Here is a 72089-nt window from a genome sequence, read left to right as displayed (position 1 = left end):
TGACTTCGGGAGGACGGGGAGCGGGAGGGTTCATTACTTCCGTCTCGGAGTCTGTTCCATCGGTAGCTTCTTCTTCCTCCTCGACCTCCTCGTCGACTTCAAATTCCTCTCTGACTTCAACTTCGAATTCTTCTTCGACTTCCTCTTTGATTTCCTCCGGGTCTTCTTCCGGGTCTTCTTCTATCCATCCGCCGTTGCCTTGGTTTGGGTAGTACGGATCTCCCAGTAAATGGAATCCGGCCATTTGTCTGTACTAGGATAGAGGTATGAGAATTTTATAAGAAAAGAAATTTCTATTTAACGGCATCCTAAGTTTAACTACATCTTATGGTGTGCAAGTTTTTCATTGTCCTATTATTTTATAACAATTCTCCTATAGTATTTCAAATTTGCGAGTCTAAAAAATTTTATTTGGTAAGTTTTTGACTTGTTGTCCACTACGACCATTCCTCGACGTACGTTGGTCAAATCCAGAATAAATATAGTTGATCAGGCTATATTTACTCTCGATTTAATTACATACCTCGAGGCCCAATCGTAGTGTCGCAACTTGCCTTAATACTTTTTAGAAAACTTTGTTATGATACGAGACTGATACATGCGAGCAAAAATGTATAAAGAAAATATATTGTTTATGAAAACGTTTTGTCAGAGGGTTTTTGGTCCCCTTTGCATTTATAGTTTGTATATCTTATGTGGTTTGATATACTTAGTTCACTATAAACAATGCTCTGATACCAATCTGTCACACCCCCAAACCAGAATGACGGAAACATTCGGGGGTGGATGGCTTCACGTAGTATCATAACAATTGAATATTATAAAGAAAGTAACACACCCATCATAAATATAATAAAAACGTACATTGTTGTGTTATACATGTTTCCAAAAGAATATTACAATATGATGATGTAAAATGTTTAATAATAATCGCCTTTAGCGTTCCTTCTTCAAAAGTTGGTAGTTACCTATATTACTGATTCCTTGAGAAATACAAGTGGTTTCGAAAAAGTGTCAACAATAAAGTTGGTGAGTTCATAAGTGTTTTGTATTGAAAAGTATGTCTTTTTGGTAGAAAATCGATGAATGTGGTTTTCAGACAGTCCAATATTTTCCATATATAGTTTGAAAAGTTCCCAAAGTTGGAGGGCGTTAGTATCTTTCGTAATTGAATGATAAAGATAAGTTTGTACTCAAAATAATGTAAATACTGAATGCATGTTTAAATCTCGTAAATCAAGTTTGTTTTTATACTTTCGTGTGAGTCTTATAACCATACTATTGACACAAACTGCCTGTAGCAACATTCTTCAGGTGTTGTAGTGTTATGACATTTGTCACCTTAGACCTGCCGGTCTAACTATAGCTAACAGTTTAGGTGCGGGGTTGTCAATCCCGTATAGATCTATACACAAGTATCACGTTCTCCCTCCAAGAGATTATGGCTTATAATACAGGACTTGAAATGCATACATAAGAGTACGTTGAAGTTTGAATATCTCACATTACTTAGTATAAATAGATTTACGATAAGAAAGTCTTTGTTTCACTTTAGATGAAAGTATTTCGTTTTTCATGACGTATACGTAAGAATGTAAGAATAACTTGCAAACTATACCCATTATAGTTTTTCAGAAAGTGTGTTCCATTTGGTGAAAATAACTTGGTGATATACTAAACTTTATATGTAAAGATAGTTGTTGCATTTAAGTTTATATAAAACGATACGTTTTCTTGTATTATACTTGTATCCCCCCCCCCTAAAACATGAAAAGACTTGAAAAGTAGGGGTATGAACTCACTTGTTTGGTTTGAAGAGAGTGGGACTAGAGTCGAGCATAACTTCAACCGTGGAAAGCTGCGTCTTCGAGCTTCTCGGGGATCTCGGTAGCGTAGAGCCTTCGTCGGGGGCTCGGGTGCGGAAATTGAGGGTGTCGGGACGGCCTCTGGTGCTTGAAAGTGTGTGAGAGTAAGTGTGAGTTTGAGAAATGTGTGCTAAAGTCCGGAGCTTATGCCTTCTATTTATAGGGCTGAAAATGCGAGTACGCTGGGCGTAACTTTGCGTCATGGATTACGACTCGAGTCTAACTAGGCGTAGAGCTGCAGCCGATGGGACTCGACCCTGCACCTGAGTACGCTGGGCGTACTATTACATTACGTTGGGTATAATCCTGGCTTCCATCTTCTAAATTCCGTAACTTTCGCGTACGGGCTCCGTTTATTGCGTTCTTTATATCCACGCGTAGGTGAGATTATGCTCTACAACTTTCATTTAGACTCCGTCGGCTAGTTTTGACTTTATTTTTGATGCTATGTTTTTAATAGGCCGGGACTGCTAAAGTCCGTTAAAAAATCATAGTTTCTTTATCCGACGTCAGTTTTCGTTTGTCTTTTTATCATCTTACTCCTATTGTGGATACCTTCAACTTGCGTTTAGGCTGCGTTAGCTAAATATCGCTCGATCTTCAATTCGAGTTTTTAGCCCTCTACTACTGTTACGAAACTTAGAAAATTTGTAACTTCTTTATACGAGGTCCAATTTGGGCGATCTTTTTATGTACGCTTACAGTTTAACGAACTCTACAACTTTTGTTTAGATACTTAAGGCTAAAAATGCATTTTATTGGAATTTCACTTTTTACGTTAAATAGTGTTTTATCGGGTGTGTCGTAAATATTTGAGTGGTTATAGTTTCTTCAATATAACCCGGTTTCGAATGTTCTTTATGTTTTTGGAAACCTTGGCACGATATCTATCATTTGATGAATCCAAATTTAGACATTTGAACACTTTATTTTTGAGGTTAATTTCGTTTATTCCAAATAGTTTTCGTTGTATTTGACTTTTGAGTGTTACATTGCTTTTGGAAAAATATAGGGTTGTCACAGCAGACTGTACTTCACTCCTTCGTCTTCTCTCATACCTCATTTATCAATCAAGATGCAAAAACCCTAACCATTGTGTGAGAATCGATTTTCGTCCATGCTTTGAAAATGTGGGGACTCATAAATCTTAGAGAGAATGTTAATGTTCATGAAGCTTATGGTAAAATTCTCTGGATTTTATCTTTTCAGTAATAATACTTTTATTATTAGACAAAACTGCAAATTTGGTCCTTGTGATTTGCAAAAATCTTTGGATGGGGTCTAAAAAGTTTTCAACTTACACCGAAGGTCCAAAATCAAGGTTTTCCAGGGTTTTTAGTCCATTTCGTCTTAGTCCGTTTGTTTGGAGTCGTTAGGGCCATCACGTGACCTCCATGTAAGGGCATTTTGGTCATTTTTCTTCCCAGCCTCCGTTGCCGCCACTTCAATCAATAAGATTGCAGACCCTACTTCACTCCTTCGTCTTCTCTCATACCTCATTTATCAATAAAGACGCACAAACCCTAACCATTTTGTGAGAATCGATTTTTTCGTCCATGCTTTTGAAAATGTGGGGACTCAGAAATATCAGAGAGAATATTAACGTTCAAGAAGTTTATGGTAAGATTCTCTGTATTTGATGATGAAGTTTCAAACTTAGAAAAACTCTAACAACCGTCTCTTTCTGTTTTGAAGATGGTTACCCCAACATATTCTATATTGAACTTCATCATGGAGGGAGTTTCACAAAGTTTCCAAATATCAGGTATATTAATGGGCAAGTTAGGTACTTTGATGCTGTCAACATTGATTAATTTCTATGTGCATGAACTAGACTTGATGATGAGAGAATTAGGGTATGATGGTACTAAAATCATGTATTACCATTTCCATTTTCCTAATGAAGGATTTAACTTTGTACTACGAGCATTAGGTAATGATGATGATATGGTTATCTCTCACAATATGTTACCTATAACAAAGTGATTAAAGTGTACACATAGCATGGTCAAATGAACTTGCTTACATATTGTAACGTCCCAAAAATACGAGCCAAAAATTTCATTTTTAAAACATATACTTAGCAAAACATTCGAAATAAAACGTTCACCGATCATAACATTCCATAAAGATATCGCATGTCTGGAAAAACATTTTCATAAAACATAATAATGTCAGAGTACAAATCCCCAGGAAGATCTCATAGTGCGGAATACAGAGCATGTGTGTGATGGGCCGTTACCACGCCAGCTCTTCCCCCTTCAAAGAAGAGGTACCTGAAACCAAAACTGAAAATTGTAAGCACGAAGCTTAGTGAGTTCCCCCAACATACCACATACCATACAATCACATAACATACATATATTGTCAGGCATATCTGGGTGCCCGACCTACCCCTTCGGTCCTCTCGACCGGATACTGTCTAGTATTTGGGAGTTGGCCTCCCTTTCGGTCCTCTCGACCGGATACTGACCAGTATATCTGGGAGTTTGCCTCCTCTTCGGTCCTCTCGACCGGATACTGACTAGCATATCTGGGTGTTGGTCTCCCCTTCGGTCCTCTCGACCGGACATTGGGGACTATTTCACCCCCTACTACTACCACATAACACATATATCTCATAATCTATCTAGCATGGCTGGGCATGACCACCCCTTCGGCCCTATCGACCGGTATGCTGGGGACTATCTCCCCCTACTGTCACTAGCACATAGCATCATATCATACTAGCACAATAACATATCACAGGTAGTAGCAATCCTAGATGAATATCACAGAGACAAACATCTATCATACAATCCTACTGGTGGGCCGGCATCGTGGCCGTAGACCCACCACTACTGGAAGGTAACTCACCTCAAAGTAGCTGCTGATCTGCGTGGGAACCGACTGTCTTCTGCTGCTGCCGCTCCGGAAATCCTCCGGCTATAATTCCCACAAAACCCTTAGTCAAATACTGCTAACTGACCTCAGGGTAAAATGACCATTTACCCCTAACCAACCAAGAGTCAAAGTCAAAGTCAACTGCCAGATGGCCCGACTCGCCGAGTTGACTTGCCAACTCGCCGAGTCCCTATCCCTTTGTCCGACCATAAACATGTCTCTACTCGTCGAGTTATGCATTGACTCGATGAGTTCTCCTTCTAAAATAAAGGCCAATAGTCCTTCATCCTACTCGCCGAGTTGTATGAACAACTCGCCGAGTTCATCTTCATCCGAAGAACACTCTATGCTGAGACTCGCCGAGCTGTATGAACAACTCGCCGAGTCTGTTCTTGAGGCAGGAAGATTGCCTTGAACTCGCCGAGTCATGGCATTGACTCGCCGAGTTACTTCATGAGTGAGTCTGGCTTCCGACCCACTAAGTCACACCCCACTACTCACTACTCCAACCCGCAACACGAAAAGGGGGAAAACTCGGGGACTCGCGACTCGACTCGCCGAGTCAGATGAACGACTCGCCGAGTCGGCCACATGTAAATACTATACACGTGATTCTGCTTGAATCCAGCTCAAGCCATTCATAGATCTGGGTTTCTAGGGCCTGATTAACACGTAAAGTTTCCAACTTTACGTGTAAATAATCACCAATGAGGGTTTCAGGGCTCAAAATGCACCAAAAGAGTAGATCTAGGGCATTCATGCAATATGGCTCCATAAAGGCAGTAGATCCAAGCTCCTGGAGCTCAATCATGCCTAGATCTAGAGGCTAAACAACTTATTACAATCCCTACTACACAAACAAGCTTGGAGAAGGCTCAAGAAAGACTTTCATGGAGCTACAAGGGACAATAATCATGAAAACAGAGGGAAACTGAGTTATACCTCAAGGAAATCACTGAGATAACACAAATATGCCTGGCCTCCTTCTTCTCTTCTTGATATACACTCCTTCCCTCTCCAAATCTTCAAGAAACACACCAAAAATGCTTCAATCTCACAAGGAACAAGGCTTGAACGAAGTATAGAGCTCTGAGGGTGAAGGGGGCGAGCTTGGGGGCGGATAAGAGGGTTTAAATAGGGTTTCATTAGACAACGGGGACTCGCCGAGTCACCAACTTAAACGTGCTCCTAAACCCATCTCTACTCGGCGAGTCGGGCCTACAACTCGCTGAGTCTATGACCAAAATGTAAAATACTTAGATAAATTTTTACGTACCAGGAACCAGGTGCTACACATATTTTATATCCCTAAATGGTCCGAGAAGGGTTATAATAGAAGACATTGATAATCAGGATCCTCCCAGACCCTCATCACCTTCAGTTGCTCATAAAGTGGTAACTCTAATCCAAATTGATGTTGATGAGGGTGATTTAGAGTTAGCATTAACCTTATACAAGTCAGCAACACCTGGATTTACTAGGTCTAAAGGTTGGAAACATAGTAAAGGGGGATCGTCTTGTAGTATAAAACTTAACTTGGATTGGGAAGGTGGTGAAAAAATAATGGCAAGTGGTGCAGTTGATAAAGGTAAGGGTGTTGAGCCAATGCATCCTGAATTTGTTGTAGTTGATGCATAAAAAGAGTTAAACAAAGAGATTGATGTGAATGAAGAACTTGACATGAACAAATCCAATGGTGAGGGTGTGGAAGGATTTACAGATAAGTGGTATAAAGTTGTCATGGATAATGATCCTCAAGGAGTCAATGAATTTTCAACTAACATCAACATAGATGATGAGTTAATGACAAAATTTCAACATTTTGAAGGGTTTGAAGACCAAGATAGCATCTCATTTAATGGGTTTGAAGGCCAAGATAATATTCATTTCAATGACAAATGGAGACAAAAGGAGCCTGATGACATTGAGTTTGAGAATCAAAAGAGTGAGGATGAAGATAATGACTTTATGATTGATGAGGACAACCTAATTGAAGATGTTGAAGTTGACATGGTGGATTTTAGAGAGTCAAGGTCCACTAAATCCAACTGGTACAAGGATTTTGGAAGCAAACACAACACTTGCTAGCAAGTGTCATGCACGATGGAATGGGGGACAAAAGTATCATGTTAAAGGTCCATGGAATGATCAACATGTGGTGAACATGGGGAAAGGGAGTGTTGTAACGTCCCAAAATTCAAGACTAAAAATTTCTTTTAATAAAATATTACTTAAGGTAAAATCATCATTTCAAAACATAAACAGAGTATTAGTTTTCAAAACACACGTTCATTATCAGAGTAAAACATTCCCAGGCTGACTAATTTATGGTGTGTACCATGCGATCATCCCGAGCTCCATTATCTGCTACCGGAAGTACCTGAAACCAAAACTAAAAACCGTAAGCACAAAGCTTAGTGAGTTCCCCAGATACCACATACCATACAAACCATTCATAACCAAGAATCGACTTATCCATAATCAAGTAAGGTGCTATGTGCCAAACATAGTCTTGCCATTATGCCACGGGCCGCGCGTGGTCTTCTTGGTCAAGCCTGGGCCGCTCCCTGGGTCTTACAGACATGTGCCAAGGGCCACCCCCTGGTCTTACAGACATGTGACAAGGGCCACCCCCTGGTCTTCTATGCAAGTATCACAAAGACAACCGTACATACTACTTTACTTAGCTAAACAACATACAGTGTGCCAAAAGCCACCTCCTGGTATTTCATATATAATAGCATACAATGCGCCAGGAGCCACCTCTCGGTCTTTCATACATATTGCCTAGGGCTAACCCCCGGGTCTTCCTATCATCCATAATAACATACTGTGTGCCAGGAGCCGCTCCCTGGTCTTTCATGCGTATTCTAAATGGGTCGGCATTGGTGCCTTAGACCCATACAAACAGTGAGGAGACTCACCTCGCACTGCTGAACCCTGCTGATAATCCTCTGACTGCTGACCGACAACTCTCTAAACTCCTGCTCCACTAGCTCCCTGAGCTACCAATATCAATGCAACACTTAGTCTAACTATCTCCCGAAAATCAACTAAGTCAACTCAGGTCGAAGTCAAAGTCCTGGTCAAAGTCAACCTTCCAGGTTAACCCTACTCGTCGAATCACCCTACTGACTCGCCGAGTTCATAAGAAGTCCAGAGTCCTTCCACTCGCGACTCTACTCGCCGAGTCAGTCCATGACTCGCTGAGTCTACCGATTTCCGAGTCCTGACCTGTCCAACTCACCAAGTCTCTAATCGACTCACTAATTCGAGTCTAGACTCGAAGGGTTTGGGGTTTCGCGACTTGACTCGCCGAGTCCAAGAACAGACTCGCCGAGTCCAAGACAATCTTCATCCAACTTGCCGAGTTGTTCTTACAACTCGCCGAGTTCATGCCCAACTTCATCAGACTCGACGAGCTGTTCATCCCACTCGTCGAGTTCCTCCTCATCTTCAAGCTACTCGCCGAGTCCACTCAAAGGACTCACCGAGTCCATCCGGTCCTCCATACATGTAGAGGACTTTTGAGTCATGCAGGGACTCAAATTTGTAGATCTACCCTTCCCAAGCCTATTCCTCACGTAAAGTTGCAAACTTTACGTGTAGAGAAGGAGATCTAAGCAAAATACACCATAAACTAGGGTTTAGGGCCAAGGGGCTTCAACATTGACTCAAGGGCTGATACTTTATGCTTCTCTAGTCCATAACACACTTGGATCTGAAGTAGCAACTCCAGATTCGGCTTCTAACTCGAATGGGTGACAAACCATGGCTTAAAAGCCCCAAATCTCACAACCATGGAAGATCTAAAGGAGAGAGACGACTTATTACCTTCAATATCTCAGAAGGGATCCACAAAATCCAGATTTGAAGCCAATCCTTAAAGCTTCACTGATTCCCCCCTTTCTTCTTCCTTCAATTCACCCAAAAATGGCTTGGAAGCTTGAATGCACAACAATGGAGACTTAGGGTTCACTTTCTGAATGAGGGAGGCTCTAAGGAACCCTAATGGAGAGAATAAGGAGCTTAAATAGCGCCCAAAGTCCTGGATTTAGGGTTTTCCTCGCACATACCAGACTCGCCGAGTCCACTTGGCCGACTCGCCGAGTTGGTCACTTACACCTCGACCCGGATCCCGCTCGGACTCGCCGAGTTCCTCCTTAGACTCGCCGAGTCGCCCCTAAAAACTAGGGTTTTCTTTCCTTTCTTGGCCTTCAAAACTTTGGGTGTTACAACTCTCCCCCACTTAAACAAAACTTCGCCCTCGAAGTTTGCTATGGCCCACCGCCTGCGATCTGCCTCCAATAAGTCACCAATTAATCCAACACCAGCTGCCTACCTTCGCTGGCCTCCCGCTTGGTCATTCCGACTAACACAAATCCTTGCGGATAATCATTTCGGGTCAACTCTGACCCTGATCATTCTGGAAACACAACTTACTCAGCCGACAACCTTTTGGTACTCTCCGAGTACTGCAACTGAACCCATAGGGATTCACCCCTTCTCTCCTCAAGCGATTCCCTTGCCTTCCCAAGGTGATGCCCCAAAACAACTATCTCCCTTGCCACTGTGAAGATCCTATCTTCACCAAATCCATTACTCCCATTACTTCCAGTATGGGTCATTATCGCCAGTATCTACTGGGCATTCTTTCTACTATAATTGGTGTCGAGCACCCCACGACCAACTACCTGAATTTCACCATAGACCGCTTGTCGGCACTGCTACTGGCTGGAAATTTTTGCTATTCCTTATCTGCCTTCTGGATGAACTGAGACCACCCTGGTCCCTACCAATCTACCAATATCTGGATGACCGGCCCCCACCGGTCACTATCCCCAACTCAACTCCTAGTCGCTCCCAGCGACTTTCGAAGAAACTTCACCAATAACCGCTCAATCCATTCTGCCACTAAATCATACACCTGACACATTCGCTCTAACGAATAGGGACAAATGAAGGCTATGGGCCACCCCGTAGTCTTGCTAAACCAATGCTACGGGCCACACCGTAGCCTAACCCTACTCCCATACGATTGCTGCGGGCCGCACCGCAGTCTTGCTAATCCAATGCTACGGGCCACACCGCAGTCTTACTAATCTAATGCTACGGGCCACACCGCATCCTAACCCTACTCCCATACGATTGCTGCGGGACGCACCGCAGTCTTGCTAATCCAATGCTACGGGCCACACCGCAGTCTTACTAATCTAATGCTACGGACCACACCGCAGTCTTACTAAACCAGCGCTACGGGCCACACCATAGCCTAACCATGCTCTCATACGATTGCTGCGGGCCGCACCACAGTCTTGCTAATCTAATGCTACGGGCGACACCGCAGTCTAATCTAATGCTACGGGCCACACCACAGTCTTACGAATCATCCTCGCATACGATTGCTACGGACCACACCGCAGTCTTAATATTCTTCTCTTGCTATTTAGTCACTGGTGAATGCTACGACCATCCGGCAGTCTGACAACACCTTTCCACACCGACTAGCTGCTAGTGGATGCTACGACTAGCCCATAGTTGATCATACAGCACAATCGAGTACTCCCAAGTGGTACTCATGTCCCAAATGGAACTCCCAACCGATTCCTATGTAATCCGCGACCAGAAATTTCAAGAATGAGGTCTCACAATTGGCAAGTTTTCCCAACTTCCAATTTACACTATCCTCCAATCATACAGTCACCTGAGCCGTCTTTCTTCCTAACAGGAGAGCAAAACTTATCCTAGTTTCAAAACCCCTTCTATTTCCATAACCTGATTGTTTCTCCCCCACTTAGCCTCAGCTAAGTCCTTACTTCCTGCGAAAACCCGAAGATTTCCATTCCTTCCTTCCTTACTCGATAGGCATGATAACCACCATCGCCCTATCCCTGCTAGCGATCCGCCTCTAGCCCACTCCAACTACCGTATGATTACAGAATACTAGATGAACACCTCCCGCATCCCTGATGCTAAAAAAATAATCCCCTAAGCTCTGACTACTGTCCTTATAGTCTGAATAACTGGGCACAGACTCCTTGGTGATAAGCCACTTTCCTTGATGCTTCCGAAAGCCATCCCGAACACCCAGATCAGAACCATCAAACCCTGATGATGGTGGCTGACCACTCCCGAACCATTTTCAGCCGTAACCGAGATGATACCGGACACTTCGAACCCGAAGTGAAAGATGACCTACACTAGCTACTAATAGCTCCTGGTATGCAATTGGCATATGACAATTCCAAAATACAATCCAAATACAAGCAGAGAGACAAATCATACATAAAATCGCCTAAGTCCAGGGTAAGAACTTCCCTAATTCACATAGGAATGAAAATAGCCATAGATACGTACCTACAACATTCCTTGCTGTAATCCAGATCTTTCGCATCTGTCACTGCAAGGCACTACCCTCTCGCCCATCCGTAAACCTCATAGTCGTTAGGGCAGGCGCACTCCCTGATCCTCCCCTCATCGTCGGGCAGTTGATCCTCTTGTGGCCCACCTGATTGCAGTGAAAACATAATGGGTTTGCCCCCAGTGGGCAGTCCCTGCTGACGTGACCATCACCGCCACACTTGTAGCAGCCGGAACCCCTGGAACGACACACTCCCTCGTGCGGTTTCCCGTATGTGATGCACTGACTTCGGCCATGCCGACCCACTAATCGCTGATCTGAAGTCTTGGGTCTCTTCTCGGGACCCTCCAAAGTGAATGTCTGATCTGACTTCCTCTTCGCAATGTGCTCCAGATCGATCTCCCTCTCCCTAGCTCTGAAAATCATAGAGTCCAGGGTCGGGCATGCCGAGAAGCTGACATGCTCCCGAATCTCCGCTCTCAACATGTCATGATAGCGGGTCCTCTGCATCTCATCATCCCCTGCATACTGAGGAACTAATAGGGCTCTCTCCCGAAACTTGGCGGTAATCTCCGCCATCGACTATGTCGTCTGTCTCATGTCTAGGAATTCTCTGGCCAGCTGCTGAAGCTCCACTGCCGGCGCAAACACCGCCCTAAACCTGGTCACGAAGTCTGACCAGGTCATAGCCTCGACGACTGAGGCTCTATGACATCCCCAAAATCTCGGCCAGAAAAGACCGATTTCATTTATGCTTTTTAAAACATTTTCAGAGTAAATCCATTTGATTTTTAAAAGAGATGCGGAATTTGTTCCCAAAAACAAAACATGATAAGATAGATATTTATCAAAACATTTCATATAGAAATATGAATTCATTTCAAAATCAAAAGTCGGGATGTCATGTTCCGATACAGATCATAAAGCATCAACGATGATATTACAAGTCGTTCAACAAATATATACATATGCAGACTTGTAAACAAAAATGACTTGATGATTCGCCCATCTTAAGCTCCTGCGTCACTTCCTGTAATACAATTAAACTGAGTGGGTCGGGCTTGGGATCCTGGTGAGCATATAGGGTTTTCAAACCCACAATAATTATATTAAATTACAACAATCAACAATAAACCCGATTACCCATTCCCGTTATCCTCACCTTACGTTCCTACAAATAACGTCTATTATAAGGAACTTATTTCAGAATTTTCATCGAGACGGACATTACTGCAGAGGGGCTTCCTCAACAATAAGTGTCCTAAAGGCAACCATGTGGGGGATAGAGTACACCGGTGAACACGTCGTTCACAACACCTACAGGTAATGAGCCTGCTAGTGTTCCACAGGACAGTCTAGAATAGTCTGTGGTCGTCATCCATACTCTGCTGAATGACTAGAATAACACCAATAACACCGAGGCCTCTCATCTGTTTATTACACACCAATTATCTACCCATGTTCTACCCAACATATTAGTAGATAAAAATATACATTTTTATACGCTGTTTAAAAAACCTGTATACCATGTTTTAATCAATACATATTCCACATAACAGATGAGGCATACACACGTAACACGTATTTCATAGAGAATATACATTCACACATATAACCACAAAATATATACACGTAGCACGTATTTTATATTAAATACTTCATAATATTGCGTTGGAGAGAAAATAACTACACACTCACATCCCGTATTCTTAAATACGTTTAAAAATTACTTGTATAATATCGCGTATTGAAAAGGGACTATACACTCACTTGATCAGAAGATGATCGGACAGCACTACGACTTGCAGAAGTAGTAATCCTCAGCAGATCTGGAAGATCTCTACAAAAATCGAACTTCTTGCGGGCAGAGCTTCGACTCGGGAATCGCACTTCTCGGGATCTTCGGGATCTCGGGACTTGCTTCGGGTCTCGGGGATATTACCGGGGCTTCAGGGTACTTCTGGCACGCAAAACGATGTAAAACGGGAGAGAGAAGAGAGAAAATAGCAACCATAAACGGCTGGCCCTTCAAATCTATTTATAGGGCAAATTTGGCCCTTGCCACGTCGTGGCAACCTTGTTCCACGTCGTGGGCTTGGTCGTCACTGCATGCGTCATCCCAAGTTGCATCTGGGGGCCTTCCGGAGGTGACAGGACACTTGCCACGTCGTGGCACTGCTTGCCACGTCGTGGGCTCTGACAGTTTTGGGGTTTCGCGCCCCGAACTTCAGAAATTCATAACTTTCGCATACGAACTCCGTTTTCGACGTTCTTTATATCTCCGCGAAGGTGAGATTATGCTCTACAACTCTCGTTTAGACTCCATTGGCTAATTTTGACTTTATTTTTAATATATTATAAGTATATTACTTATATATTATCTTTAGTAGGCCGGGACAGGAAAACTCCGTTCGAAATTCATAACTCCTTCATCTGAACTCCGATTCCGTCTGTCTTTCCGTCGATGCACTACTATCGATGAGATCTTCAATTCTCATTTAGATCACTAAGGATAGTTATCTATCTACCTTAAATTCACTATTTACGTCGCGCTGGGTCGTGCCGGTTCTGTCGCGAAACTTCGACAGGTCATAACTTCTTCGTTATAACTCGGATTTTGGCATTCCTTATATCTCCGGAATCCTTGTTTCGACCACTACAACTTTATGTAAAGATATCGGACTTATCTCATACTTTACTTTTGACGCTTATTTTTTTATTCTTAATTCATTAAATAAGAAAATAAACACATAAATCACATAATTCGAGTATGATTAAAGCAATTCAAGTATGGTTATTGAGCAGCGTGTAACTCCGAGAGGGAGTGCAAGTTCACGGAAGTGAAAGCGGCAGAGCAGAGTTATGATTAAAGCAATTCGAGTATGGTTATTGAGCAGCGTGTTTGCGGCAGTGGATTAGAAGCTCACCCGGTTTGGAATGTCTGCTGAGGTCGCGGAGGGAAAATCCGCAAGTGTAGAGCCATGAGGCTCGGAAGGGATGCAGGGAGAGAGAGAGTCTTGAACTCTCAGTATGATTCTGATCAGGGTATGGGGTGTATATTAGTGGTTCATCCTGGGGAATGTTTGAGGGTATTATCAGTGCGTCAGGTTTTCCCAACCTGAGGGTGTAGGAGCTAGTTCAGCACGTGTATGCGGTTGCAAAAGGAGAACTCGTGAGAGTTGCTCCGAGATTGAGAATGGGTCACTCCGTCGTCACGGAATGGATAGAGTGGCATTCGGATCGGGGATTCGATGGTTCAGGGTTTTCTAGCCCTTATGGGTCGAGTGATTGTTGAGATTTGGAGCAGAGTTGCATCTTGGGTAATTCTCGGATATTAGGTGTGATTATCAGAGGGTACAGCCAGTGCCCGATTCGAGACGGTGGTCAGGACACCGTAATGAAAGGGAAAGTGTGTTCGAGTTTCGATGGGTATACCTTGTGAGACCTGGTCCGATCAAGGCCAGGTGGCACGTTGTGGGAGTATTTCTGGAGTTGAGTTGCTGTAAGCTTCGAGGACGAAGCCTAATTTAAGTGGGGGAGAATTGTAACATCCTGAAATATCAAGAGTAGAGTTGAAGGACTAAAAGAGTAAGTTGTGAAAGAGTGACTCGGCGAGTAGAGTCGCGACTGGGTCGCGTACTAAGTAGCCGACTCGGCGAGTCGGTGAGGAGGACTCGGCGAGTAGGCGTTGATTGGAGAAAACCCTAATTCTTGGGGTTGAGCCCTATATAAAGAACATTATGTTTTCCTCCCAGCCTCTTTATCACCCCTTGAGCCCCAGAAAACCCTAAATCACGGAGAAGCACCATTGTTGAGTGGATTGGAGCTTGGAGAAGTAATTATTGAAGGAATTTTGAAAGATCGAAGGCTTGGAGCAAGGGGCTTTGCTTGGATTCGAATTACATTGCAGTTGGGGCATCCATTGGAGGTAATATCTCGTTCTTGGGCTATTGTTATGTTGTTTCTTCATTTTGGGGTTTGTGGGAACTTGCCTATGGATGTAATTGGAAGTCTAGAGGTTAGATCTGAGGTTGCTACCTCAGATCTGGAATGGAGAAGAATCAGAGAGCATGAAAGTCCCTAGGTTGGAGTGTTTAGTGAAGCTTTCATGTCCCAAACCCTAAACCTAAGTGCAAAGAGCCTAGATCTCGTTGGATTCACGTAAAGTTTGCCACTTTACGTGATGAAGGGGTTGTAGGAAGCTAGATCTATGTTTTGGATCAATTGCATGGCTTGGATTGCTTCTGTTTGGATTCAGACCGGTGGTACTCGGCGAGTCACACGGGTGTACTCGACGAGTTGTTAGAAGATGAGCCGGAACTCGGTGAGTTGGAAGAACAACTCGGCGAGTTGGATGAAGATGGCCTGAAACTCGACGAGTTGTATGAACAACTCGGCGAGTAGGTTGAAGATAGCCATAGACTCGGCGAGTCTGTTCCTGGACTCGGTGAGTCTTGTCGAAGAGTTCCGATCTTCTCTGGATGAGTCGAGAATCGGTGAGTCAAGGGATGACTCGGTGAGTTGTGTGCGAGAGGACTCAGAAGTTGTGGGACTCGGCGAGTCTCGGGGTGACTCGGCGAGTTAGGTCGCGGACTGAGTGAAGTTCTGAGTATGGGAACTCGGCGAGTCATCGGGTTGACTCGGCGAGTAGGGTCAGTCAGGGGTTGACTTTGACCTTGTCTTTGACCAAGGGTTGACCAGTGGTTTCCAGGGGTATTTTGGTAATTGTTGTTTATTGTTTGAGTTCAGTGTATTGGTGGCTGTCCAGAGGTGGGGATCGTATCAGTGATCGGAGCAGCTTGGGTTGTCCGTTCAGTCGGCAGATTCGAGGTGAGTTATCCTCACTATATCTATAGGGTCTACAGCACCAAGGCCGACCCCTTTATCGGATGGAAATCCGGGTAGTGTCTGTTGTTATAATATTGCGGAATATGAGCCGGAAGGCATTATATGTTGTGGTCCGGAAGGCATTACATGTTGTGGGCCGGAAGGCATTGCGATGTGGACCGGAAGGTCATGGCCTGGAAAGGCGTATGTGTGTAATTAGTATGTTGACTGATTCGTAGGGTGATGTTATGCTAGTGTCCGGTTAGGCCGGTATCTTGGTTAGGGTAATGATATGTTGATCGATTTGCTGACTGTGATCTGTTGTATGATTATATGTTATGTGCACAGTTGCTTGGTCTGGGGTTTGACCCGATATGTATGGCTGTTCTATGATCTGTTATGTTATGTGGGCATTTTATGTTATGGGCCGGAAGGCGATATGTTATGGGCCGGAAGGTAATATGTTATGGGCCGGAAGGCGATGTGTTATGGGCCGGAAGGCAATATGTTATGGGTCGGAAGGCGATATGTTTTGGACCGGAAGGTTGTGGCCTGGAAGGGCGTATATGTGGTTGGTATTTTGGGGGTATCTCACTAAGATTTCGGGCTTACAGTTGTGGTTTTATGTTTTCAGGTTCTCAGGAGTCTGTGGCAAGGCAAAGGCGTGATCGTACCGTTCCCCGTGTTGGTGTTTTATGATTTGAACCTGGGAAAAATACTCTATTAAATAATGTATTGAAAACCTTTTTGTAACAACGTTATTAAAATGGGTGGTTTTTGAAAAGTTTTAATTGTTTTGAAATTTTGGTCGTTACAACCTTCCACATCTATTCGTACTTTCCTCAGGAACTACTTCGACTCCACCAGGTCTCTTTCTACTACTTTTGCTTCCAGCACTACCTCATCCTAGGCTGACCCTAGGGAAACCTCTGGCTCAACTCGAACCAGTCCTCAGCTGCTGAAGGCTTCCTCGCGATGCCAATTAGCCATCACCTGGATACCATCACATGTGACGAGGCTCAGATAATCCTTCGAGTAAAAGACTCGTCCCTACAACGGTTAGACTCAGACGAGATTTGCGCAATAGGGCCAAATCCACCACTCTGAGATTATTCAACCCTGATCACATGTGACATGGCGTATCCACTTAATGGCTAACTCCCATCACTCAAAATCCCACAATGCACAAAGCAAGCAGCATTCAGACAAGGGGAAAATCTAACCACAACATACTCAAGCAATCATACACACATAGCAAAAATCTGAACTAGCATGCGACACAAACTCATAACTCAGGCATAACCTAAACAGACTATCCTACTACTGTCTAATCAGCACTATCATGCAAGTCAAACACATATAATAGGCACATAAGGCATCATTCCTAGATCCTTAGTCCTAATCTAGCATGTTGTTCTATCAACTGATAATCATAACATAAACTTGTATGGGTATTTTTTTTGGGTACTTACTTGAGCTCGGCTGATTGCATGCACCACACCTCTTTTCTCTTTTCAAAGTTCTTTTCTTTCTGAATTCTTTTTGCTTTTCTAAAAGCGTTTCCTTTCTCAAAACTCTCTTTTTACAAAACTGTCTTTTCATTTGAAAACTTTTATACCAATTCCTCAGTTTGAGTTCAGACGCGCCCGAGAGCATGTCCGAATCCCTCAAACCAAGGCTCTGATACCAACTTGTAACGTCCCAAAATTCAAGACTAAAAATTTCTTTTAATAAAATATTACTTAAGGTAAAATCATCATTTCAAAACATAAACAGAGTATTAGTTTTCAAAACACACGTTCATTATCAGTGTAAAACATTCCCAGGCTGACTAATTTATGGTGTGTGCCATGCGATCATCCCGAGCTCCATTATCTGCTACCGGAAGTACCTGAAACCAAAACTGAAAACCGTAAGCACGAAACTTAGTGAGTTCCCCAGATACCACATACCATACAAACCATTCATAACCAAGAACCGACTTATCCATAATCAAGTAAGGTGCTATGTGCCAAACATAGTCTTGCCATTATGCCACGGGCCGCGCGTGGTCTTCCTGGTCAATCCTGGGCCGCTCCCTGGGTCTTACAGACATGTGCCAAGGGCCACCCCCTGGTCTTCTATGCAAGTATCACAAATAAAACCGTACATACTACTTTACTTAGCTAAACAACATACAGTGTGCCAGAAGCCACCTCCTGGTCTTTCATATATAATAACATACAATGCGCCAGGAGCCACCTCCCGGTCTTTCATACATATTGCCTAGGGCTAACCCCCGGGTCTTCCTATCATCCATAATAACATACTGTGTGCCAGGAGCCGCCCCTGGTCTTTCATGCGTATTCTAAATGGGCCGGCATTGGTGCCTTAGAACCATACAAACAGTGAGGAGACTCACCTCGCACTGCTGAACCCTGCTGATAATCCTCTGACTGCTGACCGACAACTCTCTGAACTCCTGCTCCACTAGCTCCCCGAGCTACCAATATCAATGCAACACTTAGTCTAACTATCTCCCGAAAGTCAACTAAGTCAACTCAGGTTGAAGTCAAAGTCAACCTTCCAGGTCAACCCTACTCGTCGAGTCACCCTACCGACTCGTCGAGTTCATAAGAAGTCCAGAGTCCTTCCACCCACGACTCTACTCGCCGAGTCAGTCCATGACTTGCCGAGTCTACCGATTTCCGAGTCCTGACCTGTCCAACTTACCGAGTCTCTAATCGACTCACTGATTCGAGTCTAAACTCGAAGGGTTTGGGGTTTCCCGACCTGACTCGCCAATTTGCCGAGTTCATGCCCAACTTCATCCGACTCGACGAGCTGTTCATCCCACTCGTCGAGTTCCTCCTCATCTTCAAGCTACTCGCCGAGTCCACTCAAAGGACTCGCCGAGTCCATACGGTCCTCCATACATGCAGAGGACTTTTGAGTCATGCAGGGACTCAAATCTGTAGATCTACCCTTCCCAAGCCTATTCCTCACGTGAAGTTACAAACTTTACGTGTAGAGAAGGAGATCTAAGCAAAATACACCATAAACTAGGGTTTAGGGCCAAGGGGCTTCAACATTGACTCAAGGGCTGATACTTTATGCTTCTCTAGTCCATAACACACTTGGATCTGAAGTAGCAACTCCAGATCCGGCTTCTAACTCGAATGGGTGACAAACCATGGCTTAAAAGCCCCAAATCTCACAACCATGGAAGATCTAAAGGAGAGAGACGACTTATTACCTTCAATATCTCAGAAGGGCTCCACAAAATCCAGATCTGAAGCCAATCCTTGAAGCTTTACTGATTCCCCCCTTTCTTCTTCCTTCAATTCTCCCAAAAATGGCTTGGAAGCTTGAATGCACAACAATGGAGACTCAGGGTTCACTTTCTGAATGAGGGAGGCTCTAAGGAACCCTAATGGAGAGAATAAGGAGCTTAAATAGCGCCCAAAGTCCTGGATTTAGGGTTTTCCTCGCACAGACCAGACTCGCCGAGTCCACTTGGCCGACTCGCCGAGTTGGTCACTTACACCTCGACCCGGATCCCGCTCGGACTCGCCAAGTTCCTCCTTAGACTCGCCGAGTCGCCCCTAAAAACTAGTGTTTTCTTTCCTTTCTTGGCCTTCAAAACTTTGGGTGTTACAAGTGTACTTGTAGAAAGTGGGAGCTTATTGGAATTCCATGCAAGCATGCAATTGCAACCCTAAATGAAATGCAGACAATGCTAAAAATGTGGGAGAACTATATACTTATGCGTATAAGGTGTATTGGCTTGATACATGGAAAAAGATGTACTCCTTCAAGGTGGAGCCTATCAAAGGTAGAGCTATGTGGCGTAAAAGTGACTACCCAACAACTCTTGTCCCTCCACCACACAACAAAGTTATAGGCAGGCCAAAAAAGAAAAGGAGGATTACAGTAAAGGAAGGGATTGAAATTCAGCAACGTAAGAGCCAAGAAAACAGTCAAAGTCAGAATGATAATGAAACTCAAAAGCTGAGCAGGAAGTTTTTGGCTGTGACATGTAGTAAGTGTAAGCACAAGGGGCACAATGTTAGGACCTGTAAGGGCCAATATATGAATTGATGTTCAAGTACTTTAGTTGTTTATGTTAGTTAAGACTTGCTAATGCACTTTAGTTTATTTGGTAATGATTGTATACTTTAATGCCCTTTTTTGGTACATTGATGCCTTTTTTGTTGCCCTTTTGGTAATGTACTTTGATGCCCTTTTATGTAACAATGTAATTAACATTTTTTGGTAATGTACTTTAATGCCCTTTTTTTTGGTAATGATTGTGTTTTGGCATTAATTTATTATGGTATGTAACTCAATATATGCATGTAACCTTTTTTGGTGCCCTTTTGGTAATGTACTTTGTTATTGCTTTATTTTCTCTTATAAAAGCATGTAACATGTTATGGCAATGAACTCAATATATGCATGTCAAACCATTACAATTGCATATTCAAGTGAAGACAAAAACCATTACAATTGCATATTCATGTCAAGATAAAACCTTTACAAATTCATATTCATATAAAGATAAAACCATTACACTTCCATTTGTGATAAAAGCATTACATATCCAATGATCTAGAAGACAACACTTACAACATATATAAACCACCATTAAACCTTCTAGCACCAAAAGACAACATTTTTAGGTGGTTATTACCAACAAAAAAACCCTAACTTCTAATTCCTAATTCCAAAACAACACACACAACAGAAACAAGGTCCACGAGGCAAGCAAGTACATCTTCAGCTGACCCACTTCAACCTCATACCTATTCATTGTTCTCAACAGTCATGGTATGATAACAATTGATCTTTGACATATAGGGGGATCGACCCACCCCAAAAATCCACATCTGGATCCCTACAAAAATACATTAAAGTAGAAGAGTTATTGCATAACTACGAAATAACATAACCTAATATGAGTTTGCTTACCATTTTAGGGCATGCATAGAAATGACGACAAGAGTTTTGTGAGGTCCATGAGGTTCTCACAATAGCAACATTCCCACAGAAGCAGAGCACCATTTTTAAAGCTCGTAACAGTAGAAGTAGATGAGAGACGAAGAAGAAGAAGACATTTTGTTGTTGCTTCTCTGTAAATCAAAATGAAGAAGATGAAGGGTATTGTGTATGAGTATGTATATAAAAGAGAAATATGATATTATTTAAAATAAGGAAGCAAAAGGACCAAAATGCCCTCACATGGAGGGCACGTGATGGCCCTAACGGCTCCAAACAAACGAACTAAGACGGAATGGACTAAAACCCAGGAAAACCTTGATTTTGGACCTTCGGTGCAAGCTGGAAACTTTTTGGACCCCATCCAAAGATTTTTGCAAACCACAATGACCAAATTTGCATTTTTGTCTTATTATTATTATCACGTAATAATATTATATATACATAACCATATCTGGTGCGCACAACGTATGTCATCAAGTATACATCTAACACATATTTCAGACAATAAGCACAAAATTCATAGATAAACTGTCAATCGATATTTAATATTTTTAATAAATATCTGTATTAAATCATGTTTATGAAAGTAACTATACACTCACCTGATTGAGGTGGAAGATCCCCATGAAAGCTAGCTCCTTAGTTAATGCTACTGCTACCCCTTTTTAACATCCTAAATATGAATAGCACTATGTTTCAATATTTGTTCGTATTTATAAGCTTATGATTTGTTCGTATCTATTTTGAAGTGTTTAATATCACGGTTTTTCAATTAAAAGTCTGATTTTAAGCTCTTATATCATAAATACTCTCAATTTACCATGTTTGTTTGACTTTTTGCTAGGTTTTAGGAAAAATACAATTTTTTATCTTGAAACTTTAGAATATATTCATCAGATTTCAGATTTGTTCTTAAAAACTCTAGTGTTTTTTTTTTCGAAATCCGAAATTTTAGCCAAAAATCAGGAATTTCAGTCTATAATGTATTGTCGAGAAAAAAAAATTGTTGGTCCCAAATACCCAAATTTGTAGTTGTTTTTCTTTTGGCTATTTCCTTTAAATTTACATATTTTTTTGAACGACAATCAAATATATTAGCACAAAAAGGGACTTAAGTGAGAAGCTCAAGTTAAATACAAGAAAAATTCAATAAAGATACACACCATAAAGACCGATCAATATTACAAAATTTAGACACGTTTTTAATCCAATTGAAGATGTTAATACTAATATCATCACCTAAAAGCATAACTGATTGCTTTTCATTTCTGAAGATAATTCCAATGGGCGCCTTCCAAATCATCCATATCCATAATCCATAAAATAGAATCAACAAGGGACAAATTTACATTATTAATGTAGTTAATTTCCTTATATTTAATATCTATAAACAATTGTTTTTATACTTGGAAGAATGTGTGCGTGCGCATAACTTTACGTGCACATTAATTTCTTTTTAGCATATTTAGATCATATCTCGTTTTTTGCACACAAATTTAAAGTTAGATTCAAAAACTGATTTGTAATTTATTTTATAATCTATGGGCTTCCATCATCTTGATTCTTGATGACCAAGTTACCACAACTTTATAAATTTTCACCAATGCTCAACGTTTAATTTTTTTTGATCTATTATAAATTAATGTAAAACTTAAACTCTATAAAACAAACTGATGTCGGCATGTTTACATATAATACACTTTTTCGACCTTAATATATTTAATTTATATAAACAAAAGACTGGTACATTAATAATTGAGTGGGGTTCAAAGGGCCCCTCGATTGACCTTATAATTATTATTTCTAATTTTTACATCACCATCAACCCTTTATTGACTCTTTAAACCATCTACATTTGTTTTCTACCATAAACAAACCATGACTATTATAAAATTACAAAAAGAACACCACACCCAAAAAAATGAGCAATTATGCACCAAAACCACTCACAATGGTCTCATATTTTTAGCACAAAACCGCTCATTCTTGCAAAGCATAATGTTCTTTTCACATTTTTACATAAATACTGGTTAGTTTACAATAATAACCACCTTCAATGGTTCAAAATCATAAGAGAATCTATAATCCTCCAACTACTTAAACTCATGTACTTTTTTACTCTTTTCCTCCATCTTCCTTGCTCCTTTTAAGTAAGCTTTCATCATTCCACCATTACCAACACCTATAAAAACACGAAAAAACACCTCGGGGGCTATTTTCCATTGTTGTTTTTTGTGTTCCTTCACTAGATTCTTTTGTTTTTTGAATTAATGTACTTGTGCCAGGGGAATCGGGTGAAAAAACAGCATTTTGAGAAGCAAAAATCCGAGGTGGAATACCCGTGGGCCCCGGTTCAGGTGGCAAATTGGCAGACAAATAATGATTTAGCATCTGAATTATTTGACTGAAATTTGGACGCGCATTTGGATCTTCCTTCCAACAAGACGTCACAATTACAGCCAAATCCTCTGGGAGATCCTCAGCACTTGGCCTCACATTCTGTATCATAAAGAGTAAAAACAATTATATATATATATATATATATATATATATATATATATATATATATATATATATATATATATATATATATATATATATATATAAATCTTCTTTATTTTCAGAACAAAAAAAAAAATTAGTTAAATAAAAAAGATGTGTGTGTACCTTGAAAGCAGCAGCATAGGCTGCCTGGAGATTTGACATCCCCTCAAATGGTAACTTATTATGTATAAGCTCCCATAACACAATTGCAAAGCTGTAAGCATCAACTTTGTGGTTATAATGTTTCTTCTCACCCTGCCTCAGTGTTACAGTGCTGTAAAGCTACAATCACATAACAAATATCCGTTTTTTAGAGAATCAATTTGTTGAGATTTGGCTAAAATAAATTAAGCAGCTTCCATGCTTATAAAAGAAGTCCAAGGCTTTGGTAGGATTTCTTTAGTGTTCTTATTTATCTATTATTCCCAACACAATCACGATATAGAAAACAACGAAAAGATAGGATTTTTTTTTTAATTTTATAAAATCGAAACATTTGAAATATCACCTCTGGAGCCATCCACCGGTATGTTCCGGTTTCTGCAGTCATCATTTCCGTTAATGTTTCTTCTCTGGCCAAACCAAAGTCAGCAAGTTTTACCATTTTGTGGTCTGCTGTTAACAGCAAATTTTCTGAAAATAACAAGAAATGAAAATTTTTAAGACATCTGCATTTGTTTTTATATAGGAACAAGTGAAGGAAACTTACCTGGTTTTAAGTCGCGATGAATGATCCCATGTGAGTGTAAGCACTCCATTGCACGAGCTATATCAAGTGCAAAACCTATAGCAACTTTTCTATCCAATCCCTTTGGTCGCATATTCACCATGTATTTCCTTAATGTTCCACCAGTAAGAAGCTCAGTTACTACCACCATCACTGGTTCTTTACATGCTCCGATAAACTGTGATTACAAAAAAAAAATGGACAGTGATATACGATTTTGATATTCAATATGCATTATAGAGCATACTACCTTTACTAAGTTCTTGTGTTGCACTTTAGATAACATTGCAACTTCTCTCACAAATCGGCCTTGGATTTTTGCAATGCTGTCAGGTGTATCGCCTTTGTTTACAATTTTTATTGCAACATTCATGTTTTTATACCTGGCAAAATGCACAAAATCAATAACAATAAAGTCAGATGCCTCAAATTGAAGGATATGATATGCATCTTCTTAATTGATTGCAAGCGAAGTGTGGTTTCTTCAATGAAAAGAAAATCAAGATGAAGTAGACTTACTTGCCCTCATAGACTTTGGCATGTGCACCTTCACCGATCTTTGGACCGACAAAAAGAAGTTTCGGATCAATTAACCACTTTGCTTCCAAATTAAACTCCTCATTAGTCGAGTAAAATCCGTTTCCAGATCCCATTATATCTCCGAATTCTCGTACAGGATTTAACACAAAAAATATTTTTAAGACTGCATTTTGAAGTTAGACCCGCAAAAAAGGGATCAACTGCAACAATAGAAGTCTAGTGGAAAGACGATTGAGCTTCAATGTAGGAGAATCATACTCATACACAAGCCTAAGATCATATACAGAACTAGGGAATCTAAATGAGATTATAGAAATTAAAAAAACAAACACCAGAGACCTGATGCAGAGCTTTGTTCCGAGAATCAGAGTATATTAATGGCGACTTGAAGAGGTGAAAAGAGATTGAATGAAAGAAGAAGACAGATGGGTGGTTGAAGTTAAGGGAGTATATTGAAGGTTTTAGGCATTATTTGGGGTTGATCGGCAGAGATTGAGGAAGGGAATTGGGAGTGTTTGTCAGACAAAATAGTTTGAATTATTTGAAGTCATTAAAAATAATTAGGTGAGAAAAGGGCAAAAGCGATGGCGTAAACTGGGAAATTCTAGGCTATGTGACACGTGGTTCAAGATTTAATATACGTCGTCCCTTAAATCGATTGATATTCGATTCTATATCTTTATGTGTGTCTACAAAATTTATTTTTATGAGATACTTATGAAAATATCTTTATTATTACTTATTAAGTATTGGAATAAATTTATTTCTTTTACTATTTATTAAAATCACCGTCAACTCCGAACTATGGTGGTTTGGGATTACAGATTACGTACCCTCCTCTCACACCTCTCTTTCTTTTTCCTTTGTCAAGTGACATCTTGGTTTTGCTTCCAACTATTTTTCTTTCATTTGCATCGAGTATTTACAAAAAAATGTATACTTTTTCAATTACATGACATTTTTATGCCAATAGTTGAAATCTATAACTTTTACTTATAAAAGTCTTCCAAGCAAATAATAAAAACTTTCGAAATATATAAAATTACATAAAAAAAACATATAAATATAAACTAAAATATGAATATAATGATGATAAGTTAAATTTTCTAAGCTACAGTTATTAAAAGTTAAAAGTAATCCAAATTTTAGTAACAAGTGTACCGGTTATGTAACATCCCAAAATTTAGAGCAAAATATTTCATTTTTAAATAAGTAATTATAAAACTAATTGTCTGAAAACATTCATAGTATCATCTCATATCAAAACCCATATGTCAATAATTGAAACATGTCATAAAAAAACAATATCAACGTATAACTCCCAAAGATCTTATGTGCGGAAAAACATAGTGTAATGTGCTGCGATCATGCCGACTCCTTTCCCTTCGAAGAAGAAGTATCTGAAACCAAAACTGAAAACCGAAAACACAAAACTTAGTGAGTTCCCCATCATACCACATAATCACATATTGTCAAACATATATGGGTGCCCGACCTACCCTGTCAGACATATATAGGGTGCTCGGCTTACCATGTCAGGCGTATATGGGTGTCCGACCTACCCTCCGGTATATTTCAACCGGTTACGGGGTCTATTTCACCCGTTACCATATCATAAACATACTCTCAAGCATATCTGGGTGCCCGACCTACCCTCCGGTGTATTCCAACCGGTTACGGGGTCTATTTCACCCCTACCACTACCACATAATAAAATAGCAATAATCACATAAATCATAACAGATAGTGACATACCAGACAATCATCTCTAATATAACAACGACTAGTGGGGCGATATTGGTGCCTTCGACCCACTCATACAGGAAGGTAACTCACCTCGAATATTGGAATGTAGCTGAAAATCCTTGACTCCGAATGTCAACCCAACTCATGCTCCTAAACATGAAAGATTTCCTTAATTACCCTTTTTGTTGGGTTTTAAGCATTCTAACACTCCTATGGTGTATATGCAACCCTAGAAACATTGGATCTATGTTTTCTCTAAAATACATGCAAATTTGATTTTTAAGGTTTACAACCTAACTAGCATGTTATGGGGTACTTGTAATACAAAACTTTAAGTAGAATAACATACCTTTCTTTTGTAGTTGATTGCTTGGAGTTTTAGAGCCTAGCACCAATAGTATGGATGTCTCAAGTGGTGTCACAAATCACCCAAAACAACTTGGAAATACTTGAGAGAATATGATGCTTACTAAAATCGACCCACCCTTGTTTCTCACACACACTAGTGTCAATTCTAGAACCAAGGACCTCTTTATATATTATGGAGGATTAGGGTTAAACCCTAATACCCATGACTCTTCATTTACCTAGGATCCATGGGTTAAAAGCTCCATGGACTTCCATATACTCTTAGCCCATCCTAAATAAATCTCGAGTGTGCGCCCCTTTAGAGAAGAGATAGGGAAGCCAAAGGTGAGTCTAGTAGGTGGACGTATCGAAAGTGTTCTTGCCTCTATCATTAGCTCGGGTAGCCCAATCCATATATATATATATATATATATATATATATATATATATATATATATATATATATATATATATATAAGAGTCCATATTTAATTAGCCTCTTTTGATCACTAAATTAATTCCAAAATCAATTCTTGATCAACACTAATTAAATAATATGATTTCATATTAATATATTATAACTTATAATATATTAATAAATCATAAACATCTTATTCTCAAAAGTATGTCCATACAAATTGTTAGGTGAAGTGCAAACCAAACGGACCATATCGGGTCGGGTCAAGTTCACACCAAATATAGTTACGGACTTAGACACCTTATCCAACAGTCTCCCACTTGGATAAGTCTGATAACTATAGTTGCAAGTATAACTTCAGGAACCAACCAGCACTCGTAGCTCTTTAAAACTCTTTGAACTATGAAGCGCAATTTTAGATAAATGATCATATAATCCTCTGTTCTCAAGATATCAGCCAGACAAATACATGGAACAATGTCATACTTATTGTCCGACAGTTTGTTTCTCGATCTCTGATTTGCTTGACATAGAACTAAATTGAACACATCAATTGGGTTCTGATCGGGCCCGACACATAAGTCAAAACCAAATCATCGAGGGGCCTAAATATCGTTTCTATTGCTAGAAGGAACAAATAAACTTTGACTCATATGCTTGTACTGACTACTAGTTGAATTATGCACAAAAGCACGTTTTATGACATCAAGTTATTGATGCGTTTTCGTACAATCAATGGATAACCAACTCATAGTCAACAACTCACATCTCTAGGTTTGAAGATATATGAAATTATCGTCTCACGATCACTCGAGATAAATTCCATGAAGTGATACAAGTGAGCGTGAGTTTAATCCAATACTCAGACCTTATGAGCACTCATGAATGTTGCAACAACCATTGCAATGTCTAATGCACCTTAGACAAATCTTACAAGCCAAATTCATGACAGTCTTAATTCAATACCTACTTCCAACGTATGACCGACTGTGGAGAGTTTTGAATAAAATAATTATTCTGGAAGTCAAAACATGAAAAATTGAAACAATAGTAAATGATTAACATAAGATAGTAACACCTCACTTATAAATAAATAATAACTTTTATTTAATCATCAAATGTCAATTACATTTTACAGGTTTCAGAAATAGCTATCTAATTATTAAAACTAATATCGTCTCTCAGCCCGATGCTCTTCGCATGTTGCAAATGCCTAACCCTAGTCAGTCCCTTCGTGAGGGGATCTGCAGGGTTCTCTTCTGACGATACCCTCTTTGCCACGATGAGTCCTTATTATATCTTGTGTCTTATGAAGTGATATTTTCTGTCATTTACTGGGTCTACCATGATCTCTTGGTTCCTTGGCTAAGGCAACCGTACTATTGCTGTCACAGAAAATCTCCATAGGCTCCTGTATAGCTGGTACAACTCCAAGGTCTCCAATGATGTTCTTCAGCCATATCACCTCCTTTGCTGCTTCACTCGTTGCTATGTACTCTGATTTACAAGTAGAATCAGTTACTGTCTCCTGTTTGGAACTTTTCCAAGTAATTGCTCCTCCATTCAGGCTAAAGACCCAGCCCGACTGAGAGCAGAAATTATCCCTATCAATCTGAAAACTAGCATCGCTATACCCTGCTACTCTTAAGTCATCACTCCCACTGAGGGTAAGAACCCAGTCCTTAGTCCTCCGTAGGTACTTGAGAATATTTTTTACCGCAATCCAATGAGCCTTGCCAAGGTTTCCCTGATATCTGCTGACCATGCTCAAAGCAAAGGCCACATCAGGACGAATACAAGTCATAGCATACATGATCGAGCCAACAGCGGAAGCATATGGTAATCGACTCATCTTAGCTATCTCAGCCTTTGTACTCAGACTCTGAGTCTTACACAATCTGGCATTGTGTTGGATCGGTAAGTCTCCTTTCTTGGAATTCTCTATGTTGAACCACTTTAACACCTTATCCAAGTATGTACTCTGACATTAGTCCAATTAGTCTTTTACTCATGTCTCTCAGTATTCTTATATCTAGGATATAGACAGCTTCTCCAAGGTCCTTCATAGCGAAACACTTCCCAAGCCAGGACTTAATCTCCTGCAAAGTTGGGATGTCATTTCCAATGAGTAGTATGTCATCCACATACAGTACCACAAAACTAACTATACTCCCACTAGCCCTAACATATACACAGGACTCATCCTCGCTCCTCGAAAAGCCAAACTCTTTGACTTTCTCATCGAAGCAAAGATTCCATCTGCGAGATGCTTGTTTCAATCCATAAATGGATTTCTCAAGCTTACACACTCTATTAGGGTACTTTACATCGACAAAACCCTATAGCCGATTCATGTAAACATCCTCAGCCAACTTTTCATTAAGGAAAGCGTTTTTGACATCCATTTGCCATATTTCATAATCATGAAATGCAGCTATGGCTAGCAGAACCCTAATAGACTTAATCTTCGCTACTGGTGAGAAGGTCTCATCATAGTCAACTCATGGAGTTTCAGTAAAGCCCTTCGCCACCAGTCGCGCTTTGTAAGTATGCACCTTCCCATCCATATCGTCTTCTTCTTGAAGATCCATTTGCACCCAACTGTCTTACGACCTGGTACACTGTCAACCAAGTTCCAAACTTGATTGTCATACATGGACTGAATCTCGCTGTCCATAGCCTCCATCCATTTAGCAGACTCGAGGCCTGCCATGGCTTCCTTGTAATTATTAGGTTCGTCCAAATCTATCAGTGTACTATCACTGATAAATGTATCACCTTAAGTAGTGATGTGATAACCATAATAAAAATCAGGTGTGTTCTGAACTCTAGTGGAATGCCTTGATGGTCCGGACTCATCTATCGGCTCAATAGGAGTTTCCTCCTCAGGTTGGTCGCTAGTGTTTGAGGTTCCTTTACCGCTTGACTCTTGAAGCTCTTCAAGGTCAATTTGCCTCCCACTGTCTCCTTGGCTTATAAATTGTCTCTCACGAAAAGGATTTATGTATGTGTTTAAGAAACCATAAAAAAATCCCAGAAATGTGTGATGCAAATATCAACATGACAAACCCGAATAATCCTAGAAATTGTGTTATTGAGTGATTTTAATAGGATTTGAAGACATCTGATTTGAACATACGTACACATCTGATCCTAGCCGTTGATGCAATAAAAACTAAATCTTAAACACACTAAATGTAACACCCCGGTATTCAGGTACTTCCAAACCCATCCTTATGGTTTTAATTTATGTCAATTTGGTCCCTGTGATAGAAGAAAGTAGCCATGAGAAGCCCTAGTGGCAAAACCGTAATTTTGAAAGGATAAGAGTACGCCATGCGTACGAGTGTACGCTTAGCATACTAGGCGCGTGCCCTGGTATGCAGGGCGTACATCAACGTACGTGGGGCGTACTCATTAGACTTGGAAAACCCTAATTTTTAGGGTTGAGCCCTATATAATCCCCCTTATAGCCTCATTTCCTTCACCCTTTCAGCCTCCACCTTCTTTGAGTCGATTTTGCTAGCCTTAGCCCTTGTGTGTGTTGAACTTAAGTGTGTGTGTGTTCTTAGTGTTGAAGAAAGAAGAAGGGATCCTTTGAGAAGCTTTGGTGTGGGATTCAAGCTTGTAGATCTGAGAACTTCATCTCTTTGGGGAGCTCTAGAAGGTTTAAAGTCTTGAACTTTATTTGTATATCTTAGAGATCTAGCAATATGGAGTTTTATGAGTTTGTCCCCTTTTTCTTGGACTTGATGAGTAAATGCTACTCTAAGACCAAAGGAGCTACCTTTTCAGAAGATTTGAGTTGTGTTAAGCCATAAAAATGCTTTTGTTGACTCATTTAGTGTTTGCATGAAAAGGTAGTGGTCCTTAGTTGTTAAGACCAACTAGGAGGATGGTTTTGAGTCTTAATGATGCATGCATAACCATAAAGTTGGAAACTTTATGGTTAAGAGCAACTTCTTGGACATGGATCTGGTTTGTGGACGTTTGGTCTGTATAGAATAAGCCTTTTTCGAAGTTGTGCATGGCCACCACGTATGTGGGCGTACCACGGCGTACGCTGGGCGTAGGTGGTCGGCATCGCGTTTTGGTCAAGGTGGAGTACGTTGAGCGTACAGTTGGGTACGCCCCGCGTACTCAGCCTATTGGGTTTTCGAGTTTAGGCTTCAAGCTTTGGGCCACCTTTTGGGTTTGGATGCTTGGACCCTTATTGGTCCATATGATTTTGGGTGTTTTAGGCTAAGTGAAGCGTTGGGCCTTGGGGTGAGGCCTAAATAGGAGTTGGGACCAATTTGGAAAATTGGGCCAATTATGGGCCTTGGATGGTTATTTAGTGGTGGGCCTTTTGGATTAAGATTTGGGTTTGGGTCTTAGCCCAACTAAGGAAAAAGACTAAAGTGGCCATTTACCCTAATATTCGACTATTAGCTTAGAATGTAATCTAAGTATTGATTAGATGAGTTTTATGTTGTGATAGCGTGGGGATTTTAGTGAGCTAGCAGTCGGAGGCTTTCAGTGTGATTCAGCAGTGTGAGGTGAGTGTTCCTCATGGTACTTTTGGGTAGAAGGCACCAAGGTTAGCCCTTTTGGATTGTTATCTTGTTTATCGTATGATTGAGTATTGTAGTGATCTGTTAGATATGATGATGTTATGCTTAGTGATCTGTAAGATCTGTCTGCTTGTTATTAACTGGTAAATTGTGTGATTATCTGTTATATATGTGTGTCGACACGGTGTATGTGTGGTTGGGTTGAGGTGGACCTACTTTGTGTTGAAGGCCAACAGACCTAGGAGTCCCGGATAAACTGAAGGCTAGTGAGGCGTACCAGTCAGGCCGAAGGCCCGGAGAATGGTCCAGATGGGTTGAAGGCCCGATGTGGCGTACCATTCATGCTGAAGGTTCAGTGAGCGTACCAGGTAGATTGTAGGCCAACGGGACGTTTCAGTTAGACTGACGGCTTTGTATGCATGTTGTTTATTGTTATTATGTTGTTTTGTATTAGGTTGGTACTTTGGGGAAAGTCACTAAGCTTTGGGCTTATAGTTTTGGGTTATGTTTCAGGTACCTCAGATGATCGCGGGAAAGCGAAGGCTTGATCATGCACCATCATGTTTTGTTTATGATTTTGGGAAAACTTTGATGATAGACATGTTTTGAAAAACTATTTTTGTAAACAAGTGATGATTTGGATTGTTTAAAAAGTTTAAATTTTCCATGAAATTGTTGGATGTTACACTAAAATATCTAGAGCAATTAAGGGCTGAATCCACGAGAAGCTTATGGTTAAACCAGAAAACTAAAAGCAATGTAATTCAGAAAATAGTTCCCAAACAGTCAACCGAAGATGGACGATCCACTAAAGACGAAGGAAGTTGAAGACCATGAAATATTGTTCCTTAAATATAGCGAATTATACGTTTCAAAGCATTCATATGAGGTTCTTGTGGATCATACTTATAAAGGCAAAGACAAACTTAATGGATGAAATAGGCTATATCAAGATGGGTGAATGTTAGCGAAGGACTCCAACGAGGCTACAATAAAGAGTCAGATTGAGAACAAGTTTACGAGCAGAGGATAATTTGGATTTTGTGTTAGTAGGAGTGTTATAGGGATTACATGTGAGCATATCAACACGTGAGAGAATGTTACGGGAAAAGATAGTTTGACAAAGAAAAGGACCATAAGATGATCTTGATGTAGAAATGCCTAGAAAAAAAACGAAAACGAACCCGGATCAGTCATAGCAAACTCGGTAGATAGCCAAGAGATGACAAACCAAATGAGAGTTGGGGAGGAGACATCAAGGATAATATCATCAACATAGAGAAATATATAGATAGTATCAAGACGTTGATGGAAAGTGAAAAGGGATGTATCAGATTTGCTGCTAATAATCCTAAGGAGGAGATAGACATCAAAACGTTGATACCAAGCCCATAAGGATTGTTTAAGACCATAAAGAGCCTTTCGATGCCGACATACGTGATTAGGATTAGAGGTATGGATATAACCGTGAAGTTTCATGAAAACCTCATAAGTAAGATCCTTATTCAAAAAAGCATTTTTGACATCAAGATGATGTATATGTCGTTCTAAAAAACAGTGCTAATAACGGTATGCACTGTGGCAAACTTCACTGAGTGGCCGGCGGGGCCAAAAGACCGAAAATGATGGTTGGCGGAGTTAGAAGATTATGAGAACATAGTGCTAGCATGACGAAATATATCATTGGAAGCGGCCCAAGGAGACAGGGCAATGCACTATGTGGTGGGCCAACAGAGTGAGCTCTATACAAGGTATGAAATAAATACCAAAATTATAAATTACTTAGAAACCGAGAAAGGGTCAAGATTTGTGTTTTTTAAGCATATAAAACCAATAACTAAAACTTCAAGAAACCCTTGTTCAATAGTGATTTTTTTTTTCAAGACTGTTGAAATAATTTTAGAAAAACATATCAAGATTTAAGGTTTTTGAGCATATAAAACAAATTATTTAAGTGATTTATAAGCAAATTGAGTTTTCATTTTATAGCCTCCAATGACTCTTACCTAATTATGGTAAGTTTTTCTCAAGAGTAGCTAGAATTCTCATTGAAATGGGTGTGACTGGATGAATATATTGGCATAATTTATGTAGAACTAGTAAAGAGGCCCATGCATTGCACAGGTTAGATGTTTTTTGTTGTTTCGTTGTTTCATCGTTTTGTTTGTGGGTCATGTATACAAATACTAAAAGGGGTGAAATAAAAGTTCATTGCCCTTTGGCACAGAACCATATCAGTTGGGTGAAACCCAATAAAATAAAGTATATTGTCCTTTGACACACAACCATATTAGTTGAGTGAAACCTAAAAAAATAAAGTACATTGCCCTTTACAACCATACCATTGCCTTCCAGATGTAGACATGCTTGGGCCCTACAACTAATAAAAATTGTTGCAAAGCTCCCCTGGAAATCAATTTCAAAGGTGAAAAAGTTTTTTTTTTTTTTTTTTAATATCTTTTTTACTAAATTGTATAAAACAAAGCATATTGCTATTACTGGAAATCAAAAAGAATGAAAACATGTTGCTTTTATGGTAAAAAAAGTACACTGCGTATATTGGTACGGATTTCAAATTATAATTCCTTTTTAACAGATTCCAAAATAATATAAGAAGCATAAAACATAGTGCTAAATGCAATAAATAACAACATAGTTCTACTTATTTGTTTTTATACCATCTTACTTTCATTTCTTTCTAATACAACACTCCACTTTCATATTAAGTCGTTTTACTTTGAAAAATCTAATCAATTGTAGCATTTTATTGTAATTTTTTTTCTTATTAAGACATTTTGCTTAGAAAAATCTACGCAACTATAGTAGCAAAAATTGTTTTCTATTTGAATAACATTGTCATACATGGGTAGATTTTTCAAAGTACAAAGTTTTAAAAGGATACTATAATAAAGAAAATAAATGAAAGTAAGTTGTTGTTTTTTACGTTTAAACATGATAGCATAAACTCTGCTACCTACCTCTAGCTTTAGTCGATCCGGGTCTTCAATATATTCCTTTTCCTCCCAATCTGCAGCTTGAAAAGTAAGAAAAAAACACTTGAAAATATAGCTCAAAGGACAAAAATAGAAAATATCATGTTTAATGCTCAATAAAAAAAATCCAAAAAATGTCGTTTATGACCTTTTTGTAACACCACCAATACTAATAATATGGGGATTTTATCATACTTATGTAATTTCTGCTTACATAAAGTGACACTACAAATACTACAATAAGAAAACCACTTAGTGAACTGAGAACTAAAAAACATGAATAAATCCATGAGCTTACCAAAAAAGGATGGCCCATTCGTAAGTTGAATTTCTAGTTACATTTTTTAAGTATATTAAATTTAATATACACCATAAAATAACAGTTTAATCATCATCAATGCAATAACCAATCAATGCCTTGTAATTTGAACAGATAAAAATGTGTTCATCCACTTGCATAGTAACATCAAATATGAAACAGTCATTTTGAAATATAATGAAAATTTCTTGTTTTGGAGGAAGTAATGGAGTGTAGCAAAGAAAACAACAGGTTATGAAAGTAGTTACATTATAAGTTATAACCTTCTTCCCTCATTGTCACTTCCAATGACCTAAGCAACCCACGAATAGTCTCCCCCAGAGGGTGAAATCTATCATCCACAGTAAAACTATGAACCTCACTCTTTACCTCAATTGCACTTTGACCATTTACCTTAGTCAACTTATTTCTTTTAATCATTGATCTAAGTTTCAATACATTATCCCAATCCTTATTGACAGCATGCATATTTGATAACAGAATCAAGTACCCAACATGACTCGAATCATAACCAAACAGTTTACTTGCTGCAATCTTTCCCAATTTTGTGTTATGATGAATCCTACATGCACCAATCAAAGCACCCCATATCTGAGGCCCAACTGCTACATGCATATCATTAATAACTTCAATCGCCTTATCAAGTTCTCCCATACGCCCAAATAAGTCAACCATTATTGCATAATGATTTAATTCAGGTGGTAGTTGATACTCATTTACCATGATATTGAAGACTTCCATACCTTCTTTAACCAACCCTGCATGGCTGCATGCAGATAAAATCGAAAGGAATGTCACGTTGTTTGGTTTGATTCTTGAAATCTTGACCATGGAATTGAATAAGTCAAGAGCTTCCCTCCCCTTCCCATGAATTCCATAACCTGCAATCATTGTGCTCCAAATCACAATATCTTTATCATCTATAGCTTTGAATACTTTAATGGCGTTATGCAAACTACCACATTTAGAGTAAGAATCAATGAGTGAAGCTCCAACAAAGGAATGATCTTCAAAGCCATGTTTGATGACATACCCATGAAGGCACATAGCTTGTTGAAGAACTCCTAATTCTGAACAAGATGTGAGGATTTTCACCATAAGAATAGCATCTGGTTGGATTTTGATAGACAACATGTTAACAAAAACCTCCATTGACTTATATGCCATTCCGTTTTGGACACATCCATTTAACAAAGCTATCCAAGAAACTACATCTTTCTTAGGCATCCTTTCAAAGAGTTCCATGGCTTCATCAGGGGAAGAGCAGAACATGTACATGTCAATTAGAGCTGTAGAGACAAACACATCTAACTCAAACCCTTTTCTTACAGCAACTTCATGGATCTTCTTGCCTTCTTCTAAGTTACACATGGCTTCACATGCTTGAAGAGCACTTATAACAGACACCAGATTGGGTTCAACCCTTTTACACATCATTTCATTGAAAAGATTTAATGCGTCATCAGCAGCTTCATTATGAGCATAACAAGAAACCATAGAAGCCCAAGAAATGGCATCTCTTTCTTCCATTTTCCTAAATAAAGTAGCTGCAGAAACTAGTGAACCAGATTTTGAGTAAACATTCAGTAAAGCATTACAAACTGAAAGAACATTTTCAAAGCCCTTCTTAATCACAAATCCATGAACACAACTTGCAGCCATAAGATCTGGTAACTGTGCATAGGCGCAAAGAACACTAACAAGTGTTACTGAGTCAGGACTTACATGCCCCTCCATTAACATTCTTGAAAAGAACTCTAGTGCTAAATATGAGTCGCTATTCTGCTGATATCCAGTAATAATGTGAGTCCACATAACAGTATCTGGATCTGGATATTCCTCGAAAACTCTTAAAGCTTCATCCAATCGTCCACTTTTTGTATACATGTCAATCAGAGCAGACCCCACAAATAAATCCGAATCCATCTCATACTTCTTTTTAACAAACCCATGAAGCATTCTTCCATACCCGAGCTCCCACAATCCAGAGCATGCCTTTAAAGCAATCGATATGGTAGCCTGGTCAGGTATTTCAACAGACAACATATCACGAAAGAGCTGAAGAGTTTCTACATATGACTTCTTCATACAGTAACATTTCAGGAGGGAATTCCATATATACACAGTTGGTTGAAGCGTTTCATCAAACAGCTTGCGTGTGGCTTCAAGCGATGAATATTTGATATAGCAGTTACTCAACTTGGCGGCAATAAAACTATCTTGAACAAACCCAGTCTTGATGGTGAGAGAATGCAATTGTATGACGGAGCTACAACTGCTACATAATCTAAAAAGATCAAGAATAAGTTCCCTCCTTTTCATTCGAAGAAATTGAAATTTCAAAAATTAGCACCTTGATTGAATACAATCGACTAGGTTTTAACTGCTTACATTAGTCGTTAAAATAGAAAAACCAATGTGCAAACCTAAATGTCCTTGAGGCTGACTGATATCTTAACACTTTTTTTCATTTCAGTTTCTATGTTTGTGTTCCGAAAAAATGAAAATCTCCCGTTTCTTAGTGCTTTCACGGTGCTATTTTGGATTCTTCGTTTGCTGTGAAGCAAAGTGATATCAATCAGAGACGGCGATTGATTCGCCGGCCAATCTTAGCTTATCTTGATGATTACTCGTTGCAGTTAGATTGTTTCATTTTTGCTTGTAAGGATTTTTTGAATCTAACCAAATGATTTTATTTTTTTGTTCATACGTCATTCAATTTGCCAAATATAATTACGTGGCTATGAATTAATTTTTTTCCACGTAATTTTAAAAGTTTTTCTATTTTAATGTAATAATTATAAAAATATAGTAATAAATAAATATCAATTTTATTAATGGACTTATCTTTTTATTTCTAAATTTCTAAATTAAAGTTCATTAATTTATTTTGTTTGTTTATTTATATTTAAAAGATAAAAAAATCAATTTTGATAATTCATTATTTGTTTTTGTTTTCTTATAAATCCAAATTTTTCTAAATATTTAGACCTTTATATTTAATTTTTTAATTAACCCATGTAATACATAGGTGTTACACCTAGTTTTGTTATAAACAAAGCTTTTTGGAGAGAAGAAAATCGGGGGTATATTTTATAATTAGTAAAATGACATAAAAAACCCTAGTTTATTAATTTTTATTAAAAAAATTGAAGACGTTTTAGTGGATTAGGTTGCAAAGATCTCGATCAAAACTGCAAAAATTTTCAAATGGGTTGACCCACCAAGTCACTATTGAAGGAGAATATGAAAAAAGTAAAAAATTATGACCCACACAGAGGCAGAAAGTTGCATTGTTACAAATTATTGTAGGCTTGTTGGTGGCTAGCTATTGTATTTATCCTCGTATTAGTGCTTATGAAGTTGTCTTAGGAAATATAATGAAAAAGTTTTGTTATAAGTGTTCGTTTTACTCACTGTGTTAACTGTTAATATAACAATAAAGCAATGTCAAGATCTTCAACACTGGGAATGTATCAAGATTAGTGATAAGTGCTCGTTTCAGATATAAAATAGTCAGATTCCTAAATGATCCTGATCTTAGCTCCAGAAACATGCAACTAGTACTGCTCTCGCTAACTAGCTTCAAATGTGTCAAGGACTCAGACGATATATGCATGCAGACTAACCGGCCAGGTGTGGTCGACTGTGACAGATGTTTGCTTCTAACTGCTTCACACCCTGTGAAAAAGCGTAATCAAGAACATTGTTTAAAATCTCGGCACTGCACACCTTAGGATGCCTGAAGGTTAATAATCTATCCAGCTTGATTGATTCATCACGATAACATAAAACCGTATTGACGAACTTATCGAAAACAGAGTTTATTGAAATCAACGAAGTTGAATTTAAGAACCGGTATCCGAGTCCACAAAAAAACCCATGTTTTTGACAAAATTGATGTTTGAACTGCTTGTTTCAAGCCAAGAGTAGAGAGCATATGGAGCTGCATGTCTTATGGTCGCCATGGGAACACGTTTGCGAGTTATATATATAAGAATTTGAAACCTAGGGATATGTACGGTTTGGTATCCTAACGAGGATCTCACGATTTTTGCTATTGGAACGTATCCTTTACTTTTCGAGTTTTCGTGAATTTACCATAGGCAGGATGATCGTATTCATTAGGACATCCGAATTCATATCCCAAATTTAAGATATGGATATGGAAATACGAAAATTTTATTAATTTTAATTAATTACAACCGATTAAACTTAATAAATATAACATAAAGTGCAATATCTCATGCAAACAATTCAAAACCTCGAACACTACATAAATTGTGATCATCCTGAATTTTAAAAGCAAATCATTCACCATTTTCAATATGCCAAACGTATTTTATGATTACATAGTAAAAATCTTTTGTATTTGTGATTCCTAGATATGTTAATGAGATTAGCTTGCTTATTCATGTCAAAAAGCATAATAAAAATAAAATTGTTAAGTATAAAATGATCTTGGGTAAGATCCCGCTTGAAAACTTTGGTAGATATTACTCTTTTTCATGGACAATTGGTCTCCTGTCTTAATAATAACAAGACAAAACTTCAAAAATGGCCCCTGTTGTTTTAGAAAATATCAAGTTTAATCTCTAAGTTCAAAAAACTTCATAGATGGTCCTTATGGTTTCAAAACTTTTAACAAACAGTCCTTTAGCCACATAAAAAGACTAATATACCCTTTCTATTTCTTTTTAGAATTAATTTTACCTAATCCTATTTTAAAAAATAGAAAACCAAAATAAATAATTCATTGGGCTACCTCCTCTCTATCTCTCTCTCTCTCTCTCTCTCTCTCTCTCTCTCTCTCATCTTCACCATCGCTATTGTCACCGGTGGTGATGGTGGCGCCGATAAGGAGTGGGCCATCAGGGGAACCGGAATTAGAGATTCCATTCTTTGATGATTATTCAACATATGAATCTTGGGAACCCATCCATAATCCTCCCAAAACGACACCAGATTGATTTGCAGATGAAGTGTTAGAGGATGGTGGAAGTCTTCGTGTATGAAGTCTGGATTTCTACAGTTCACTTAAAGAATATAAAAAAAGTTTATATTTGCGAAAAAGTTTAGAGCTTTATCATGTGAATTTTAAAAAAAATCAACTCACTTGCAAATGGCTTTTGACTTCATCATTTGTAAGCCCATCGACTTGCATAAGCTCTCTAATCTGCTTAGGAGTTGCAGCTGCAAAAGATTCAAAATTCAGTTAAAATTGCTGAAACTTCAGTTAAAAATTAGGGAAAAAAGATGAAGATTTTTTGAGGGCTAACTTTGTGAACCACCGAGTTGCTGTAAGGCATTGACAAATCGTCTATGCAGCTCTGTTGACCAGCATCTTATTTGTTTTCTAGATTTTTGTTGAGCATTTGGTGAAGAACAAGGAAGCAATCTGGAATTGGAAATGGTTTTTGTAAGTAAAAGGTTTCCCCTCACTGGATTCTTGATTCCAGGGGTGATAAGAGAGAGCCCTGGAATCGGTGATTCCTCCTTATCTTCCTCCACCAATGTAAACCCACAAATTCCCTTATACGGGATAAATGCTTTTGTGGGATATGGATCGCCGATCATTCCATCATCTTCTTCATCAGTTCTCTGCGATCACACATATTAATATTTCATAATGCTTTCAGTTATTTGCTTATGAAACGGCTTATGGTACACGATCGATCATGTACCCTTTTAATTTACCTTTTTGGTAATTTGATGAATTGATTTTGGTTTCCAAATTTAGGTTTGATTTGTGTTTGGATTTGGATTGTTCCAAAGCTGAGTGGTGCTCAACCAATTCTTCTTGTCTCCACCGCACTTTTCTTTACTGATGATTTTGAGTTTTGCATCTTCATCACTAGTGTTCTTAAGGGGTATGAATTCTTCAAGTACTGGCTCAGGGTTTGATGATTTCTTCAAAACAATCGTCTCCTCTTTTAATGTAATGATTGCTGAAAGAAGAAAGCAATAGATAAATTGATTTGTACTAGCGTTAATCATTTCCAAAACAGATTATCAAACAGTTTGTCCGCAGTATCCGAGATTATCCCCTTAACTACTGCAGAACCACACTCCACCATTGGAGCTTCCTGATCGCAACCTTCCATTCGTGATTTCAGCTTCTCCGAACAGACGAAGACGAAGACCTGTTCCCTTAGCTCTCAACCGGAGATGATGAAAGTTAAAGCCTCAGAGGGTCGCCGGAGATCGACCGCTTTGTCTCTCCTTGCGATTTGAATGACCACCATCGGAACTTCTCATCGCTTCTGATTTGTTCGTTCCACCAAATCCCCAAACAGATGAAGAAGACGATGTGCGTTTTTTATGTTGAGAGAGAGAGAGGAGGTGAGTCCAATGAATTATTTATTTTGTTTTTCTATTTTTTAAAATAGAATTAGGTAAAATTAATTTTAAAAAGAAATAGAAAGGGCATAACTGTTTGTTAAAAGTTTTAAAACTATAGGGACCATCTGTGAGGTTTTTTGAACTTAGAAATTAAACTTGATATTTTCTAAAACTATAAGGACCATTTTTGAAGTTTTGTCTAATAACAAAGATACATTTCTACTGTTTTTTTCATTTTGCAGTAATGTGAACCTCAAAACTACCAATATCAGGACAAGTTTCTACCTAAATAAAAGAGGTGATTTAAAAAACAAAAACGTTAATACACGGTTTATCTATTTCCCTTCCGGTTCAAACCGGTCCGATCCGTTTCTCACAAATCTGATTTCAAGAGTTTTTCTTTCAAAAAAAAACCTTTTTATGGGAGTGTGTGCACCTCTTGGCACAAGCCTCTATCCAACCACATATACATAGACTTGAGTACTCGACTACAACACACACAAGTGACAAGATGCATATTTCCATGAGGTTCTTTACACTACACATTACACATTACACAATTGAGACCTAAAAGAAATCAATCTCTAAGTAGCTACCAGTAGGCTTAACCTCTACTCTCTCCGGCGACGGAATCGGAATATCTGGCGGAGTGGCACAACGGATCAACGCCCAATTCACACTCTGAAAAAATGGGTGCTGTTTAATCTCCGTCGCCCCTCTCCTGTAAGCAAGCCGATGCTGCGGTTCTTTCACCAATAACCCCCTAATCAAATCCCTCGCTGCAAAGCTAACCGACGGCGTTTCTGGAAACCTCAACGGATGCCCCACCACATTGAACAACGTCGCCCGATTACTCGCCCCTTTGAACGGAGTTTTACCAAACAAAAGCTCGTACAGAAAAACCCCAAACGTCCACCAATCCACGGCACTCCCATGCCCTTCACCCTTGATGATCTCCGGTGCCAGATACTCGTGGGTCCCAACAAACGACATCGACCGGGCATTTGTCGGCTCTGCAATCAGCTCAGGTAATGGAATCGCTTGGTTGTAAATCTCTGTTTTTGGTTTCGATCTCTTTTCTTTCTTGGGTTTGCTCATGAAACGGGGACTGAAACAGGAGGGTTGCATACAGGATGGCTGAACCATGCAAGATGGTTCGATACAGGCAGGCTGATCACGGGAATCGGAGGTTTTCGGTTCCACAGTGGTGGTGGTGGTGGTTCTCATGGATCTAACCAGTTTTGGGTTCACAACACATCTCAAAGAGAGATCGAAATCTGAGAGCATTATGTGACCATCTTCCCTCACCAACACATTCTCTGGTTTAAGGTCTCTGTAAATGATCCCAAGCATATGCAGATACTCCAAAGCAAGGAGCACTTCTGCTACATAAAACCTACATAAAAATGGAAATTTTGAAGGTTAAATTATGAAAGATTTCAAGTCAAACTCAAAAATGGAGAAGGAGAACAACTGCTAACCTGACTGCGTGCTCCGGGAAGAACTTTCCAGGTTGTTTTTGGCGGAGAGCATGCAAATCGCCACCTGGACAATACTCCATGACTAAACATGACAACTTTTCGGTGTCAAAATGTGCATATAAAGTGGGGAGAAACGGGTGATCAAGAGATTGCAGGATTTCCTTTTCCGTTTGTGCCCTCAAGAGCTTATTCCTGCTTGCGAGGGCAGTTTTGTCCATCACTTTCATGGCGAAGTAGTTTTGTGTCCCGATTAACTCAGAAAGATAAACACTTCCTATGTCTCCACATCCCAATCTCTTTAGATGTCTAAAGTTTCTGATTTCTATCATACCAGTTTCGTTTCTGGATCTTACGATTTGAATTGCTTCCCATCTTGTATCGTTTTGTTTGTGGGGTTTGAAAATGGCGCTATTGAAACTGCTTGAGGTACTATCATCACTTAGATCGCTTCCAGTGCTTTCTCTGTATATACTACTTGTCTTGTTGCTTTCAAGATAGTCGCTAGTTTGACCACTGATTTGACCACTTTCGTCATCCTTACCGATTGTGCTTGCAAACTCGCTCACCTCTGTGCTGGTGAAGCTTTCTTTGGCTTCTGAAAACTGTGTGACGGAATAGAAACTGTTTTGTGGGCTTGCGCTAGGAACAGGACCATGACCATGACCATGCCCACGATCTGTGTTCATGCCCATTGGTGGATTGATGGGCTGTTTGCTTCCGAATTTAGCTTCCACCTCTAGGATGTGGTTATGGAAGTAATCTCTCGCCGATTGAACATCTGGTTTCCGTTTATCGGGTGCAGAATTAGGTTTTGAGTGGGTAGATGGTATGGCTTCCTTTTCGATGTAATCCTTGGAGGTTTTATACGAACTTGCAACAGACATTGTGGAGATATCTGGTAAGAAATGGGATGAAGATGGAGATATTTCTCGGTTTGATTGTTTTGCAGAGCGCGGATGAGGAGGTCGGCTTCTTGAACGCGGATTGAAGGTTGACATGGTGGCAGAGTTATGGCTGGGTGGCAAAGAACGAACTCCGTCGATAAGCGAATCCATCTACACCGATTCAACCACGATCGAATTAGGCACAATAATCTGCAACTTTCTTGAATATGAATTTAATCATCATTTCTGCGTAAACTCAACAAAATTACAAGTTTGGGGAAGAATATTATAAGTTTAACATACATTTCAGGTACATTATCGTTTTTTTCTACAAGTGATCAGTTCAATTACAGTTCTGTACGCAAACCCTTGAAAATCAAACCACAATCAAAGATTTATGAACATCAACAACAAACAAAGAATCGCTCGGAAAAGAAAATCAACAAGTTCATGCAATACTGATAAACTAAACTTAAAATCGACGGTTGAAATCATCCATTCAAGATCCTCATATCAGTGAGCATAATGAGATAAGAATACGCACCTGACTAAAGATTCATAACTTCATAAAGAATGTGAAATTAGACGACTGATCTTTGTACCTTGAGGGCAAGTTTGTTTAGATTTGATCGAAAGAAGAAAAAGATTCGGACCCAGAATGTATTTCAGTTAGAATTCGGCGAAGCATTTGGGGGAAATTGTGAGAGGAATAAAGAATGTGGTCGCTCTCTTTCTTTCCCCCCTCTTTCTCTCTCTCTGTAAAGAACTTCACAAGCAAAGCCAATAGGCAAAGACGCAAAGACGAAGCTGTTTATATAAATTTACACATTGCCTCCCTATTTTTTCTTGTTTTTCTAAAACCTCCCTTTTTTTACACATTGAGATTGTATTTGTGTTTTTTGAAGTTTTGGCACCAAACTTTTAAGTTATGGATTTTCTTTTATTGTCGATGCAAGTTGGGTTTTATTAGACATTGTTTATTGGCTATGTTGGCCATCTCAATCATAAATAAGATAGAATTGAAATTAAAAAAAAATAGCGAAAAGGAAAGGAAAACGATTCAAGTTTCAACCACCAATTGTTGCCAATGTTAGGCCGGTGGGTGTAACCTCTAGAATGGTAAATTTTTATTTTTATTGTAGTGATAAATCGTTTTTCCTTCATTTTATATAATTATATCATATAATATGATGCATGCATATATCATACTATATATTTTTGTACGTTTGAATGACCATGTCAAAAGTGTAACTATCAGCCAACATCACTTTAGAACACCAAAGGTCGTTCGACATCCTTCCTAATTGATTATTGGGCAAAATTAAACTTTAATCATCTTTCTCCGTTTGTACATGAGAATGGTTTCACAAATGTAACTAAATTTGGATATATCATATTAGTAAGATAGTACCTACGTTTATATAATGTTTTGTTCACTTGAATCTGCACATCATACGATTTTCGAAAGTAGTTGTGGTAGAATATCGACGATTGGTTTAGAACATTGATGTCTTTGTTAGAAAATTGATTTCGTTGTTGGCACTGATGCACTAAAAATTGCATATCATAGCCAAAGATCATTTAACGCTACCGGTATATTGCTTCTAAAATTATCGTCACTTGTTTTTTTATCACCTCGCATGAATAGACTGCGCCACACATTAGAGCACTTTGATCACTCTCAATGCATACAATCAATACTACCAAGCATTCCATGAATAAATGTTTGTTTTCATGTGTCATAAGCAATTGGTGGATGTCGTTAATTGTAGGTTGAGTAAATATCGACCACAATAGAGGATAATCACAGCTTTACCAAACTAGTAAAGACATTCTCATGTTATTCGCTCTGAAATCCTTCATCTCATGAGTTTGGTCTCATGCCGAATGCTAGTTGATAAATTTTCGTTGTACATTTTTGAATTGATAAGAAACATTGCCTACCTCTCGCATCTCATTTTTGTTAAAATAAATAAATCGATTCTTCATGTCATCAACAATACATAGAAGTAATGATTTCATCATTCGAAACCGGCGTTAATTTTTTTTAGCATATATGATATAATTGGGAAAGAAGTCTTACAAGATGGTTGTGCCCAAACAATTGCTTTATAAATGAACATTTTCTATTGAACGCGAATTTTTGATTTGGTTTTCTTGTAGATAGCAAGTCTTGTTCGCATAACGTCGGAAAAAATTAGTAACCTATAAATGATGGGTTTTAGCCATAAGAACTTTCCTATGTGCGCATGCAAAACCCTAATGCTTGGATTTAGGCTTTCTAATTAAACATGCTTTGAATCCAAGACTTCTAATGACTAATTAGGTATAAGAAGAATACTAAATCAGATCTAGAATCATACATTTGAATCTCTTGTTTGATCTTGTTGTCTTGGAGCTCTAGAGTCACAATTGTCACTCCTCTAATGGCTTACAAACACCAAATAGCAAGGAGGATGATTTGGGACACATGTAAATTACATAAAATAAAAAACCTAAAATCTAAAAAATCTTGAAAGTATAAATTTTTCTTTAAAATAAAATTACCAAAAGAAGTTTTTTTTATTCGAGTTTGTAACACCTGTGTTCCAGACTGGTTTAACTTTATATCTTCAAGGGCTAAAGATGGAGTTTTGGGGAAAAAACTTTGTGCCACGGCATGGCATTGAAGGAAAGCACGCATTTATTATTGGACCGCCATGGAGTGGCCAAAGGTTCCCAAGGCGTGGCAGCTATTCTGGCCCAAGCACATGATTCTTTTAGGGTTACCCTTCGTATTTAAACCCCTCTATGTCATTTCTGGGGTTCATTACCAACCTCTTAACACCCTTTTACCTTAGAGAAACCCTAGCCCTAAATCCCTTGGTGACTTGTGGTCTTTTGGAGCATTTGTGGCTTGGAGAAGAAGAGAAGAAGGTGCTATATTGGTGGGTCTTGCAAGGAAACAATGTCTTCAACATCTCACATTGCTTCTGGACTTTTTTAAGTGACAAAGGCTCAAACTTTATGGCTTGAAGTGGTTAGATCTAAGATATTTCCCATATTCTTCATGTTTAAGCAAGATTGAATGGAAGGAACACATAAAGTTGGCAACTTTATGACTCTTCTGAGTCCCATGAGCAACATATATTGTAGATCTAGACTTTGGTTGGGTTTCTTGACCTTGCATGAGTTTTTGGTCATATTTAGCTCATTTTGATCTAAAATGGATTCTAGACATGTATTGGACATGCATATCTATAAAGCTTCCATCTTTATGCTAGATATGGTATTAGAAACTCTCCTGGAGTGGTTGTGTAACATCCAAAAATATGGTCCCAAAAAAATTTTCGTTTAATAATAAATAAAATAGTATTTTCCCATAACATCCAAACACATGAATAAAACCAATGTATCAAGTTATCATAAATCAGAGTAAAACATCATAGCGATATCTCAATGGTGTGTGTGCGCAATGCAGTCACCCCGAGCTCTTCCCTTTACAACCGGAAGTACCTGAAACATAAACTAAAAATCGTAAGCACAAATCTTAGTGATTTCCCCCAAAATACCACATACCAAACATACAATAAACATATAGTGGGCCCCGCCTGGCTTTGGACCCCGTCTGGCAGTGGGCCCCGCCCGACGTCGAGTTGAGCTCGATAAAATGGGCCTCACCCATCATACAATAAAATATATCAAAATAAACACATACACATTCAATAATCACATAGATACATAGCATACAAATATCCATCAAGCCCCGCCCGACATCGTGCCTTAACCCTGAAAAACCTATAAACACAACACATGCAAGAGTCACGGAGACAACTAGCATAGTAACAACATAATATAAACATGGGCCAGCCTTGGTGCCTTCGACCCGCTAAACCCGGTAAGGAAACTTACCTCGAATACAGAAAGGTAGCTGAACAGATCCCGTCTCTGAATATCGACTCTACTCAGCTCCTAAACATAAAAGGTTTCCTTAAGTTCAGTATAGGTCAAACTTGGTCAAAGACTAAAGTCAAAGTCAAAGTCTACAATCCGAGTTGACTCAACTCGCCGAGTTTATCTATCAGTCTGCAAAGTCGGGAGAAACTGATCCACCTCGCTGAGTTCTTCCATAAACTCGTCGAGTTCTCCAAAATTTCAACATCTTAATCCATTAAGTTGTTCTTAACGAAACTAAGAGCTTCATAAATTAGATCTTAACTGAAATGGCCTCACAAAGGGTAAAGTTTCCAACTTTACCCCTAAGAACCACCAAAATGGGTTCAAAACCCAAACCCTAAGATTAAAAGGGTAAGGACTTAATCATTAAGCACTAAACCACTGAAGGCACAACCCCAAATTGTAAATATGGCCCTAAAAGCTGAAAGACCACATAAAGTTTCCAACTTTACCATCAAGCATGCTTAGAAGAAGCTCAAATGCTCAAAAGAAGCCATAAGATAGACTTAATGAATGCATGGAGCCCTTAAGACTGTAAAGTTGACACCTTTATGCCAAAAGAGCTCACTAGGATCATAGATCTGAAAGGATATCACTTGGGATGTCCTACAACTCCATCAACTACCCAACATGACTAAAAACATATAAACTAACCCAAAAAAGAGATCTAATCAAAAATTAAGCAAGGTTAGAACTTTATACCTGAAATATGCAGGAAATGGTGCAAAGAATCAAGATCTGAAGGGTCCTACTTGAATCACCACCTTGCACCAAACTTCTCTTCCTTTAATGAGCTTAAAACACACCAAAACACACCCACAATAAGCTCACAACACTCATGGAGGATCTAGGGTTTCGAGATTAGGGTTAGGGACTATGGAGGCTGTAAATAAGGCCAACACCCGAGACTTAAGGTGTTTAAATAGGGTGTAAAACCATAAAATTAGGGTTTCCTCCCCTGTTACCAATTCGCCGAGTTGAGGCACCTCAACTCGTTGAGTTGACACATTAAACTCCACTGCCAAAACGATTTCAACACGTCGAGTTGAGGCTTCCAAGTCGCCGAGTCCTCTAGGAAAATGAAAAAAATTTGAAATAAAATCATGCCAGAAACCAGGCGTTACAATTCCCCCCACTTGAAAATTGAATTTTACTTGTAACGTCCCAAAAATACGAGCCAAAAATTTCATTTTTAAAACATATACTTAGTAAAACATTAGAAATAAAACGTTCACCGATCATAACATTTCATAAAAGATATCGCATGTCTGGAAAACATTTTCATAAAATATAATAAATGTCAGAGTACAAATCCCCAAGAAGATCTCATAGTGCGGAATACGAGGCATGTGTGTGATGGGCCGCTACCGCGCCAACTCCTTCCCCTTCGAAGAAGAGGGACCTGAAACCAAAACTAAAAACTGTAAGCACAAAGCTTAGTGAGTTCCCCCATAATACCTCATACCATATAAACATACAATAAACAGCTAGGAGATACGGGCCTCGCCCACACTCATGAAGATACGGGCCTCGCCCACACTCCGCTAGCTGGGAGATACGGGCCTCGCCCACACTCCTTTATCTGGGAGATACGGGCCTCGCCCACACTCCACTCTCAGAGAGATACGGCCCCGCCCACACTCAGCTGCTAACCCATAATATACAAGTATCACACAGACAACGAGTATAGACAATTCTATCATACTGGCATATATCATAATCAACTCAACCAAGAGATACGGGCTCGGCCCACACTCTAATACTAACGTCTCATCTATACGGGCCGACCTTGGTGCCTTATACCCGTTACTACTGGAAGGAAACTCACCTCGAAGAGTAGTTACCGAAGGTCTTACCGCTAGACGTCTGGTTACTGCACCGGTAATCCTCCGGCTACAAACCCATAAACATAGATTAGCCACTCATAAATACCCTTAGGTCAATTGACTGACCCATCCTTGGTCCAAGGTCAACTCTTGGTCAAAGTCAACTTCCAGTTGACTGGACTCACCGAGTCGTGGCACATACTCGCCGAGTCCTTCTCCTACTAACCCGGTCATACTCGCCAAGTCCTTCTTTCCACTCATTGAGTCACCCTTGACTCACTACTCGGGACTATGGAACCGACTCGTGGTCCGACTCGCCGAGTCCGAGAGCAAATCGCCGAGTTCCACGAGCAGGTCCCCCACTCGCTCCCAATCCTCACCAGAACATCCGCAAGAGGATTTGGGGTTTTGGGACTACGTTACACTGTTGACCCCTCGTGCAGATACAAAGGGTTAGACCTTCAACACTTAAATCCCTTCTTACTCAATGAAAGTTCATATGACTCACCGAGTTTGAAGAATAACTCGGCGAGTTCCAGGCAATCTTCATACGACTCGCCGGGTTGTTCTACCAACTCGCCAAGTCTAAGACCATCTTCATAGAACTCGCCGAGTCTTTACGACCCACTTCCCATATAGACCAAAACTGAGACATGCAACGCTTCTAACCCATAGATCTAAGCTCCTAGGGCATGCTTATCACGTAAAGTTGCAAACTTTACGTGCATGCATGGCCCTATGAGCTCAAGAAGGCAATTCCAAGCTTCTTAATGGGTCATACACTCAATAGGGACCTCAATAACCCCAACCACAGAGACTTTATACTTCTAGGATGTCCATAAGGTCCTAATCTGAAATCCTTTCAGAACTTAAAGCATAAATACATGGAATTTAAAGATTTAGGGCTTGAAACCACTAATTTGGGACAAAAAGGGGATCTAATGAACTAATGATCAAGGTAAGAACTTTTCTACCTGAATGGAAGCTTCTCACAGTGTAGATCCCAGATCTACATCCCCTCCTTGCACACTTCAACCTCTTCTTCCTTTCTCTAAGCTCCAATCCTTCTCCACAAGGCCAAAATCACTCTTAAGAACAATATGGGGGCTAGGGTTTCTCTCTACAGCTATCTGGAAGTGTTAGGGACTGAAGAGGCCAAGTTAGAGCGTTTAAATAGGGTGCAAATTCCCGGATTAGGGTTTTTGTCCAAACAGGGTCTACTCGCCGAGTACAAAGTTCAAACCCCACGCCTTATCCCGCTCCTACTCGGCGAGTTGGTCCTTCAACTCGCCGAGTCCAAGGCAAAAATGCATAAAATTAAAATATTAGCCACAAGAAATACGTACTAGGAACCAAGTGCTACATTACTCGGTCGGTTTTTAGCCGACACAACCTAAATGAGAATTGAAGAGCTCATTATATAAAGACAGTCGAAAAAAGAGTCCATATGTAGAAGTTATGAATTTTACACATTTATTATCAGTGTAATCTTCTCAGACTGTTAAATTTAAAATCGGTCGAGAATTAGCTGATGGGGTCAAAAAGAAAGTTGCAGATGATGGGTTTAGGCCATAAGAACATCCTATGTGCTCATACAAACCCTAATACTTGGATCTAGGTTTCTCTATTGTACATGCAATTCATCCAAGACTTTAAACCCTAGATCTAGTATATGATAATCAATATAACATATGAATAAGGGTTTAGATCATACCTTGATTGTTATGTAGCAATAACAATCTCAAATCCTCCTTGTAATGACTTTAGAAAGCTTAGAGTCACAAATGTCACTCCTCTAATGGTTCACAAACACCAAGAGCAAGAGGATGAAGAAGAGAAGAGAAGGAGGTTGCCCTAAAACGTGTGGAAACCCTAATCAACAAGTTCCCCACGTTTTTTAGCCATAAGGGTCCTTTAAATAGTGAGGCTATTAGGGTTATCTAACAAGGAAACCCTAATTTGGATGCTTAAACCCTAAGCAACCCATGGACTCCTTCATTAACAAGCCTTGGACGATTTCTAGTGGGTTTCCCCATAGAATTCGTCCAACCTTATGTTATAAGATAATCCATGGCCCAATTGCAGTTATCTTATAATTACAATTCCAGTCCCTTAAGTTTAATTAATCTCATTTAGTCACAAACTTAGTTCTTATTAATTCTTGAATAATATTAATTAAACAATATGATTTCTCCTTTAATATATTATTCTCAGATTATATTAATAAATCATAATTAATCCTTTCTCTCCATAATTGTAACGTCCCAAAATTTAAGACTAAAAATTTCTTTTAATAAAACATTACTATAAGCAAACTCATCATTTCAAAACATAAACAGAGTATTAGTTTCCAAAATACATGTTTGTTATCAGAGTAAACATTCCCAGGCTGTCTAAACTATGGTGTGTGTCATGCGATCACCCCGAGCTCCATCATCCGCTACTGGAAGTACCTGAAACCAAAACTGAAAACCGTAAGCACGAAGCTTAGTGAGTTCCCCACCCTACCACATACCATGCATAACCACATACTGCACATACTGGGCCATGCTCGCTATCCTGGGCCTCGCCCCCTACTTCGGGCCTCACCCGTTACAACGGCCCCGCCGCTCCAGGCCCCGCCTGGCGTCGAGCCCCGCTCGGATACAGATCTGTTTCACTTAGGCCTCGCCAGTCACAAGGCCTCGCCCACTAACATATAATAGCACGTAAACATATCACATCACATCACATAAAGCTAAACACATACTGACTGATCTTGTCCTAAGGCCTCGCCTATCTCTGGGCCCCGCCCTTGTCCTGCTATTGATGAGTCATGGAACCCCGTCCATACTCCTACTGATAGTGAGGTACGGGCCCAACTCACCCTCACTCCTTCCCTAACTTGGGCCTCCCCCTGCTCTGCTACTACTGAGATGTGGAACACCATCCACACTCTACTATTGGTGAGATACGGGACCTCGCCCACACTCACCTCCCTACCAGGCACATACAAGTATCACACAGACAACAAGTATAAACTATCACATAAACCATTCCTTGGGCACCCGCCCTCTATCATTAGACCTCGTCCCGAATATCATACTAGCATACTGTGCCTAGGGCTAACCCCCGGGTCTTCTACTCATAACTACATGGGCCGACATTGTGGCCGTAGACCCATTCATACAAAGGGAAACTCACCTGATACTGCTGAACTGCTGCTGCTAATCCCTTTGACCGCTACCTGACCACTGACTCCAAACTGCTGCTCCAATAGCTCCTCGAGCTACCAATATCAACATAACGCTTAGTCTAACTGACCTTCAAAGGTCAACTAAGTCAATTCTTGCCAAAGTCAAAGTCCTGGTCAAAGTCAACCTTCCAGGTCAACCCTACTCGCCGAGTCCAATTACTGACTCGCCGAGTTCTTATGCTCAAAGTCCTTCCAATCGCGACTTGACTCGCCGAGTCCGCTGATTCCCGAATCCTGTCATGTCCAAATCACTGAGTCCTTTCTCGACTCACTGACTCGAGTCTTAACTCGAAGGGTTTGGGGTCCCGTGACCTGACTCGCCGAGTCCAAGAACTGACTCGCCGAGTACAAGGCAATCTTCATCCAACTCGCCGAGTTGTTCTTCCAACTCACCGAGTTCATGCCCAACTTCATCCGAATCGACGAGCTGTTCATCCCACTCGTCGAGTTCCTCCTCATCTTCAAGCTACTCGTCGAGTCCACTCAAAGGACTCGCCGAGTCCATCCAGTCCTTCATACATGCAGAGGACTTTTGAGTCATGCAGGGACTCAAATCTGTAGATCTACCCTTCCCAAGCCTATTCCTCACATAAAGTTGCAAACTTTATGTGTAGAGAAGGAGATCTAAGCAAAATACACCATAAACTAGGGTTTAAGGCAAGGAGGCTCCATAATCAACTCAAGGGCAGATACTTTATGGGAAACTAGACTAAAACAAGCATGGATCTGAGGTAGCAACCTCAGATCTGGACTTCTAGCTCGAAATGGTTACTATCATGCCAAGAATGCCTAACACACACATAGATCTAGGTGCAAGGGAGTCCAAGGACTAGCTTATTACCTCCAAAAGCTCATAAATGTCTTCCCAATCCCGGATCTACAGCCCCCTTTTTGCACTCTCAAGATTCTTCTTCTTTCTCAAAGCTTAAAGCACTCTTCAAGGCAATAATTGGCTCAATCAATGGATATGACGGCTAGGGTTTGGTATCCAGGGCTAAAGAGGCAGTAAGGAACCCTAGGAAGAAGATTAAGACGTTTATATAGGCTCCACGTCCCGAATTTAGGGTTTTCCACATATAGACTAATCTCGTCGAGTCACCTTGGCCGACTCGCCGAGTCGGTCACTTACTCCTCGACCCAGATCCCGCTCGGACTCGCCAAGTCCCTCCTTGGACTCGCCGAGTCGACCCCTAAACTTAAGGTTTTCTTTCCTTTCTTGGCCTTCAAAACTTTGGGTGTTACAACTCTTCCCCACTTAAATTAAACTTCGTCCTCGAAGTTTGCCATGGCCCACCGCCTGCGATCCGCCTCCAATACCCACCAATTATCCCAACACCAGCTGCCTACCTTCACTGGTCTTCCACCTGGTCATTCTGACTAACATAAATCTCGCGGTTAAACCTCGGGTCAAACCTGACCCTAAACAACTTAGAAACACAACTTACTCTACCGACAATCCTTCTGGTACTCACCGAGTACTGCACTGAACCTATAGGGGTTCACCCCTTATTTACTTGCGCAAATTCCTTGCCTTCCCAAGGCAAAGCTCCATATCCAACTATTTCCTCTGACATTGTGAAGGTCCTATCCTTCACCAACTCCATCACCCCCGCTATTCCCAGAACGGGTCATCACCGTCAGTAATCACTGACACTCCTCTCTGCCAATACTTGGTGCCGAGCACCCCTCGATTCAACTAACTGAATTCCACCATACACTGCTTACCCGTAGTACTACTGACTGAAAATTCTGCTATTCCTTGTCTGCCTTCCGGATGAACTGAGACCACCCTGGTCCCTACCAACCTATTAATGTCTGGATTACCGGCGCCCACCGGTAGCTAGTCCCAACACCACCACTAGTCGCTCCCAGCGACTTCCAAGAAACTTCGACCACCTATAACTGCTCAATCAGTTCTGCCATTCATGCACTACAAACCTGGGATCCCCGATCCCCTAACTTGACACTAAGGTCCCTACCAGGTCCCACCTGTGCTGCTAAAACTCACGGGCCTTGCCCACGGGTCTCACCCAACCATACTACTGAGCAACCCTGCTCCCAGGTTCATCTACACTGCTAACCTCATACGGGCCTCGCCCACGGGTCTCACCCAACTATATCCTGGAGCGGCCTCTCCCAAGGTCTCACCTCTCTAGGGATATACAGGAATATCCCTATCATTTTCATCCACTACCCATTCCCGATCCCTATCTGATCACTAGGAAATAAGGGCCTCGCCCCAACTTCGCTAACGAAGCTACTAAGGAATGTTACGGCTTACCCATAGTCTTACATCACCATCCATTGCTGACTGCTAGTGAATGCTACGGCTGCCCTGTAGTCTTACAACACTTCCTACCACTGACTGCTAATACGAAGACACCCATGTGCCATTGGCTCTCAAGATCCTCATTCCGACTCCCTCGAGTCCTACGGGCGATCCACAACCTGAATTCCTAACCACACACTAACCATTACCATCACACGTACTAGCTGATGGGGAGTTTCTCAAACTCCCAACCCTGAAATCCTCAATCCATCAAACGCTGAACTACTTCCTTTCCTTCTCGGAGATCGCGCACTCATCCTGGGTCTGCGTGCTCCTACCTTTGCACACTCGGAGGATTCTCCCCCACTTCGATCCTGCTTACCCCTTGTTGCTCAAAACTCAAAAGAAACCCTTGCTACCATCCCATAATCAATCTGCTGAGGAACCCAAGCTTACCATAGCTAGGGATCTAACCAATCCATCTCTAACACTATACAACTCTGATTTAGCGAGACATACCAAGTCTCTCCCAAGCATGCTACAGTTACCGCATCCTATGTAACCTTCTCCAATAGGGCACATCCCCTCACTACCATTCGAATATCCAAGGTATACAGATGACGTATAACTCGACCACAATCAACCGCTTAAAAAAAATACTCATACCGATAATGATGCAGAACCATAACAATATAATCATGCACAAATAAAAGAACTGAAAACAGAAATCGCATACCTGCAACGTCCGATGCTGATCGCGCCTCTAAGTTAGTCATCTGAAGAGCTCTGCCTCCTAGCGTAAGCGCCTCTGCACGGCCCTGACGGCCATCTGTGATCCTTAAAGTTGCAGGGGCAGGTGCCATCACCCTTCCCGCTGAAAACAAACTGGGGCACTGGGCCTTCTTGTGGCCCCGCTGGTTGCAGTGAAAACATAACAGGTCTGATCCCTGTGAGGTGGTAACAGTACTATCCCTGCTGAAATGACCAGTCCGACCGCACTTGAAACAGCCAGACTCACCACCGCTACCACTCCTGCACGTGCCCCCATGCACCCTGCCGCACTTCCCGCGCCGACTGCGGTCCTGATAATCTCTCGATCTCGAATCCGATCCCTTGGGCCTTTTGCCCGAACCTGCAGCTACCTGAACCTCATCTGGCTTCCTCTTCCAGATCTGCTCCAAATCAATTTCCCTCTCTCTAGCTCGAGAAATCATATCTTCCAGCGTCTTACAGCTGGATTTGCTCACGAACTCGCTGATGTCATCCCTCAACATCTCATGGTATCGGGCCTTCTTCATCTCCTTATCCGCGACATACTGCGGTACCAGAAGAGCCCTCTCCCTGAACTTGGGGTGATCTCCGCCATAGTCTCAGTGGTCTGCGTCAAATCCTGAAACTCCCGTGCCAACTGCTGCACCTCAATAATCGGCGAAAACTCCGCCCTGAACCTGGCCGAGAAATCGCTCCAAGTCATCGCGTCCAACGCGACATCATCCCCCAAAGCATGACCAATCTCCTCCCACCAATCCATCGCTCTGTCCTTCAGAAGACAGGAAGCGAGTCTGACCTTGTCCCCCTCAGGACACCAGCTCGTACAGAATGCGTTGGTAACATCAGCCAACCATCTGCTGCTAGCGATGGGGTCACTAGCCCCATGATAATCTGGTGCCCCGCAAGCCCTGAACTCCCGAAATGTCAAGGTACGCGCTCCCATCAAAGCCATCATCTCAGCACGGAAGGCTCCCAGCCTCTCATCCAAAATCTCCAACATACCCTCCTTGACCGTGCCAAAGATCACATGAGTCTGAGCTAGAATACTGCGCGTAACCTCAGTTGATATCAACTCTCTCATCCGCTCCTTGAGCTGATCGGCTCCTGAACCCGAGCCCGATCCCTCTCCGGCGCCTGATCCGCCCGCTGGTCTCTCTCTCAACGTCACCATGCTGAAAATATACCACAACCACTATCAAAATACTCATTACTGATGCGAGACCAAACACACCCTACCAGGTTCCGGTCTTGTTTCAGCCTTTCCCGAATCGAGTACGGATCCTCTACTTTCAGTAGTACGGGCCCATACTACCTTCCACATCTATCTGTACCTTCTTCAGGAATTGCTTTGACTCCCCCAGGTCCCTTATCCACTACTACTGCTCCCAACACTATCTCATCCTAGGCTTACCCTAGGGAAACCTCTGACTCAACTCAAGCCAGTCCTCAGCTGCTGAAGGTCTCCTTGTGATGCAAATTAGCCATCACCTGGATACCATCACATGCGACGAGGCTCAGATAATCCTTCAAGTAAAAGACTCGTTCCTACAACGGTTGGACTAAAACAAGAGCTACGCAATAGGACCAAATCCAACACTCTGAGATTATTCAAACCTGATCACATGTGGCGTGTTGTATCCACCTAATGGCTAACTCCCATCACTCAGAATCCCACAATACACAAAGCAAGCAACATTCAGACAAGGGAAAATCTAACCATAACATACTCAAGCAATCATATCCACATAGCAAGAATCTGAACTAGCATGCAACACAAACTCATAAACTCAGGCATAACCTAAACAGGCTATCCTACTACTGTCTAATCAGCACTATCATGCAGTTCAAAAGCACAAATAACAGGCACATAAGGCATCACCCCTAGATCCTTAGTCCTATTCTAGGATACTGTTCTATTATCTGATAATCATAACATAAACTTGTATGGGTATTTTAGGGTACTTACTTGAGCTCGGCTGATTGCATGCACCACACCCTTTTTTCTCTTTTCAAAGTTCCTTTTCATTTTGAATTCTTTTTACTTTTCTAAAACTGTTTTTCGTTCTCAAAATCCTTTTTACAAAACTGTCTTTTCATTTTTGAAAACTTTTTATCCGACCCCTCAGTTTGAGTTCAGGCACACCCGAGAGCAGGCCTGAATCCCTCAAACCAAGGCTCTGATACCAACTTGCAACGTCCCAAAATTTAAGACTAAAAATTTCTTTTAATAAAACATTACTTTAAGCAAATTCATCATTTCAAAACATAAACAGAGTATTAGTTTCCAAAATACATGTTCGTTATCAGAGTAAACATTCCCAGGCTGTCTAAACTATGGTGTGTGTCATGCGATCACCCCGAGCTCCATCATCCGCTACCGGAAGTACCTGAAACCAAAACTGAAAACCGTAAGCACGAAGCTTAGTGAGTTCCCCGCCCTACCACATACCATGCATAACCACATACTGCACATACTGGGCCACGCCCGCTATCCTGGGCCTCGCCCCCTACTTTGGGCCTCGCCCGTTACAACAGCCCCGCCGCTCCAGGCCCCGCCTGGCTTCGAGCCCCGCTCGGATACAGATCTGTTTCACTTAGGCCTTGCCTAACTTGGGCCTCGCCCCTGCTCTGCTGCTACTGAGATGTGGAACACCATCCACACTCTACTATTGGTGAGATACGGGACCTCGCCCACACTCACCTCCCTACCAGGCACATACAAGTATCACACAGACAACAAGTATAAACTATCACATAAACCATTCCTTGGGCACCCGCCCTCTATCATTGGACCTCGTCCCGAATATCATACTAGCATACTGTGCCTAGGGCTAACCCCCGGGTCTTCTACTCATAACTACATGGGCCGGCATTGTGGCCGTAGACCCATTCATATAAAGGGAAACTCACCTGATACTGCTGAACTGTTGCTGCTAATCCCTTTGACCGCTACCTGACCACTGACTCCGAACTGCTGCTCCACTAGCTCCTCGAGCTACCAATATCAACATAACGCTTAGTCTAACTGACCTTCAAAGGTCAACTAAGTCAACTCTTGCCAAAGTCAAAGTCCTGGTCAAAGTCAACCTTCCAGGTCAACCCTACTCGCCGAGTCCACTTACTGACTCGCCAGTTCTTATGCTCAAAGTCCTTCTAATCACGACTTGACTCGCCGAGGCAGCCCCTGACTCGCCGAGTCTGCTGATTCTCGAATCTTGTCTTGTCCAACTCACTGAGTCCTTGCTCGACTCGCTAACTCGAGTCTTAAGTCGATGGGTTTGGGGTTCCGCGACCTGACTCGCCGAGTCCAAGAACAGACTCACCGAGTACAAGGCAATCTTCATCCAACTCAAGAGTTATTCTTCCAACTCGTCGAGTTCATGCCCAACTTCATCCGACTCGACGAGCTGTTCATCCTACTCGTCGAGTTCCTCCTCATCTTCAAGCTACTCGCCGAGTCCACTCAAAGGACTCGCCGAGTCCATCCGGTCCTTCTTACATGCAGAGGACTTTTGAGTCATGCGGGGATTGAAATATGTAGATATACCCTTCCCAAGCCTATTCCTCACGTAAAGTTGCAAACTTTACGTGTAGAGAAGGATATCTAAGCAAAATACACCATAAACTAGGGTTTAAGGCAAGGAGGCTCCATAATCAACTCAAGGGCAGATACTTTATGGGACACTAGACCAAAACAAGCATGGATCTAAGGTATCAACCTCAGATCTGGACTTCTAGCTCGAAATGGTTACTATCATGCCAAGAATGCCTAACACACACATAGATCTAGGTGCAAGGGAGTCCATGGACTAGCTTATTACCTCAAAAAGCTCAAAAATGTCTTCCCAATCCCGGATCTATAGCCCCCTTTTTGCACTCTCAAGATTCTTCTTCTTTCTCCAAGCTTAAAGCACTCTTCAAGGCAATAATTGGCTCAATCAATGGATATGACGGCTAGGGTTTGGTATCCAGGGCTAAAGAGGCAGTAAGGAACCCTAGGAAGATTAAGACATTTATATAGGCTCCAAGTCCCGAATTTAGGGTTTTCCACGCACAGACCAGACTCGCCGAGTCACCTTGGCCGACTCGCCGAGTCGGTCACTTACTCCTCGACCCGGATCCCGCTCGGACTCGCCGAGTCCGTCCTTGGACTCGCCAAGTCGACCCCTAAACTTAGGGTTTTCTTTCCTTTCTTGGCCTTCAAAACTTTGGGTGTTACAATAATTCGTCCTATCAAGTTGCTTTGATGAAGGCAACCCAAAATAGTTATGGACTTAGACATTAATCCAACAGTAGATCCCATCGATACCTACGTGTGGATATAAAGAACGTAAAAAACAAAGCTCGTATGCAGAAGTTACGAATTTTAGAAGATAATTAGTTTTTGGAGTAACTAGCAAGCGACACGTGGCGCGATCTGGTCACTGCTTCCTCACCATGGCTTGGCACTAGATGATGACACCTGGCCATGAACCCCCAACTTTCATCAAGGGAAGGCCCCGCGTTTGAACCGGACTCAGCTTATAAATAGTGGTGTAAATCACCCCAAAAACTAACACATTTCCCATTCTTTCTCTCTCAAACATCCCTTTTATCCCCTCCCATTCCCTAGCACTTCCCGAGTGCTAAAGGCGAGTCCTAGAGCGTCAAAAGGCTCTGAGAAGAAGAGATTTTGGCTTAGAAGTTCTTCCCTCACAGAGTGCAGTTCCTAGCCAAACCTCCTAGTAAGTGAGTTATGCTTACTCTACTTTAACTATTGCTTATGTTTAAGTTCAATATCATTATTATGAACTTATAAACAATATATATTATAAAATATAATATAAGTGTTATTATAATATCTTTTAACTACTCGTGGTATGGAGAATCTGGTTTGAAAGACCGCATAGGGTTGTTGGATTTCAGAAGTGTTATAATGCCAAAATAGTCCTACCCTCGGTGTTTCTTGTCTGGACCATGTTTGTACATAGTGGTTGAAAAGTATTGTTTAACACTTATAAAACGGTATCGCTCGTAAATAATCACTATAAATATTAGACTAAAATCTAAGCGATAATGATACTAGGTTTCTGTGACATCCCCAAAATCTCGGCCAGAAAAGACCGATTTTCATTTATGCTTTTAAATATTTTCAGAGTAAATCCTTTTGATTTGAAAGAGTTGCGGAATTTGTTCCCAAAACAAAACATGATAAAATAATATTTATCAAAGCATTTCATCAAGAGATGCATTTCATTATATAATCAAAACTCGGGATGTCATGTTCCGATACAGGCCATAAAGCATAAACGATAAACATTACAAGTCATTCAACAAATATATACATATACAGACTTGTAAACAAAACAACAAGATGATCCATCCATCTTACGCCCTTGTGCCACTTCCTGTAATACAAATAAAACTGAGTGGGTCAGGCTTGGGAGCCTGGTGAGCATATAGGGTTTTCAACCCACAATAAATAAGTTATATTTAATTTCACCAACCAATCACTATCCCGATTACCCATTCCCGTTATCCTCACTTTACGTCCCTAAAACAACTATCTCAAGGGACCTAATCTAGGATTTTCATCGGGACGGACATCACTGCGAAGGGGTTTCCTCAACAATAGATATCCTAAAGGCAACCATGAGGGGGATAGAGTACACCGGTGAACACATCGTTCACAACACCTACAGGTTATGAACCTGCTAGTGTTCCACTGGACTGTCTAGAAAGAGTCCGTGGTCGTTATCCATACTCCGCTGAATAACTAGATCAACAACAACAACAACATCGAGGCCTCTCATCTGTTTATTACACACCAACTATCTACCCATGTTCTACCCAACATATTAGTAGATAAAAATATACATTTGTATACATAGTTTAAAGAAAACCTGTATAGCATGCTTGAATCAACACATATATCACATAACAGATGAGGCACACACACACATAACACATATCTCATAAAGAAATAAGCAGATCTATAAGATAGAAGAGAGTGAATACTCATTCACACATAACACAACCAAATATATACACATAGCACGTATTTTTATATAAAATACTTCGTATTATTGTATTAGAAGAAATAACTACACACTCACTTGATCAGAAGACGATCCGACAGCACTACGGCTTATAGAAGTAGTATTCCTCAGCAGATCTGGAAGATCTCCTCGAAAATCGAACTTCTCGCGGGCAGAGCTTCGACTCGGGAACCGCGCTTCTCGGGATCTTCGGGATCTCAGGACTTGGGAATATTACCGGGGCTTCGGGGTACTTCTGGCACGCAAATCGATGCAAAACGGGAGAGAGAAGAGAGAAAATAGCAACCCTAAACGGCTGGCCCTTCAAATCTATTTATAGGGCAAATTTGGCCCTTGCCACGTCGTGGCAACCTTGTTCCACGTCGTGGGCTTGGTCGTCATTGCATGCGTCATTCCAAGTTGCATCTGGGGGCCTTCCGGAGGTGACAGGACACTTGCCACGTCGTGGCAACCTTGTTCCACGTCGTGGCATCTGACAGTTTTGGGGTTTCGCGCCCTGAACTTCAGAAATTCATAACTTTCGCATACGAACTCCGTTTTCGACGTTCTTTATATCGCCGCGAAGGTGAGACCATGCTCTACGACTTTCCTTTAGACTCCATTGGCTAATTTTGACTTTATTTATAATATATTATAAGTATATTACTTATATATTATCTTTAGTAGGCCGGGACAGGAAAACTCCGTTCGAAATTCATAACTCCTTCATCTGAACTCCGATTCCGTCTGTCTTTCCGTCGTTGCACTACTATCGATGAGATCTTCAATTCTCATTTAGATCACTAAGGATAGATATCTATCTACCTTAAATTCACTATTTACGTCGCGTTGGGTCGTGCCGGTTCTGTCGCGAAACTTCGACAGGTCATAACTTCTTCGTTATAACTCGGATTTCGGCATTCCTTATATATTCGGAAACCTCATTTCGACCACTACAACTTTATGTAAAGATATCGGACTTATCTCATACTTTAATTTTGACGCTTATTTTTATTCTTAATTAATCAAACCACATAATTAAGCAATTAAACACAAAATACATAATACTCAAATAATATACTCTTATTATTTCAAAACGGGTTACAAAGGTTAACCTAGACTATTATATTGCTAAATATGGCAAGCCCGGAAACACAGGCGTTACAATTCTCTCCACCTTAGAATGATTCCGTCCCCGGAATCACACATCAACAAACAAATGCGGATAGCGACCCATCATGTCACTCTCCGTCTCCCAGGTGAGATTCGGCCCATTCGTGTGTTTCCATCGGACAAGCACTAACCCAACCATCTTGCGTCGCAATTTCTTAGTCTTTCGGTCAACAATTGCCTCTGGTTCTTCAATCAACCTTTTGTTCTCATCAATTCTCAATTCAGAGATTGGAATTATGTCGGGAACTTCTCCCGTGAACTTCCTCAAATAACACACATGAAAAGTGTTATGAATTCCATTCAGTTCTTCGGGTAATTCGAGCTTGTAAGCTTGGTTCCCAATCCTCTGAAGAACTTTAAACGGTCCAATAAACCTTGGACTCAACTTTCCCCTTTTACCAAATCTTATAAGTCCCTTCCACGGCGAGACTTTAAGCAAAACCGAATCCCCAACCTCAAAAGTTATCGGTCTCCGCTTCTTGTCAGCATAGCTCTTTTGACGATCCTGAGCTGCTAACATTCTTTCCCTAATTATTTTCAACTTTTCAGCAGTTTGATGAACCAACTCCGGTCCCATAAACTGCTTTTCCCCAGCCTCAAGCCAACAAGACGGCGTACGACACTTCTGTCCATACAAAGCTTGGTAAGGTGCCATCTTAATGCTCGAGTGAAAACTATTATTATAGGAAAATTCTACCAACGGTAAATGTTCATCCCAATTACCTAGGAATTCCAGAGTACATGCTCTCAGCATATCTTCAAGTGTTTGTATCGTTCGTTCGCTCTGACCATCAGTCTGCGGATGGTAAGCTGTACTTAAACACAACTTGGTACCCAATTCCTCTTGTAGACTTTTCCAAAACCTCGATGTGAAACGGCTATCACGATCCGACACAATCGTTAACGGAACACCGTGAAGCCTCACAATTTCCTTCACGTAAGAATTCGCAAGCTTCTCCATAGACCATTTCTCCCTGGCCGCTATGAAATGCGCACTCTTAGTGAATCGATCAACGACCACCCAAATCATGTCGTGACCATTCTTTGTTCTGGGCAGTTTAGTGACAAAATCCATAGCAATGTCTTCCCACTTACCCATCGGCACAGGCAAAGGTTCTAAACTCCCGTACGGTTTCTGATGTTGTGTCTTGACTCTTGCACAAGTCACACACTCGGCCACATACTTTGCAACATCAAGCTTCATCGTCGGCCACCAGTAGTAGGGTTTCAGGTCCCTATACATTTTAGTGCTACCCGGATGAATCGAGTACATGGTCTTGTGAGCTTCTTCCATCAGAAGATCTCTGACTCCTCCTGTCTTAGGTATCCAAATCCGATCTTGGAACACCTTCAGTCCATGACTGTTTACACCGAACACCAACGTTTTGCCCAAACGTTCCTCCTTTCTGTCATTCTTCTCAGAAGCTTCGCTCTGAGCTTTCTTTATACTTTCCAAAATAGTTGAGACAACTTCAATTCTCAACACTCTTGGCCTTTTCCTTTCAAGATTGACTTTCCGACTGAGAGCATCAGCAACAACATTAGCTTTACCGGGGTGGTAAAGTATCTCACAGTCATAGTCTTTAAGTAATTCCAGCCAGCGTCGTTGCCTCATATTCAATTCCTTCTGATTAAAGAGGTATTGGAGACTCTTATGATCAGTGAAAAGTTTGCACTTCGTGCCATAGAGGTAATGCCTCCATATTTTCAGAGCGAAAACTACCGCTGCCAACTCCAAATCATGAGTCGGGTAATTCTTTTCATGCCCTTTCAGCTGTCGAGACGCATATGCTATCACCTTTTCTCTTTGGGTCAAAACACAACCCAATCCAACACCAGACGCATCGCTATAGACAGCGAAGTCTTCAACTCCATCGGGTAGAGAAAGTATCGGTGCCTCGCATAGCTTCTCCTTTAGCTTCTCAAATGCTTCCTGATGCTTCTCACCCCAAGCATAAGTAGCTCCTTTGTGGGTCAAAGCTGACAATGGACTAGCGATCGAAGAAAAGCCTTGGATAAACCTTCGGTAATATCCAGCTAATCCTAAAAAGCTTCGAATCTCCGTGGGACTTTTCGGTTGTTCCCACTTCGTCACAGCTTCGATCTTCGCTGGATCAACCATTATCCCTTCTTGGTTGACCACGTGACCCAAGAATTGGACTTCACGAATCCAAAAATCACATTTGGAGAACTTAGCATACAGCTTCTCCTTCTTCAAGACTTCTAACACTTCTCGCAAGTGTCTGCCATGCTCCTCCTGGCTTTTCGAGTAAATCAGAATGTCGTCTATGAAAACTATCACGGATTTATCAAGGAACGGGTTACAAACCCTATTCATCAAATCCATGAACGCTGCTGGAGCATTGGTTAGTCCAAACGACATAACCAAAAACTCGTAGTGTCCATATCTAGTTCTGAATGCAGTCTTCTCGATATCTTGCTCTCTTACTTTTAGCTGATGATATCCTGACCTAAGATCGATCTTCGAGAAATAGCTCGAACCTTGCAATTGATCAAACAGGTCATCAATCCTCGGCAACGGATATCTATTCTTTATTGTTGCCTTGTTCAGCTCTCTGTAATCGATGCACATTCTCATACTTCCATCTTTCTTCTTTACAAATAACACCGGAGCTCCCCAGGGTGATGAACTAGGTCTAATGAAACCGTTGTCCAATAACTCCTGAAGTTGCATCATTAGCTCCTTCATCTCCGTCGGTGCTAATCGATAAGGTGCTTTTGCTATTGGCGTTGTTCCTGGCAACAAGTCAATACGGAATTCCACTTGTCTATCAGGCGGTAATCCAGGAAGATCTTCGGGAAATACTTCCGGATAATCACACACCACTGGAATATTCTGCATCACCTTCTTTTCCTTCTTAGCATCAATCACGAATGCTAAAAACGATGTACACCCCTTGGTCAAACATTTTCTGGCTTTCATCAATGAAATGATTCCAGAATTCACTCTGCGTTTATCTCCATACACCATAAACGAATCTTTCCCAGGCGGGTTTACTTTGACTATTTTCTTCTTGCATAAAATTTCGGCATCATTGACGCTAAGCCAATCCATTCCCAATACGATGTCGAAACCATTAAGTTCGATAGGCAATAATTCCTCGTGGAACTTATTCCCATTTAGATCAATTAAGATGTTTTTCATGCGATAGCTAACAGGTACAAACTTGCCACTAGCAACTTCGACTAATAAAGCATTATCTAGTCTAACAACAGGCAAAGCTAGCTTTCTACCAAATTCATGCGATATAAAGGAGTAGTTGGCTCCAGAATCAAATAAAATTTGGGCAGGCAATTCGTTAACGAGAAAGGTACCTGAAGCGACATCAGCTTCATCTTTAGCAGCTTCCAGTGTCATCTGGAATGCTCTCGCCTTTGGCTTTGGCGGAATGTTGGGTCTAGCTGCCTCCTTCTTCTTCGGGCAGTCCCTCGACATATGACCCTCCTCACCACAACCATAGCAAACTTTCTTTGTGAGGGTACACTCATTGGCATAGTGCCCTGGCTTTCCACACTTGTAGCATGTGTTCGCCACCTCACATCTTCCATGATGCTTCTTCTTACATTTGTCGCACCATTTCGCCTCACCTCCACCTCCCCTCGAACCAGACTTCGAGAACTTGTTTTTCTTGTTGGACCCTGAAGTTCCATCGAACTTCCTCTTTTCTCCAACATCTATTCTTTCCAGACCCTTTTCCTTCTGCTGGGCCTCCACATTCTTAGCTGCACGAACAGCCGTTTTTAGAGTGGTTGCCATTTTGACTGTCGGACCAAAGTCAGCAGGCAGTCCATTAGCAAACCTCTCAATCTTGGAGAGTTCCGTCGGCACTAGGTACGGAAACAACTTCATCTTCTCAGTAAATGCAGTAGCATAGTCATCTATGCTCATCTTCCCTTTCTTCAAGTTTTGAAACTCATTGTTCAGATCAATCAGATCTATCTCTGAACAATACTGCACCCTTAACTGTTCCAAGAACTTCTCCCATGACATTTTCAGGGCTTCTCCTCGTGGCATAGTATCTGCCAACAACTTCCACCAACTCAAGACCCCAGTCTTCAGTTGTCTAACCGCAAATACGGTCTTCTGTTTGTTGCTACAATCGCAACTTTCAAATACCATCTCCATTTCGGAGATCCAATCCATTATCTCAACAGGCTTTGGGCTCCCAGAAAGACTTGGCGGTTTGGCGCCCAAGAAATTCTTGTACATACGCCCATCCTTGTTGTTTCTCCTTTCCGGATCGTTCCTTCGTTCCTCTTGAGTCCCAACTTGACTCACCATGCGACTATTGTTCCCTTCCTCCGATTGCTCGGGAATCAATTCAGGTTCCTCAATAGGTATGACAGGTTCATCCCTATTATTATGCAACATTTGTCGCATCTCCTCCCTTTGTTCGGCTAGCATAGCCCGAATCATGGCTTGCACCGCAGCCATTGCTATTGGTTCTGGTGCTGCTGCTACAACAGGTATTTGCTCAATCACTGGCGGTTGATTCCTGTTTTCATCCGCGTTTCCAACGCCACTCCTTGTTCTCACCATTTTTTTTGATCTACACCGAATAATTTCACCTTATTACTCCAAACGATTACATGCTAGTTCTAATATCGTATACATACGCTTAGAATTCTAAACACATAAACCTTCAGATCCGGTTGGCAACAAACCGTAGATCTGAACAAATAATATCATATATGGCAACATATATCATTTAGCACATAAAAGCATTTTAGGCAACTTTCCTAAAATAAACTAGTGCTCGTGTCTAAAATCCAACAGACACACATCTCATCATTACATTTAGCATTCTAAGTTTAAGTCTAGAAATCCTACAAATTCCTAGTTCGCTTAAACTAATGCTCTGATACCAACTGTGACATCCCCAAAATCTCGGCCAGAAAAGACCGATTTTCATTTATGCTTTTAAATATTTTCAGAGTAAATCCTTTTGATTTGAAAGAGTTGCGGAATTTGTTCCCAAAACAAAACATGATAAAATAATATTTATCAAAGCATTTCATCAAGAGATGCATTTCATTATATAATCAAAACTCGGGATGTCATGTTCCGATACAGGCCATAAAGCATAAACGATAAACATTACAAGTCATTCAACAAATATATACATATACAGACTTGTAAACAAAACAACAAGATGATCCATCCATCTTACGCCCTTGTGCCACTTCCTGTAATACAAATAAAACTGAGTGGGTCAGGCTTGGGAGCCTGGTGAGCATATAGGGTTTTCAACCCACAATAAATAAGTTATATTTAATTTCACCAACCAATCACTATCCCGATTACCCATTCCCGTTATCCTCACTTTACGTCCCTAAAACAACTATCTCAAGGGACCTAATCTAGGATTTTCATCGGGACGGACATCACTGCGAAGGGGTTTCCTCAACAATAGATATCCTAAAGGCAACCATGAGGGGGATAGAGTACACCGGTGAACACATCGTTCACAACACCTACAGGTTATGAACCTGCTAGTGTTCCACTGGACTGTCTAGAAAGAGTCCGTGGTCGTTATCCATACTCCGCTGAATAACTAGATCAACAACAACAACAACATCGAGGCCTCTCATCTGTTTATTACACACCAACTATCTACCCATGTTCTACCCAACATATTAGTAGATAAAAATATACATTTGTATACATAGTTTAAAGAAAACCTGTATAGCATGCTTGAATCAACACATATATCACATAACAGATGAGGCACACACACACATAACACATATCTCATAAAGAAATAAGCAGATCTATAAGATAGAAGAGAGTGAATACTCATTCACACATAACACAACCAAATATATACACATAGCACGTATTTTTATATAAAATACTTCGTATTATTGTATTAGAAGAAATAACTACACACTCACTTGATCAGAAGACGATCCGACAGCACTACGGCTTATAGAAGTAGTATTCCTCAGCAGATCTGGAAGATCTCCTCGAAAATCGAACTTCTCGCGGGCAGAGCTTCGACTCGGGAACCGCGCTTCTCGGGATCTTCGGGATCTCAGGACTTGGGAATATTACCGGGGCTTCGGGGTACTTCTGGCACGCAAATCGATGCAAAACGGGAGAGAGAAGAGAGAAAATAGCAACCCTAAACGGCTGGCCCTTCAAATCTATTTATAGGGCAAATTTGGCCCTTGCCACGTCGTGGCAACCTTGTTCCACGTCGTGGGCTTGGTCGTCATTGCATGCGTCATCCCAAGTTGCATCTGGGGGCCTTCCGGAGGTGACAGGACACTTGCCACGTCGTGGCAACCTTGTTCCACGTCGTGGCATCTGACAGTTTTGGGGTTTCGCGCCCCGAACTTCAGAAATTCATAACTTTCGCATACGAACTCCGTTTTCGACGTTCTTTATATCGCCGCGAAGGTGAGACCATGCTCTACGACTTTCGTTTAGACTCCATTGGCTAATTTTGACTTTATTTATAATATATTATAAGTATATTACTTATATATTATCTTTAGTAGGCCGGGACAGGAAAACTCCGTTCGAAATTCATAACTCCTTCATCTGAACTCCGATTCCGTCTGTCTTTCCGTCGTTGCACTACTATCGATGAGATCTTCAATTCTCATTTAGATCACTAAGGATAGATATCTATCTACCTTAAATTCACTATTTACGTCGCGTTGGGTCGTGCCGGTTCTGTCGCGAAACTTCGACAGGTCATAACTTCTTCGTTATAACTCGGATTTCGGCATTCCTTATATATTCGGAAACCTCATTTCGACCACTACAACTTTATGTAAAGATATCGGACTTATCTCATACTTTAATTTTGACGCTTATTTTTATTCTTAATTAATCAAACCACATAATTAAGCAATTAAGCACAAAATACATAATACTCAAATAATATACTCTTATTATTTCAAAACGGGTTACAAAGGTTAACCTAGACTATTATATTGCTAAATATGGCAAGCCCGGAAACACAGGCGTTACAGTTTCGCCGATGGAAAATAGAATTGTTAGAAGCGAAGCGTTGGCCGGGTTTGGAATCATCACTTTAACAAGTGAGTGCATAGTTACTTTCATCTTACATATAGACATGAAGTATTTACTATAAATTACGTGCTATGTGTGCATATTATCTGTGTTCTTGATATCTATGCTGGAGAAACAAAATATACATGTTTTATTCGATTTAAACTATATACATATTTTATATCTATAATTATGATGTATAAAGATGGGTAAATTAAAGATAAGATGAGATGAGAGATGAAAAATGAGCTGAATGATGAGAGATGAAAGATGATATAGATGATGAGAGGTGAAAGATGGTGAGAAGCGATGACCCAGTTATCTAGCAGAGTATAGATGACAACCACAAACTATTCTAGACAGTGCAGTGGAACACTAGTAGGCTCGCAACCTGTAGGTGTTGTGAACCATATGTTCATTAGATGTACTCTAAAATCCCATTGACATGTATTATGGGTAGACTTCTTAAAATAATATTGTCAATAAAAGAGATAAACCCTGACAGCTATGGACTTAGTTCCTAACAAATAACATTGACAACTATGGACTTAGTGCCTGTTATATAAACCCTGGCAGCGATGGACTTCGTGCCTATTCCTTAGGACAATCCTTAGGAATAAATATGGAGGAATAAATGATTCTTAAGGAAGATACTTAAGAATAAAGAACATAATGAGGATGGGTAATTGGGTTAATTGTTTGATGATGAAACATAATAACTATATTATTGTAGGTTGAAAACCCTATGTACCCACCAGGTTTCCCAATCTGACCCACCCAGTTTATTTGTATCACAGATGTCGATACGAAGCTATATTACTCTGAGAAATTAAAGGAGATGTATATCACTAGTGTAAATGAATGTAAGGTCTGTTTATGCTTATGTTTCTGTATTGACGATGACATCCCAAAGTTTTAATATAAACAAAATACATTTCTTCGGAAATGCTTTCATAATATATTTATCATGTTTTTTTAGGAACAAATTCCGAAATTTTATTTTTTAAAAGGATACTCTGATTCTCAAATAAGCATAAATAAAATTTTTAAAATGACTGTGAAATTGGGGATGTCACAGTATGCCCCGCGTACTCAGCAGGTTGGATTTCTTTTGGGCTTTGACTTTGTGCTAGGATGGGCTTGGTTGTCTTGGGAAATTTTGGGCCATCAAAATTCTTTGGTTGGGATGTTGAGATTTTATTGGATTTTCTTGGGAGAAGGCCCATGAAAGGAGCTGGATCCAATTTGGAAAATTGGGCTATAATTGGGCTTTGGATGATTATTTTAGATTTTAGGCTTTTGATCATCTGGTTTGGGCCTTGGCCTTGGGCCAAGTTAGAGGAAGGGTAAAAAGGTCTTTTACCCTAATTTTGAATCTTAATGTGATTCAGGACCCAATTATTAATTGGATGTTATTCTGGTTTGATAGCGCGGGGATTTTAGTGGATCGGCAGTCAAAGATTTATCTGTCGGTTTCAGTTGTCGGAGGTGAGTCTCTTCACTGTATTATAGGTTGAAGGCACTAATGTCGACCCATTGGCTTATATATTGTGGAAATACTTGGGGTGGCCCTTGGAATTTGTATGAAAGACCTAGAGGTGGCTCCTGGAAAATCATTATGCAAGACCAGGGTTCGCACCATGGTAGTTAAGTAGATAGTTAGATGTAGATTGTATGCTAGTTGTCTTTGTGATGCTTGCATGGAAGACCAGGAGGTGGATCCTAAAACTTGTTTGTAAGACCCATGGTTATGGCCCCCTAGTTGGCAAAGAAAGACCACGATACGTCTCGTGGCATAATGGCAAGACTATGGTTGGCACATAACACGTCCTATTGCATGTTTGATATGTATGATATGTATGAATCGTATGTTATGTATGGTATGTGGTATTTTGGGGAAATCACTAAGCTTTGTGTTTACAGTTGTTGTAAATGGTTTCAAGTACCTCTGGTTCGAAAGGGAAGGGTACAGATTGATCGCAGTGCATACACCCATGTTTCTCCAC

The 72089-nt window shown here is 40.7% G+C and overlaps 2 protein-coding genes, 1 long non-coding RNA gene and 1 pseudogene across 4 annotated transcripts; 1 reads left to right on the top strand and 3 right to left on the bottom strand.

The window, feature by feature from the left end:
* Window positions 1–22770: 22770 nt before the first annotated feature.
* Window positions 22771–25273, bottom strand: LOC111876403 (serine/threonine-protein kinase STY13). 2 transcript variants are annotated; one of them, XM_023872921.3, is made up of 6 exons: window positions 24707–25273; window positions 24438–24570; window positions 24170–24365; window positions 23969–24093; window positions 23584–23742; window positions 22771–23415 (listed from the first exon to the last, which is right to left on the bottom strand). In XM_023872921.3, the coding sequence occupies exons 1-6, from the start codon at window positions 24838–24840 to the stop codon at window positions 23089–23091; spliced, it is 1074 nt and encodes a 357-aa protein (XP_023728689.1). In that variant the 5' UTR covers window positions 24841–25273; the 3' UTR covers window positions 22771–23088. The 2 variants fall into 2 exon arrangements, with proteins under 2 accessions (XP_023728689.1, XP_023728690.1); XM_023872922.3 differs by having other exon boundaries at window positions 24711–24846.
* Window positions 25274–35269: 9996 nt separating this feature from the next.
* On the bottom strand, window positions 35270–37800 carry LOC111876404 (putative pentatricopeptide repeat-containing protein At3g01580). Its single transcript, XM_023872923.2, has one exon. The coding sequence runs from the start codon at window positions 37424–37426 to the stop codon at window positions 35354–35356; it is 2073 nt and encodes a 690-aa protein (XP_023728691.1). The 5' UTR covers window positions 37427–37800; the 3' UTR covers window positions 35270–35353.
* A 1959-nt stretch (window positions 37801–39759) lies between these two features.
* LOC111876407 (transcription factor HHO2-like) lies at window positions 39760–41101 on the bottom strand (annotated as a pseudogene).
* Window positions 41102–41305: 204 nt separating this feature from the next.
* LOC122196515 (uncharacterized) lies at window positions 41306–44124 on the top strand. The gene is made up of 3 exons (XR_006188359.2): window positions 41306–41446; window positions 41689–42474; window positions 42564–44124. It is a non-coding gene; the product is annotated as an uncharacterized LOC122196515 (long non-coding RNA).
* Window positions 44125–72089: the final 27965 nt, after the last annotated feature.

Source organism: Lactuca sativa, chromosome 2 (assembly GCF_002870075.4).
Source record: "Lactuca sativa cultivar Salinas chromosome 2, Lsat_Salinas_v11, whole genome shotgun sequence".
Taxonomy (NCBI): Eukaryota; Viridiplantae; Streptophyta; class Magnoliopsida; order Asterales; family Asteraceae; genus Lactuca; species Lactuca sativa.
The sequence above is the reverse complement of the archived record's forward strand: the minus strand, read 5'-3'. Positions and strand labels throughout refer to the sequence as shown.

Excerpts from the sequence above, each read along its gene's own strand:
- LOC111876403 (XM_023872921.3), bottom strand. The coding sequence starts at position 24,840 with ATGGGATCTGGAAACGGATTTTACTCGACTAATGAGGAGTTTAATTTG. Across the intron at positions 24,366-24,437 it reads AACACAAGAACTTAGTAAAG|TTTATCGGAGCATGTAAAGA; the intron begins GTAGTATGCTCT and ends TTGTAATCACAG. Across the intron at positions 24,094-24,169 it reads TCATCGCGACTTAAAACCAG|AAAATTTGCTGTTAACAGCA; the intron begins GTAAGTTTCCTT and ends TGTTATTTTCAG.
- LOC111876404 (XM_023872923.2), bottom strand. The coding sequence starts at position 37,426 with ATGAAAAGGAGGGAACTTATTCTTGATCTTTTTAGATTATGTAGCAGT.